Below are 69,877 nucleotides of genomic sequence, written 5' to 3' on the forward strand. Positions count from 1 at the left end.
TTACATTAACTAATGTTGCTGTGAGCCTGAGATTGAGAAATTAATTCCATGGAAGGCTGTGCCTGTGGAGCTTGAAAGTCAGCGTGAAATCTTCTCAAATGGGAACTCAGTAAAAACACACTTCCAGCAGCTGCCTCGTTACTGTATTTTCATGTGCATAACTTGGAGGTGTCTGCTCAAAAATCAAACCCCCCCAGAGTAAAACCCAAACAGTTACACACGCTCCCCAAAAAATCACAACCCAACCAAAATAATAAACAGCACCTGGGAGCATAAATTGTATCTGCACACAGTTTCCATGATTCCTCTCCTTTGTCCTTTCCTTTGGCCTTTTTCCTCTTCTCAAAGGGCAGTAATTTTACTGCTCTGCAGATAATTTGACATATACACACACACAGACAAGATGCTTGTTGTGCATTTGTCTTGTCAGCTTCTATTTATTGTTCCTCCCCTCGTTTGGCTGTCCTTACTCTTCCAACATCTGACCCATTTGATGAGGAAATATGGTGCCATTAATTGCTGATGCCTGTGAAAGTTGAGATTGTTCCTTTTTCTGCAGGGGAACTCTGAGAGATCTTTGGAAAATTGCCCAGGTTCTGAGTTCCTCCTGAGAACAGCAGTGATGGGTGAAACTCCTGAGTCTTAATGAGTGCAGACCCATCAGTGCTGGTTCAGACCAGGAGAACCCTTTGGAAATGTGTATCCCAGTCATCCCAGCTCTGTCTGTGTTGCTGGGTGGTCCTGGAGCATGGAGCTTGTTTTTGGTTCCTGGATCCCACTGCAGCTCATTGGACAGAAAGCCCTGAACTGGAGCGCTTAGTTCACAGCATTTTCCTCTACAGATGTGCTCCTTTTGGAGCATCGCCTGACAATGCAGATGTGCAGGTTCTGCTTTCAGCCATTGCCTTCTGTGCTGGGACAGGGATTTGTTGTCCCTGAGCTGGGTAGAAGGGGCAGTAGGACATCTGTGTCAGGACAGGGAAGGTGCCTCTGTGTGTGTTGGTGAGGGTTCTTTGTTACTACAATCACATGCTCTCACAAAGTTCAATATATTGAGTAGATCAGGATGAGTCACCACTCCTGGAGGGATTTGAAGATGTGGATGTGGCACCTGGGGACATGGTTTAGTGGTGGCATTGGCAGTGTTAAGGGCTGGACCCGATGATCTCCAGGGTGTGCAGTGACAGACTGAGGGAGGGCAGGTTTAGGTTAGAAATTGGGAAGAAATTCTTTCCTAAAAGGGTGGGGAGGCCCTGGCACAGGGTGCCCAGAGAGGCTGTGGCCGCGCCTGGACCCCATTGCACTCCTGTTTCCTGGAAAATTTCCTTGGTGATCCTGTGCTCATCAGACCTCAAACATAGTTAAACCTTATCTTGCAGCAAACATTTTATTTCTTATATTTCATTTCAAGAGCAAAACCATCTTCATCCTTCCCACATTCTACCATGTGAAGTTTGGTTTTGTTTACTTGCATTGGTCAGATACCCCAGCAGTGTGTTCCAGTAAGGAGACTGACTGTTCCAGTGCCCTGGCTGTAATTCCATGAAGCTCTTCAGCTTCTAATTGAACATGTGGGATTGACAGCTGATTCCCAGTTGACAGATAAACTAGTTTGAGGCCTGGGCAAGATCAAGGTTATTCATATTCTTAATTTTCTGCTCTCCCTTGGTTATCCTGCACATCAGCCGCTGTTACACAGCCACATATGGTGTTCATTTTATGCAAGATTTTTGTGGATGCCATGAGCAGAATTTAATGAAATGTTGGAAAGAAAGTTGCAAGAAGATGAAGAAAACAGATTTCCCTGTTGGGATGCATCGAGAATTATTTTTTTATGTTTGTTTTTGTGGGTTGTTTCTCTTTAGGGTGAGAGGTAAAAATAATGAGTTATTTAATAAATACTTTAGGCTCTGTTCCTCAGCTTTTCCATCTGCAGTAGAAAGCATGAAAGTCTAAGAGAGAAGGACTCTCGTGTGTGTAATTAATAACAGGAACTACCCTTGAAGTGCTTTTAAATTCTCGTGGATGCTGAACATTTTAATTCTAACTGTTTCCAGCAGTGCCTGTTGAAGGCTTGCAGAGGCTGGCAGTGCTTGGAGCTGGTTATCAACTGTTAATTTTTCAATTGCAGCTATTTATGAATAATGCCTTCCATAAATGTGATTCATAACTGTTACTTTCTAAGTCAGGCAGCCAAATGTGCATATGTAACTTTTCTGTGCATTTCAGTATCATTTACTCTGGTTTCTTAATAAGAATGTGATTTACATGAAGTTTTTTTCTTCCCTTTTGCAATGACATAATATAGACTTGAAGGTACTGCAGGCACATGGGTCTTTTTTTCAGCATATCTTCTAGTTTACTTACTTTACATTTTGAAATCACATTAATAATTAAAATCTTTTCATCAAATGAGCTTTATTAGAAGTCTGGCCTATGTCCTTATAAAGGTAGAAGTCTGCTGGAATTACTGTTTTTGTCTGTCCTGTCTAGTTTACAAAATGTCCTTTTTTATTTATCGTTTAGTCTGATACAGAAACACGCTTTTTGAACTAAAAGTGCAAATGCATCCAGAACACCAAGAACGTAGCCATTATTGCTCTTAGTTTGCTACTTTTTAGTTTTTAAAATGAAGCTGCAAAAGTCTAATGAATGCTTGTCTTTACACAATGGCCTGTCAAGACTGAGGAGATTGTCTCATCACTTCCAAAGAGAGATTCTGCCACTGTCAGAAGTGTCAGTGGATGGACACTGCTCAGCACAAAACGATGCGCTGAGGCGCAGCACCGAGAGCCTGTCCAGCCCGGCCACCACGTCGGGCGGGAAGGGCAGCAGCCCCGCCCGCCGCTCCAGCTCCCGCTTCAGCCGCTCCCGGTGCCGCTTGGCCAGGTTGGAGTCGCCGCCTTCGGCCGGGCCCAGCCGCGTGCCGCTGGGCACAGCCGCATTACCGGGGAAGGGGGACACCTCTTGTTATGAGTAAAAAATTGTTCATTTCTCAAAGGTTATGAAGTGTCACATTATGACAGGTTGCTAAGGAATTGTTAATTACCCCTTGTTCATCCCTTGTTAATTACTCTGTTGATCATTAACTGTTCATCTCCTGTTAGAAATTCTCTTTCTGTCGGGTTGGGTTTCACTGTCGCTGCTTCCTAGAAAATGGCTCCCAGGAAGTGACATCAGAAGCAGTATGCAAATGGAGGAAGGTGTCAAATTCAGCACCGAAAACCCCTGAAACAGCGAGCCACAAGGAAATTGAAGGACTCCAACCACTGTAAAGAGTGAGCAATTAATCCGAGTTTCTGCAGGAACCTTTCTAATGCCTCACTCTAACCAACAGAAACATCGGCTAGTATGAGGACCCCTGACTATGAGTCGAATCCCGCCGGTCCCATGAGGATGGAATCCCTGGCTCGGCCTGCGTGCAAAGCGGACAAAGCTGCACTCCTCCTCTTCTGTGCCACTCTGGGAAGCAGCGGCGGCGTGCGCGTGACCCGTCGGGCCCCCACCCGAGCTGGTCACTTTCTAATAAAGGAACTTTAAAGGACTACGATCTCCTGCACAAATTTATTTCACCCCTCAGCCCTTCCCCGGCCCCCTCAGCCCCCTCGCCCTCACTCACGCCTGCGGCACCAGCTTCCTCCGCCTGCGCCCCATGTACAGGGCCGGGCCGGCAGCGCCCGACCGCCGCTCCCTCAGGGCGAGAGGCGGCGAGAGCGGGAGCGAGAACGGCCCGGCCCCGGTGACGGGGGAGACGGGGCTGGACGGGATCTGGGGCTGCGGGGGGACTGGGAGCGGCGGGGCTGGGTGTGCGATAGAGGGCTTTGGGGGCTGAACAGGGAGTGGAGCTGAGGGACACAAGGGATGGTAGGGGCGAGGGACAGAGGGGGTTGATGAGGAAGGGAAGGGGGCCGAAAGAGGATTCGGGGCGCGAAGGGGCTGTGGGTGGCGGTGAGCAGGGGGCCATGTGTGGGTAGGGATGTGAGGGTGTTGATGGGGAGCTGGGGACCGGACCGGGGGTGCCAGTGGCTCGAACAATCCGCCTGGTGCTTTGGCAGGGATGGACAGAGCCGCCTGCCCGGTGCAGAAGAGTGCGCACACCCGAGGCTTGCAGATTTGACATGTGGAGTAAGTCCTTATCATGCCAATGTCCTCCCTCACGTAATGGCTCAGCTGTGAAAACTCCGTTCCCAAGTCTGGGGACAGTCACACATAAGCTGAAGGTACCCATCTCAACTGATGGGCCATCGTTAATTCAACTGCGCTCACCTGGAGACAGCTGCAGCATCTCCGAAGGTGTAAAGAGTCCCCGAGCGTCCCGTGATCCACAGTATTACCGGTGTGAAGCTCCCCGCCCCAGGGAGAGGTACAGGGGATGTTCCCACGTAGCCTCAGCAGAATAGAAACCCCACGCATGTGGTGTTTGTTGGACTGTTTCCCTTCAGCACTCGATGGATGTAGGCTGCAGTCACTTTCTCTCCACGCTCCCATCTTTTCCCTCTCTCCCCCTCACGTTTACGGTTAAATAAAGATCCATGCTATTGGCCCCAGCATATGGTGCCATTTACACCGTATTTTGGGCAGACGCATCACTGTAATCATTTTTAATCGTCAGATATTAACAACCATGTGTGCCAATGAGGAGTGTAAGCCTGCCTGTGAGTCCCACAACCCCACAGGGCAGTTTGGGGGTGCAAAGGGGGGACACTGTCACGCCTCTGCTGCCGTGCATGCCCACAGTAGCTGGGGACAGTCACAAACAGGAGTGTCACCCACCCAGCACCAGGGCCAGGCTTTTCTCAGCACTTGCTCAGTCAAGGAGGAAATGGCGAGACATGGTTTTGGGTCAAAACAAACATCAGCACAAAGCAAATCGCCTTTTAATACATCGCCAAACAGCTGCCACCAGAACAGACTTTATCTGTACAGCCACGAGGTACAGAGAGATCAGACACCAGTGACAGAGCACGGGGCGGGGGGGGGTCTGTCACAGCCCTAAGCAGCAGTGCCCCCATCTCTTGAAGCACTGGGAGCCCCTGGTACGCCCCCAGCACCGTCTCACAAGCACCAGAACAACAGAGGCTAGTGAGCAGAGTCCATCCTGCTGCTTTTTGGATCTGGATCATGGCCAGTCAACTCCTTGCCTGACCTAGGTGCTCCTCGAAGCCGCCTCAGAGTGGTCCAGCACGTTTCAGCATTGCTGTGCTCGCAGCCTGCAGAGAGGAGCTTGACCTTTCCCAGGCCCCATGAGCAGAGGCAAGGCTGGGCATGAAGGAAGAGACCCGGGGAGATGAGGCCACTCTACACCGGGACATGTGGGCTTGCTGCTGGCCCTGCGCTGATTACCAGATTTAATTTGATCCAAAAAATGCTTAACACTGGTGTGCGAGGCAGATGCGATGCTCAGGTTGATGGGTGCATGAGGGGAAGGTGTGAATGTCCCCAAGAACTCTGATCTCTCTAACCCAAGGTTGCAAGTCAGTGTGGACTCAAATCATCCCCACCCTCCCCCCCAAAAAAAATCATTGCTTTTTTTGTGGATTTCCCTGATGAATCTGCAAGACTTTGCTCTCATGGTGGGGAAAAAACAATTCATTCAAATCTTAGGTTACGTATATGGAAAAGGAAGAGAATTCAACAAAGTGGTTGTTCTGGGCTGCAGAACAATGGTTTGAGGGGCACCAAGTGGGTCTGAAGTGGAGAGGCAGCCAGTGGTCACTGCATCCCTCCCTGCCTTTCCTTCTCACTGCTTTGGCAAAACCACAGGGGGAAGCCCCACTCTTCTCTGTCCCACGGCACTGTGGAGCAGAGAAGAGGACGACAAGGACAAGCCAGTGACAAACCCAAGGGGAGCTCAGCTGGACCTTCCCCACCCTGCATCCCAGTAAAGTCACAATGCCTGGTACCTACCTCTCCCAAACTCCCCTGGGAGGCTGCTGGAGAGCCCAAATCCCCAGGATGCCTCCACTCACACCAACTCCACCTCTCACCGAGACCCTTCAATGCTGCTGAGCTTCTTGAAGTGCTTGGTAACATCTTTTCCAAAGGATTTGGATGGTCTCTGGAGGAGATGGAGAGCACAGGAGGAAAAGAGGCTCAGGCCAGCAGAGATGAAGCAGGGGACTAAACAGCAACATGACAAGGGTGGTCCAACACAGGAGATGAGGAGAGCATGCTGTTTTGTTGAGAAACAGCAGTTCAGGGCTGCCTGCCTGTGAGGCAGCAGCTCCATCTGCAAGAGGCTGCCCCAAGCACATGGATGTGCCAGCAAGCAATGTCCTTCCTTGGACCCCAGAAGCCCATAAGCCTCCCCAGTGGCACAGCTGCATCTCCCTGAAAGACTTCTCACGGAACAAAAAGTCCAAACCACTTCATCTCAGACTGCCTGACGGCATTGGAAGACAAAATGCTGAGAGACCAGGGGGCACGGGGCACAGCTGGCAGGTATGAGAAGAGCTCACGGCTGCTGGTGGCTTTCCAAGACAGGGCTCCTGGTTCACATGGAGCCCCAAACCAGGCTGCCCACAAAGGATGGTGTGGCTGCACTCCTGGCAGACCTCCACAGGAGCCGGGCACCCCTCAGGTCCTGCAGCCCTCGCACCTCCCCTTGAGCTGGATCTCACAGGTTCAGAGGGGCTGCCCAGCTGAGAAGGGAACTGATGGGCAGCCAGGACCCTGCCCGGAGCACAGGGGTGCTCCTGCACCCACCTTCACAGGGAGAGCTGCTGAGCACCTTGAAGCCAAGCCCGGTGAGGAGGAGGGTGCTCCAGGGTGGTTCTCAGCAGGGCAAGGCAAAGCGCCTGGCTGCTGGGGAAGGGATTCTTTAGCAGCATCCCTCAGGAAGTTGCTCTCCTGCCAAAAAGGCTGTTTCCATACTGGCACTTGGACAGCACAATGCAGTCCATCTGGTGGGTGCTGGGATCCATGCTGGAGTTCAGCAGGAGTCCGCTGTGCTGCGCTGGCCCTGCCCATGGCTCCTCTGAGGAGCTGCCCCAGCCTGTGGGAGCCACAGCTGTGAGAACCCCTTGTCCTCTCGGAGCACTGCCTGCTCCCCCTCCCAGGAAAAGCTGGGTTCTACGTGGGCTACCAGGGGCTGTTTGGGGAAGCCGCCATGCCCTGGCTGCTGCCTGCCTCCTAAGGGTGCAGGGAGAGCAGCCTCCACATCATAGAGCTTCCCATCCCCAGAGAACAGGGACTCATGCAAGCCCTGGGCAGGGCAAGGAAAAGACTGGGAGGTGGGGGTGGCCACCACAGCCAAGCCCCCGGGGAATTCTCAGGACTGCCACCTGGCAGAGTCTGGGACTCCACGTATGCTCCTGCAGCTCCCAGTCTTTTGGAACTATGGCCAGCGAAGCCCCCGACGGGCAACTGACTGGGTTTGCCTGGAGGAGGACATTGTGCCACAGAGTCACCAACGTGTTTGAGTGCAACGGGGGTGTTTTGGTCCGGAGCTCCAGGATGCAGAGAGGCGGGAGGAGTGTGGCAATGGCAAAGAAAGCACTTTGGGGACTTGTCTGCTGCTGACTTTTGCTGCCCAAGAGGGAACTTCAGGCCCCCATGGAAATTCAAGGCCTTACAGGGATTAGAAAATGTGGGTGTGAAGCAAACAGGCTGGTGGGAACTTGCTGTGCTCTCACCCCTATGGGACACAAGTGGCTCTGGGGGAACACCCTGCAGGCACAGGAGGAGCAGAAGGGTGTCCCAGCATTACCAAGAATCCCAAGGAGTTATCCAGCAGGCAGCGGAAGCGGCAGGTGAAGCTCCTCTCCACCAAGGATTGCTTCTCAGCATGGAGGTGCTGGGGGCTGGATGTGGCGCTGCGTCTGGCAAGCAGCGGCTGCTCAGGGGGAAAAGCTGGAAAAGCAAACGGAAGTTTTCCAAACTGTGCTGCACGCCCTGAGCTCACGGATCAGAGCTGCTCAAGTGAACCCCTGCAGGGATCAGCCTGGCACTCACTGTCAGCAGCATGCAGTGGGGTCCTCTGCAGCTGGCGGTGGAAGACGGCCCTGTCGTCCGCACGGATCAGCTCGTACACGCTCTGGTAGATGAGATCTGACTGGAACGACAAAACAGAATAGTGACTGCTCCTGGACAGCCTGGCAGAGGTGTCGGGAAGAGGACACGGCAGAAGGTTTCCCTTCCTGAGTGCTGTAAGTGCAAGACTGAGTGTAAAGAAAAGGCAAACTCCAGCTCCTTCCCCTGCCACAGGAGCTGCTGCCCTTAGGGAAGCTTTGCTCTCCATCTGCATCTCCTTCCCACACCAGGACTGCATCCATCTGTTTCCAGCCAGGAAAACATGGTGCTCACCTGGTGGAAGCCCAAGTAGTCCTGCACGGAAGGGGAGATGTAGAAGATGTAGCCGTCTCCAGTCACGGTGATGACAAATCCATTGAGTGCCTGAAAGCAAAAGTTCAGTCCAAACTTACTCTGTTTGAGGGCTGTTGAGGGCTTCTCTGCGGGTGTTTGCAGGGGGTTGGGGTTGGGGGACGTGATGGGGAAGGAGTTGTCTGGAAGGTGAGAGGTCTAGGCTGGAAACTGAGTCCGCTTGAAGGCAGCATCTGTGGTCTGGCACAGCTTTGCTTATGGAGGGCAGAAGAAATATCTGTGACTAGTTCTGTTCATGGTCCTGAGTCTCCTGCAGGGAACAAGATGGGAGAGCTGTACTTTATTGGCCACATAGGTATCTCTACTGGGGGAGGATGAGCCCTTTTTCCATCTACTCATTTGTTTGGGCTACTTTTGTAAGACTGAGTGGACTTTCATTCCTTGAGAGCTTTTACTCCTTAAGAGAATGACGATATTATCATCCCTTCATTGAAAACCATTTGCACACCAAAGAATGGTCTTCTTTTTGCCTCTGTATAGTGCTATGTTTCCAGAGTGACTTTCAGTGGAATGTGTTACGGCAAACGAGTTGCTGCTTTTAGATGGGAACAAACTTCCAAATCATTCACATTCCCCAGCAATGGCTATTAATTTGAGAAGTTTGCAAATTTTGGAACTACTCCAGTGGCCCAATGAGAAGTAAAGCCTTCCTGAATTGAGGATTCTTAAATGGCCTGATCCCGCAGAGCAGGGCAGGGTTTGCTGATGGTTTGAGCTGCTCCTAAAGATCCTGTTGGTCTGTCTTAGACACCTGGGGCCAGGGATTCCTTCCCAACTGGGCCACTTTGGGTGGGCTGGGGGCGGCCCCAGGGCAGGTGGCAGTGTGTGCAAGGGCCCTTTGTGACACGCTGCAGCATGGTCACCATGGCATGGAACGGGACAGGGTGTCCAAGGGCCCTCCCTTTGTGACACGTGGTGACATAGGAGCTGGCGGTGACAAGAGCACGCCACAGTGCTCGGAGCAGGCGACGGGACAGGACGGGACAGAGCGGTGTCGTGAGGAGCCCCCGCACAGCGCGCTCGTTCGTGTCTGACCCGGAGCTTTTCCGAGGCATTATTCCTACAGGTGACCTCGTGGCAGGACGTCGGGACTTGGCAGCCCGTGGCCTTCCCGAGGCTTTTCTTTTGCAGGTGCCCGTGAGGCCAGACTGAGGGAATTGGCGACCACAATCCTTAACGAGGAGTCTCCTGTCATTGTGGCAGGAGTCTTCCAGACCAGAGTACAGGACTTGCTGTCCTGCAGCCTTCCTGAGGTTTCTCTGTCTCAGGTGCCTTCAAGGCACAACTACACAACTTGTTGACTCAGAACATCACCCTGCCATCTTCCTTGAAGGTGCCCTCAAGGTCATACTCTGGCATGGCAAACAGATTTCTCAGTGTGTTCAAAGTGTTCAGGAAGAAAAAAAAGGAAGACCCTGGAGCTGCCCCAGCACAACAGCATGAAGAACTGGAGCAGTTCCAGCCACCGCAGGATGGTGAGTTGCAGAGCTGGGCCACAGGGCTGATGGCTGCAGCCAGCTTGGCCCCATCCCATCCCATCCCATCCCATCCCATCCCATCCCATCCCATCCCATCCCATCCCATCCCCTGGGGACATGCCCATGGACAGGATGGAAGAGGGGCCGGGCAGACACCCTGCAGTGGCCATGCTCCATCCCCTGGGGCATCCTGGGACTGTCCCTGCTTGGGGAGCGCAGGGCTGGGCTGTGTTCTCCGGCCTCTCCCGCAGCCCCTCAGCTCTGGCTGCGCTCGCTCTTTGCCAGGTGCAGCCCTGGACCAGACACAAGAGCAGGAACCCACCCGTGGCCGCTTCCGCAAAAGCCTGAAGGTACCAGCAGCCATCCCCACCTGGGCTGGGCCTGCTGTCACTGCTCAGCCGAGCACCACGCTTGGAGCACTCCATGGAACACTCCGGGCTTCCCTGTCCTTTGTTCTCCTGCAGATGTTCCGGAAGCTCCTGCGCATTCGGCGGAGAAAGACCGGCAGCACAGCAGCTGAGGGCCCAGCCAAGCCTGACTCGGGGCTGACCGAGCTCCAGGCTGAGCCTGATGTCAGCCCAGATTCGGCTGAGCGCTCAGAAGACTCTGCCGCCTCAGCGACTGAAACCTGGGCAAAGGCTCTTAGCTCGTCAATGACTGAGGATGTGGCCATCACAAACAGTGACAATGAAGAGACTCAGGGCATCACAAATACTGACACCACATCTGCTCCCATTATGATTCAGGAGATCATATTCAACTACTTCAAGGAACCTAGTGTTTCTTCTCACAAGCAGCAGGTAAACAGCCTGGCTCCACACCTGGAGGCCAGCCGGGATCGCGTGTCCCCTCAAGCAAGGGTCTCTGGGCCCCCTCAGGCTTTGAGGCCAGCACAGTCTGGTGGGAAGGGAAGCACTTCTTGGGGGAAGCTGGAGAAGTTGCTCCCTTGGACAGTGCTCCAAGTCTTCCCCATGCCTCCTCCAGGTGCCAGCCAAGGTGAAGAACATCCACCAGAGTCTCGTCTCCCACATCTCTGTGGATGCCAGGCTGCAAATTGACCTTGTGAGGCTGGCTGAAGAACACCCTGCTGACGTGGTGCTGACCCTCCTGCGCTGTGCCCCAACGTGTGACAGGTACGGGGCTCATGAGCCTGGAGAGCTCAGGGCTCAGCAGCCTTTAGGGCCCGTGGCCCTGCACAGCCTGTCCCATGGGGTCTGCCAGACAGGCAGAGAGGCCCAGGACCCTCGGGCCCCTCTGTTTCCTGAGCCTGCTGCCACTGCTCCTTCCCTGCCCTTCAGGGCTCCAGGGCTCTGTCACCTGGGCCCCCACAGCTGCACAGGGCATGGTGCTGTGACTGACATGGCCCTGACATAGAGCTCTGATCCCACAGAGCTGCTGCAGTGCTGTGGAGAGCCATAGGCTCATCGGGACCAGCAGTGGAGAAAGTGCTGCCAACACTGCTCTGTGTGATGGAGGACTGGCCTCTGACCAGAATGTGCACCTCTGATGGGGACAACAAGGACATTTTTGCCCTGGCTGTGAGTTTCTGGAACTGGCCTTTGCTCACCCCCAGGTCGCCTCTCCAGCAGCTCTCCATCCTCTCCACGCCTCAGGCGCTGGGCTGAAACCTGGGCTAGGGGCAGGCTCAGGGGGCACCAGGCCTTCTGCTCCCCTGCGTCTGCCCTTGGGCCCTGCCCCATGGACACCTCGGCACTGAGCCCTGCCTTGGGCTGCTTCTCTTGCAGGCAACTCTGGTGATCTGGGTGATTGTCCAGGTGCCTGAGTGCCACGAAGCATTGATCCTTTATTCCTCCCGCCTGTTTGTGGCACTGCTCTTCCATGTTGTCTTCACCACACAGCAGATGCCACCAGAGGAAGTTGATAACTTCTGGAGAGCATGCCGGGAGGAACACCACCTTCCCAGCAAGCCCAACAGGTCCCAGTCCTCCTGTCCTTCCCGTGCCCTTGTGGCCAGCGCCAGTGCTCCCAGTGTGACCTGGGCTTTTCTCTGCACACAGGTTTGCCGTGCAGGTCATGAAGGCTCTGCTCGGCCGACTGCGGTGTGACAATGTGGTGGAGGCTATGGAGCACATGGGTGGCTGGGACACGCTGCTGTGTGCTGACTCCCAGCACTACGCCGTGGGTCTGTTGGCCAGGTGAGACCCCCTTCTCCCCACTGCCCCCAGCATTTGTGCCCTGTGCCCCACACAGTCCCTGTGGTCCTGGGCCAGAGGGGCTCGTCACCAAAGGACGGCCAAGAAGAATGGAAAAGGCCGAGAGAGGAGGGTGCCCAGCAGGGGCTGCTTCTCAAAGCGCCCACATCCCCTCCAGGGATGCTGGGGAAAGACCAGACCTCTGTGAGTCAGTCCTGGGAGAGGTTTGGTCTCCCCGCCTCAGGGCTTTGGTGCCTTTTTCCCCACTGCCAGGGAGATGCTCTGCGTTTTTATGCCTTTGTGCTCTCGCATCACAATCCACATGCTTCGGCATCTCAGCAGGGAGGATCCGTGCTGGGATCTTCCCTTCCTGGCATTCCTTGTGGAGGTGAGCCTGTTGGTCAGTGCTTCCTCGCTGAGCTGCCTCCCAGCTCTCTGCCCTCTCGTAGCCACAGCTGCCAGGATGGTGCCCACGCCCTGTGCTGCTGCCTGGGCCCAGCCCTGTGCGGTTCTGGGCTCCTGCCGGCCGGGTCCCCTGTCACTGCCCTGTGCCTTTCAGGTCCTCCAGCGCCTAGACTTGAGTAAATGTGGTGGCAGCGTCCTGAGGATCACATCAAGGTACCTTCAGGGCGAATGCAGTCAGAGGCGTCGCCTGGCGCTCAGAGGCCTCGTGGTGCCCAGCAAGGATCCCTCGATGGTGAGAAGGGGGCAGCGGCTGAAGCTGCGCTGGGCAAAGCAGCCCCTTGGGCTGGCAGGGCTTCAGGAGCTGAGGCAGCTGCTGCCAGCTCTCCTGCCTCACCTGCCCCGCTGCTTTGGGACAGGCCTTTGGCCTGCGGGCCCTGCAGCAGCAGGGTGGGGCTGCAGAGCCAGGGCGGTGTTGGCCGTGCAGCCGTCCATGGCTTTCCAGCACAGCCTTGTGTTCCACACAGGCCATAAGGATGTGCAGTGTATCTCAAAGCCTTCTGGGGCTGCTGGGAGATGCAGATGGAGAGGTGGTCATCATGAGCCTCCATGTGTTCACGAACATGCTCCAGCACAAACACATCCTGGTATCCAGCACCACTGCCCCAAAGCTGGCTGAGGCGCTCCTGCTGCTCTTTGACCACGTAAGGCTCTGCATCCTGAGCCACAGGCATCGGATGCTTCCCAGAAACTTTGTGCCCTGTGGATTTTCAGGCCATTGCCCAGGTGGGCCTGGAGTAGCTGGTGTAGGTCTTTTCTTTTCCTCTAGGACAACCGCCACGTGCAGTTGCTCTCCATTCAACTCTTCTGTACAGTGATGGAATCAGTAGTGGATGAGGGAAAAAAGCCCCTGAAGACAATTGTGAACAGGAACCTGTACGCACTTTTAATCTACTGTCATGATGAGAACTGGCACGTGGCAAAGGTGAGCATTCCTATGATGCTGGGAGGGGGCTCGGCTGCCTCCTGCCCTGGCGCCTGGTGGGCTTCAGCCTCCTCCAGGCCTTGGCACAGGGACACAGGTCCCTGGGCTTTGTGGCCATCTCTGGGTCTCTGCTGCTCTCCAGGCCTCTCAGGAAACACTGCTTTGTGCGGCCAAGTTCCTGAAGAGGAGGAATCTCGAGCAGCTGGTGGAGAACGGGAATCTGTGGAAGTTCGCTGAGGTCCTGGTAAGGACGGCCTGGAAGCCCCAGGCTCAGCCTGGAGAAGGCCCCTGAGCGCGGTGCTGGGTGTGTGGGCTGGCAGCTGTGCCCCTGCCCGGTGCTGCACCCAGAGGCCACGCGGGCTCTTCTCCAGGCTCCCGTGGGCCCCAGCCGGGTGCCGATGGAGCCCCGGCCCAGCGGGGCTGCGGGGCGGCCCCGCGGCTCCCCGGGCAGCAGCCGGCCCTCTGCCCCCTCCAGAGCCCGGTGCCAGCGGCTGCTGGCCGGGCCTCAGGGCTGTGCGGGCAGGGGAGGCCGGGACAGGGCGCAGGGAGCGCCTGGCCCAGGGGCCGAGCCCGCGCCAACCCTTCCCTCCTGCCGCTCTCTCCAGCTGGAAGAGGACAGGAGCCAAGTGGCCGAGCTCCTGCGCCGGGCCCTGCCCTACCTGCAGAGCCCACAGGAGCCCCTGCGAGAGGCGGCCGTCAGGTTCATGGGTGAGCCACGAGCCCGGGCTCCCTCCCCACCCCGCCTCAGCTCGGCCCCAGCCGCGGCTGCTGCCCCGGCAGCGCCGTCCGGGCCCGGCGCCGTGGAGCCCCGCCCGGCCTCGGCGCTGCTGCCGCCCTCCGGCAGCCGTGCCCTGGGGCGGCAGCGTGCGGCAAGGGCCCGGGCTGAGCCCTGCCGGGCCACCAGGGCGTGTGGCCACAGGGCTGGCAGCGCCGCTGGCAGGGAGCTGTGCCGCTGGGGCCAAGATGAACTCTTTGTTCTCAGAGATGGCCGGCTTTCCCATGATGAGGGGGCAGCAGGAAGAGCTCCCCGCCCTCAGTCAAGGTGAGTGAGGGCAGCGGGCTGTCAGCGGGGGCTGGCGGGGGGAGAGCTGCATTGCTTGGGCAGGGAGTGGGAATTTCTGCTCCAGCTCTAGCGGGTTTCACTCCCTGTGTGGAGGAGAGGTGGCGTGGGCAGAGCACACAGGGATTTCAGGGACATGGGTGGAATTTGTGGCCAGCAGCTTGCTGCTGACCTGTTGCCAACACCTCTCTCTTGGCCTTGGCAATTGTTGGGGGAGGTGGCCGTGGCAGAACGGTCTCCTCAGGTCACTGCAGATTCAGGCTCTGACCATGGCTCTCTTGCTCTCTGTTCCAGGCCTTCAGTCCCTAAAGAATAATACCACACCATCTTGCTCTGACACTGAAATTCAAGCCCATTTAGGCCTAGAAGATGAAGAAATTGGGTTGCTTTCTGGATCCGGTGAACCAGCGCCCCAAGAGCAGCACCAGGAGACACTGAAGAGGACACCACCTCCCATTGCCACTGGGGCTCCAGGCACAGCTGATGATTGATACAGCTGAGCCTCTGGGAAGCTCACATGGCTTCAGCCCTCTCCCTGCCTGTAGATAGCTCCCTCCCTCCAGTCCTCACACACTGTCCATCCACTTTTTCCCCTCCATCCTCCCTCCATTTTGACAGCTCCATCTCACCAGCCCTCAGATCATGCCCATTCCTGTGTTTTCCTTCCGCTTTTCCTTTTGACAGCTCCATAATGCAAGCCCTCAGCCCTGCCCATTCCCTTTTTTCCCCTCCCAGCTCGTCCCTTAGTTTCATTTTCCATTAATAAAGAGTTTGGCTTCTTCACTTTGCCTCCATCTCTGTGGAGCTGAAGCGACGCAAATCCCGAGCCCTGGGGCACACAGGCCCCTGCTGCCATCCTCTTCCATGCCATGGTTTGTGCACACACACAGAGGAACGAGGGCAGATCAGGCTGGAAAGGTGCCTGTGCTGAAATTCCACAAGGCTGTGGAGCTGCAGATCTTGCTGAGCACCCTGGAGCCCCTGGAATTTGGAAGAGCCAACCTGAGTATGCTCTGAACCCAGCTGTGAGGGATTCCATGGCAAGCATCCACAGAGGGCAAAGGAGCTTGGAATGCTGGAGGTTTTCAAGAATAGCTTCCTGAAAGCACAGCAGTGCTCCATCCCTGCACAGGATGAGGAAGAGGGCAGAACCAGCGACCATCCGGGCTTAACAGGGAGCTTTGGGTGTGCCTAAGGGCAAACGAAGCAGCAGCATGGAGCCCGAGACTCGGACGCGCGACTGTGCCAGTGCCTGGAGCGCTGTCAGGCAGTGCCGGGATCCTGGGTGTGGTTCTGGTCCCCACAAGTGAGGAATGGCAGCCCCAGGCTCAGAGCCAGTCAGAAAGCCAACCAAGTGAGCCCACAGGGAGGGCGCCCTTCCAGTTTCTCTGGGCCATGGCCGCAAAACAGCCCCTGCTGCTTCTTCCTCCGCCTGTGTTTGGGGTGTGCTGGTGGCAGAGGCAGCCAGGTTGGGCTCTGCCTTCCAAAGCCTGTTGGGAGCAGGCATGAAAAGCGCTGCGTGCACAGCGGAGAGTCCTGGAAGGTGCTGGCAAGAGCGTCCCGTGGGAACAGGGCTCTGGTCTGTGGCCGGGAACAGCCTGGTTTTGGTGCCGTGAGCGCAGGCAGGAGTTGAGGCAGCTGAAGAGGTGTAGGAATATAAAAAGGTAAAAGACACTTTCCAAAGCTGAGAAAGGCTGGGAAATTTCTACACCTTCTGAGAAAGCTAGGAAGTTAAGAACCAAGTGAATACATTGATATTTATCATAAGGAACAAGAAAGAACAAGAACGTATTGATAGCTCAAGATGTGGAAAGTCCTAGATATATGCTTTGCAAAGATAGAACAAGTTTCCATCTTAAAGAACGAATTATTGTGTATTGTTTGAGGTTCATAGAAGTCCTTTTTGTTTATGTTAAACCCACGTGGGTCTTTTTCTAATTGCTTAGAGTATAATGACTTTACACCTTTTCTTTTATGCTGTTGGTTCAAAGAATGGGTATAAAAAGGCTTTGCATGGGCTGCCATCTTGTCTGTGATCTGTGTTTGCATGGGTGTTGTCATTTTCCTGTGCCTCTTGCTTTTTGCTTGTATGATGCAGACAGATAATAAATCACAAGTCTGCAACCAGTCAGGGTCCCGTCCCGTTTGTGAGACACGCACCGATCCGGCAGAAAGAGGCAGCGAGCAGCCCGTGTTTGTAGAAGGCCTGGGGCTGCACGTCTGAGCCTCCACCTGGAAACACACTTGGGGGAATACAAGCTAGAGCTGGAGTGCCTGTCCTGAAAGGACCTGAAGTCTTTCAGCCTTGCCAGCGTTTCTTGAGGGTGTGTTGGTGTTCCCCAGAAAAGCTGCACGTTTGGGGAAACGCCTTTGGAGGAAAGGGGCTTGCTTCTCAAGGAAAGTGCTTCCCAGGGAGCTCCCAGTGAGGTAGGTGCGAGTATCCCCCTTTGGCTCTCTGTGCTCCTTTCAGTCCTTGAAGGCCCATTGCACTTGGCAGAGGGGCAGGAAGAAGGCTGTGAAGAGCAGGTTTGGCATCCACCTGGACCTGCCGAGACCAAGCCAAGCACCTGCAGCAGGATGTGTTACCCCCCTTTGGACAGAGGTGCGAGCAGAACCGTCTCTGTCCCGCTGTGAGCCCCAAAGCTCTCTGTGGGAGCTGTGAATGAAAAGGCCTTTACACACACCCTTTTCACATCTTCCCTGTCTGCTGTTGTCCCAGATCGAAAAAAGCAAGATGTATTCTATTTGCCATCTGTATGGCAGTTGTCTTGTGTGAAGTGGGCAGTTGTTCCTTATCTCTTCCACAATCAATCCTCCCTCTGGAAAGACATCTGCTGATAGTGGGCCACTGCAAGACTGAAAAGAACTGTAACATGCCATTGTGAGATGCTCCGCCCAGAGGGAGGAGCCAAGCATCCCTACCTGCATGTATGGTCTTGAACTTCTGGCCCAGGAGCACAGCTATTTCTGCGCTGGATTTTCCCAGAGGAACAGCTGCCTCTTCCACTGCCTCTTCAGAGGAAGACTGCACCCTTTTCCACAAGATCACTTCTCCAACAGAACCACACCTGACACTCCGGGAGGACTGCAGCCACAATTCCAATTGGACTGCTACCAACACCCTGTCCACCAGGGTGTCAGGTTGTATTCTGACTCTGTCTGTGTTGTTTTAGTTCACTGCATTGTGTATTTTATCTGTTATTTTCTTCCCTAAGAAAGAACTGGTATTCCTGCTCCCATATTTTTGCCTGGGAGCTCCCCTTAATTTCAAACTTGGAACAATTCAGAGGGAAGAGGTCTACATTTTTCCATTTCAGGGGAGGTTGCTGCCTTCCTTAGCAGACACCTGTCTTTCCAAACCAAGACAGGTGGGTTTCAACTCTTGGCAATATGCATTTGCCTCCTGCTTGGAGGGAGCTGCTGTGGCCCAGAGCCAGCACAGAGCTGGGCTGGGTGGGCCAGGCAGCGTGGAGAGTCTTGGCTGATCTTGGTGCGTGCCTGGCCTCAGAAAGGCTTGGAAGGTTTGCCTCCCAAAGTGTCCTGCTCATTGGCTCTCCCTGTGCATCTTGGAGAGCACAAGGTGGGCATTTCTGGCAGCTGGGCATCAGCAGGCCTTACAATGGGGGCGTGTTGTGGAGCGAGCCCAGCTGAGGTACCCTGAGAGGAGCCCAGTGCTCCTTGCTCCTCTCTGCTGACACGGGAGCGTCTGTCTGCTTTCGGGATGGCCCTGGCTGCGTGAGGGGTGCTACGTGGACACGAGACAGCCGGTCCTGTCCCGCTGGGTCCCAGCAGTGCCTCGCAGCAGTCCTGCATCCACGTCAGGATGCTGGCCAAGAGAGGTCCTGGCAGCTGAGGCAGCTGATTTTAAGCTTGTGCAGATACACACAGGGGATGGCCAACAGTGTTCCCTCAGGGTACAGCAGTCCTGAGGGGCCTCCCCAGAGCTGCCTGATGCCGCCCACTCCCTGTGGCACCAGTTGCTTTCCTGTGGAATGTTCTACCTGCCCCAAGAGCACAGAGGGAGCTGGAAAAAGAGCTTGCCAGGCTGCTCTCAATCCTTTACCAGCAGCCCTGGCTGAGTGGAGAAGTCCGAGCTGAGCGCAGATGTGCCAATGGAAAAGCCGTGCACAGGAAGGCTCGGTGGGAAGGATGAGCCAGGATCCATAGGCCTGGCAGCCTGAGCTTGCTGCCAGGGAATTCCTCGGAGAAGATCCTTCAGAGTGCCATTCCACGGCACATGCAGGGAACCAGGGGGTCTGCTGGATGGTGGGAAAGCTTTGAGGAGGGACGGGGACAGCTGGGGGTCCTGGCGGGCTGTTGAGGGCTTCTCTGCGGGTGTTTGCGGGGGGTTGGTGTTGGGGAGCGTGTTGGGGAAGGAGTTGTCTGGAAGGTGAGAGTTCTAGGCTGGAATTTGAATCAGCTTGAAGGCAGCATTTGTGGTTTAGCGCTGCTTTGCTTATGGAGGGCAGAAGGAATATCTGTGACTATTTCCGTTCATGGTCCTGATTCTCCTGCAGGGAACAAGATGGGAGAGCTGTACTTTATTGGCCACTTAGATATCTCTACTGGGGTGGATGAGCCCTTTTTCCATCTACTCATTTGTTTGGGCTACTTTTGTAACACTTAATGGACTTTCAATCCTTGAGAGCTTTTATTCCTTAAGAGAATGACGATATTATCATCCCTTCATTGAAAACCATTTGCACACCAAAGAATGGTCTTCTTTTTGCCTCTGTATAGTGCTATGTTTCCAGAGTGACTTTCAATGGAATGTGTTAAGGCAAACGAGTTGCTGCTTTTAGATGGGAACAAACTTCCAAATCATTCACATTCCCCAGCAATCTCTATTAATTTCAGAAGTTTGCAAATTTTGGAACTACTCCAGGGGCCCAATGAGAAGTAAAGCCTTCCTGAATTGAGGATTCTTAAATGGCCTGATCCCGCAGAGCAGGGCAGGGTGTGCTGATGGTTTGAGCTGCTCCTAAAGATCCTGTTGGGCTGTCTTAGACACCTGGGGCCAGGGATTCCTTCCAACCTTGGCCACTTAGGGTGGGCTGGGGGCGGCCCCACAGCAGGTGGCAACAGTGTGTGCAAGGGCCCTTTGTGACACGCTGCAGCACAGTCACCATGGCATGGAACGGGACAAGGTGTCCAAGGGCCCTGCCTTTGTGACACGTGGGGACATAGGAGCTGGCGGTGACAAGAGCACGCCACAGTGCTCGGAGCAGGCGACGGGACAGGACGGGACAGAGCGGTGTCGTGAGGAGCCCCCGCACAGCGCGCTCGTTTGTGTCTGACCCGGAGCTTTCCCGAGGCGTTATTCCTACAGGTGACCTCGTGGCAGGACGTCGGGACTTGGCAGCCCGTGGCCTTCCCGAGGCTTTTCTTTTGCAGGTGCCCGCGTAGCCAGACTGAGGGAATTGGCGACCACAATCCTTAACGAGGAGTCTCCTGTCATTGTGGCAGGAGCCCTCCAGACCAGAGTGCAGGACTTGCTGTCCTGCAGCCTTGCTGAGGTTTCTCTGTCTCAGGTGCCTTCAAGGCACAACTACACAACTTGTTGACTCAGAACATCACCCTGCCATCTTCCTTGAAGGTGCCCTCAAGGTCATACTCTGGCATGGCAAACAGATTTCTCAGTGTGTTCAAAGTGTTCAGGAAGAAAAAAAAGGAAGACCCTGGAGCTGCCCCAGCACAACAGCATGAAGAACTGGAGCAGTTCCAGCCACCGCAGGATGGTGAGTTGCAGAGCTGGGCCACAGGGCTGATGGCTGCAGCCAGCTTGGCCCCATCCCATCCCATCCCATCCCATCCCATCCCATCCCATCCCATCCCATCCCATCCCATCCCATCCCATCCCCTGGGGACATGCCCATGGACAGGATGGAAGAGGGGCCAGGCAGACACCCTGCAGTGGCCGTGCTCCATCCCCTGGGGCATCCCTGGCTGCCCCTGCTTGGGGAGCGCGGGGCTGGGCTGTGTTCTCCGGCCTCTCCCGCAGCCCCTCAGCTCTGGCTGCGCTCGCTCTTTGCCAGGTGCAGCCCTGGACCGGACACAAGAGCAGGAACCCAGCCGTGGCCGCTTCCGCAGAAGCCTGAAGGTACCAGCAGCCATCCCCACCTGGGCTGGGCCTGCTGTCACTGCTCAGCCGAGCACCACGCTTGGAGCACTCCATGGAACACTCCGGGCTTCCCTGTCCTTTGTTCTCCTGCAGATGTTCCGGAAGTTCCTGCGCATTCGGCGGAGAAAGACCGGCAGCACAGCAGCTGAGGGCCCAGCCAAGCCTGACTCGGGGCTGACCGAGCTCCAGGCTGAGCCTGATGTCAGCCCGGATTCGGCTGAGCGCTCAGAAGACTCTGACGCCTCAGCGACTGAAACCTGGGCAAAGGCTCTTAGCTCGTCAATGACTGAGGTTGTGGCCATCACAAACAGGGACAATGAAGAGACTCAGGGCCTTACAAATACTGACACCACACCTGCTCCCATTCTGATTCAGGAACTCATATTCAACTATTTCAAGGAACCTAGTGTTTCTGCTCACAAGCAGCAGGTAAACAGCCTGGCTCCACACCTGGAGGCCAGCCGGGATCGCGTGTCCCCTCAAGCCAGGGTCTCTGGGCCCCCTCAGGCTTTGAGGCCAGCACAGTGTGGTGGGAAGGGAAGCACTTCTTGGGGGAAGCTGGGGAAGTTGCTCCCTTGAACAGTGCTCCAAGTCTTCCCTATGCCTCCTCCAGGTGCCAGCCAAGGTGAAGAACATCCACCAGAGTCTCGTCACCTACGTCTCTGTGGATGCCAGGCTGCAAATTGACCTTGTGAGGCTGGCTGAAGAACACCCTGCTGACGTGGTGCTGACCCTCCTGCGCTGTGCCCCAACGTGTGACAGGTACAGGGCCCACGAGCCTGGAGAGCTCAGGGCTCAGCAGCCTTTAGGGCCCGTGGCCCTGCACAGCCTGTCCCATGGGGTCTGCCAGACAGGCAGAGAGGCCCAGGACCCTCGGGCCCCTCTGTTTCCTGAGCCTGCTGCCAGTGCTCCTTCCCTGCCCTTCAGGGCTCCAGGGCTCTGTCACCTGGGCCCCCACAGCTGCACAGGGCATGGTGCTGTGACTGACATGGCCCTGACACAGAGCTCTGATCCCACAGAGCTGCTGCAGTGCTGTGGAGAGCCATAGGCTCATCGGGACCAGCAGTGGAGAAAGTGCTGTCAACACTGCTCTGTGTGATGGAGGACTGGCCTCTGACCAGAATGTGCACCTCTGATGGGGACAACAAGGACATTTTTTCCCTGGCTGTGAGTTTCTGGAACTGGCCTTTGCTCACCCCCAGGTCGCCTCTCCAGCAGCTCTCCATCCTCTCCACGCCGCAGGCGCTGGGCTGAAACCTGGGCTCGGGGCAGGCTCAGGGGGCACCAGGCCTTCTGCTCCCCTGCGTCTGCCCTTGGGCCCTGCCCCATGGACACCTCGGCACTGAGCCCTGCCTTGGGCTGCTTCTCTTGCAGGCAACTCTGGTGATCTGGGTGATTGTCCAGGTGCCTGAGTGCCACGAGGCATTGATCCTTTATTCCTCCCGCCTGTTTGTGGCACTGCTCTTCCATGTTGTCATCACCACACAGCAGATGCCACCAGAGGAAGTTGATAACTTCTGGAGAGCATGCCAGGAGGAACACCGCCTTCCCAGCAAGCCCAACAGGTCCCCGTCCTCCTGTCCTTCCCGTGCCCTTGTGGCCAGCGCCAGTGCTCCCAGTGTGACCTGGGCTTTTCTCTGCACACAGGTTTGCCGTGCAGGTCATGAAGGCTCTGCTCGGCCGACTGTGGTGTGACAATGTGGTGGAGGCTATGGAGCACATGGGTGGCTGGGACACACTGCTGTGTGCTGACTCCCAGCACTACGCCGTGGGTCTGTTGGCCAGGTGAGACCCCCTTCTCCCCACTGCCCCCAGCATTTGTGCCCTGTGCCCCACACAGTCCCTGTGGTCCTGGGCCAGAGGGGCTCGTCACCAAAGGACGGCCAAGAAGAATGGAAAAGGCTGAGAGAGGAGGGTGCCCAGGAGGGACTGTTTCTCAAAGCGCCCACATCCCCTCCAGGGATGCTGGGGAATGACCAGACCTCTGTGAGTCAGTCCTGGGAGAGGTTTGGTCTCCCCACCTCAGGGCTTTGGTGCCTTTTTCCCCACTGCCAGGGAGATGCTCTGCGTTTTTATGCCTTTGTGCTCTTGCATCACAATCCACATGCTTCGGCATCTCAGCAGGGAGGACCCGTGTTGGGATCTTCCCTTCCTGGCATTCCTTGTGGAGGTGAGCCTGTTGGCCAGCGCTGCCTCGCTGAGCTGCCTCCCAGCTCTCTGCCCTCTCGTAGCCACAGCTGCCAGGACGGTGCCCACGCCCTGTGCTGCTGCCTGGGCCCAGCCCTGTGCGGTTCTGGGCTCCTGCCGGCCGGGTCCCCTGTCACTGCCCTGTGCCTTTCAGGTCCTCCAGCGCCTAGACTTGAGTAAATGTGGTGGCAGCGTCCTGAGGATCACGTCAAGGTACCTTCAGGGTGAATGCAGTCAGAGGCGTCGCCTGGCGCTCAGAGGCCTCGTGGTGCCCAGCAAGGATCCCTCGATGGTGAGAAGGGGGCAGCGGCTGAAGCTGCGCTGGGCAAAGCAGCCCCTTGGGCTGGCAGGGCTTCAGGAGCTGAGGCAGCTGCTGCCAGCTCTCCTGCCTCACCTGCCCCGCTGCTTTGGGACAGGCCTTTGGCCTGCGGGCCCTGCAGCAGCAGGGTGGGGCTGCAGAGCCAGGGCGGTGTTGGCCGTGCAGCCGTCCATGGCTTCCCAGCACAGCCTTGTGTTCCACACAGGCCAGTAGGATGCGCAATGTATCTCAAAGCCTTCTGGGGCTGCTGGGTGATGCAGATGGAGAGGTGGTCAGCATGAGCCTCCATGTGTTCACGAACATGCTCCAGCACAAACACATCGTGGTATCCAGCACCACTGCTCCGAAGCTGGCTGAGGCACTCCTTCTGCTCTTTGACCACGTAAGGCTCTGCATCCTGAGCCGCAGGCATCGGGTGCTTCCCAGAAACTTTGTGCCCTGTGGATTTTCAGGCCATTGCCCAGGTGGGCCTGGAGTAGCTGGTGTAGGTCTTTTCTTTTCCTCTAGGACAACAGCCACGTGCAGTTGCTCTCCATTCAACTCTTCCGTACAGTGATGGAATCAGTAGTGGATGAGGGAAAAAAGCCCCTGAAGACAATTGTGAACAGGAACCTGTACGCACTTTTAATCTACTGTCATGATGAGAACTGGCACGTGGCAAAGGTGAGCATTCCTATGATGCTGGGAGGGGGCTCGGCTGCCTCCTGCCCTGGCGCCTGGTGGGCTTCAGCCTCCTCCAGGCCTTGGCACAGGGACACAGGTCCATGGGCTTTGTGGCCATCTCTGGGTCTCTGCTGCTCTCCAGGCCTCTCGGGAAACACTGCTTTGTGCGGCCAAGTTCCTGGAGAGGAGGAATCTCGAGCAGCTGGTGGAGAAGGGGAATCTGTGGAAGTTCGCTGAGGTCCTGGTAAGGACGGCCTGGAAGCCCCAGGCTCAGCCTGGAGAAGCCCCCTGAGCGCGGTGCTGGGTGTGTGGGCTGGCAGCTGTGCCCCTGCCCGGTGCTGCACCCAGAGGCCACGCGGGCTCTTCTCCAGGCTCCCGTGGGCCCCAGCCGGGTGCCGATGGAGCCCCGGCCCAGCGGGGCTGCGGGGCGGCCCCGCGGCTCCCCGGGCAGCAGCCGGCCCTCTGCCGCCTCCAGAGCCCGGCGCCAGCGGCTGCTGGCCGGGCCTCGGGGCTGTGCGGGCAGGGGAGGCCGGGGCAGGGCGCAGGGAGCGCCCGGCCCAGGGGCCGAGCCCGCGCCAACCCTTCCCTCCTGCCGCTCTCTCCAGCTGGAAGAGGACAGGAGCCGAGTGGCCGAGCTCCTGCGCCGGGCCCTGCCCTACCTGCAGAGCCCACAGGAGCCCCTGCGAGAGGCGGCCGTCAGGTTCCTGGGTGAGCCACGAGCCCGGGCTCCCTGCCCCGCCCCACCTCAGCTCAGCCCCAGCCGCGGCTGCTGCCCCGGCAGCGCCATCCGGGCCCGGCGCCGTGGAGCCCCGCCCGGCCTCGGCGCTGCTGCCGCCCTCCGGCAGCCGTGCCCTGGGGCGGCAGCGTGCGGCAAGGGCCCGGGCTGAGCCCTGCCGGGCCACCAGGGCGTGTGGCCACAGGGCTGGCAGCGCCGCTGGCAGGGAGCTGTGCCGCTGGGGCCAAGATGAACTCTTTGTTCTCAGAGATGGCCGGCTTTCCCATGATGAGGGGGCAGCAGGAAGAGCTCCCCGCCCTCAGTCAGGGTGAGTGAGGGCAGCGGGCTGTCAGCGGGGGCTGGCGGGGGGAGAGCTGCATTGCTTGGGCAGGGAGTGGGAATTTCTGCCCCAGCTCTGGCGGGTTTCACTCCCTGTGTGGAGGAGAGGTGGCGTGGGCAGAGCACACAGGGATTTCAGGGACATGGGTGGAATTTGTGGCCAGCAGCTTGCTGCTGACCTGTTGCCAACACCTCTCTCTTGGCCTTGGCAATTGTTGGGGGAGGTGGCCGTGGCAGAACGGTCTCCTCAGGTCACTGCAGATCCAGGCTCTGACCATGGCTCTCTTGCTCTCTGTTCCAGGCCTTCAGTCTCCAAAGAATAATACCACCCCATCCTGCTCTGACATTGAAATTCAAGCCCAGTTAGGCCTAGAAGATGAAGAAATTGGGTTGCTTTCTGGATCCGGTGAACCAGTGCCCCAAGAGCAGCACCAGGAGACACTGAAGAGGACACCACCTCCCATTGCCACTGGGGCTCCAGGCACAGCTGATGATTGATACAGCTGAGCCTCTGGGAAGCTCACATGGCTTCAGCCCTCTCCCTGCCTGTAGATATAGCTCCCTCCCTCCAGCCCTCACACACTGTCCATCCACTTTTTCCCCTCCATTCTCCCTCCATTTTCACAGCTCCATCTCACCAGCCCTCAGATCATGCCCATTCCTGTGTTTTCCTTCCGCTTTTCCTTTTGACAGCTCCATAATGCAAGCCCTCAGCCCTGCCCATTCCCTTTTTTCCCCTCCCAGCTCGTCCCTTAGTTTCATTTTCCATTAATAAAGAGTTTGGCTTCTTCACTTTGCCTCCATCTCTGTGGAGCTGAAGCGACGCAAATCCCGAGCCCTGGGGCACACAGGCCCCTGCTGCCGTCCTTTTCCATGCCATGGTTTGTGCACACACACAGAGGAACGAGGGCAGATCAGGCTGGAAAGGTGCCTGTGCTGAAATTCCACAAGGCTGTGGAGCTGCAGATCTTGCTGAGCACCCTGGAGCCCCTGGAATTTGGAAGAGCCAACCTGAGTATGCTCTGAACCCAGCTGTGAGGGATTCCATGGCAAGCATCCACAGAGGGCAAAGGAGCTTGGAATGCTGGAAATTTTCAAGAATAGCTTCCTGAAAGCACAGCAGTGCTCCATCCCTGTACAGGATGAGGAAGAGGGCAGAACCAGCGACCATCCGGGCTTAACAGGGAGCTTTGGGTGTGCCTGAGGGCAAATGAAGCAGCAGCGCGGTGCCCGAGACTCGGACGCGCGACCGTGCCAGTGCCTGGAGCGCTGTCAGGCAGTGCCGGGATCCTGGGTGTGGTTCTGGTCCCCACAAGTGAGGAATGGCAGCCCCAGGCTCAGAGCCAGTCAGAAAGCCAACCAAGTGAGCCCACAGGGAGGGCGCCCTTCCAGTTTCTCTTGGGCATGGCCGCAAAACAGCCCCTGCTGCTTCTTCCTCCGCCTGTGTTTGGGGTGTGCTGGTGGCAGAGGCAGCCAGGTTGGACTCTGCTTTCCAAAGCCTGTTGGGAGCAGGCATGAAAAACACTGCGTGCTGGAAGGTGCTGGCAAGAGCGTCCCGTGGGAACAGGGCTCTGGTCTGTGGCCGGGAACAGCCTGGTTTTGGTGCCGTGAGCGCAGGCAGGAGTTGAGGCAGCTGAAGAGTTGTAGGAATATAAAAAGGTAAAAGACACTTTCCAAAGCTGAGAAAGGCTGGGAAATTTCTACACCTTCTGAGAAAGCTAGGAAGTTAAGAACCAAGTGAATACATTGATATTTATCATAAGGAACAAGAAAGAACAAGAACGTATTGATAGCTCAAGATGTGGAAAGTCCTAGATATATGCTTTGCAAAGATAGAACAAGTTTCCATCTTAAAGAACGAATTATTGTGTATTGTTTGAGGTTCATAGAAGTCCTTTTTGTTTATGTTAAACCCACGTGGGTCCTTTTCTAATTGCTTAGAGTATAATGACTTTACACCTTTTCTTTTATGCTATTGGTTCAAAGAATGGGTATAAAAAGGCTTTGTATGGGCTGCCATCTTGTCTGTGATCTGTGTTTGCATGGGTGTTGTCATTTTCCTGTGCCTCTTGCTTTTTGCTTGTATGATGCAGACAGATAATAAATCACAAGTCTGCAACCAGTCAGGGTCCCGTCCCGTTTGTGAGACACGCACCGATCCGGCAGAAAGAGGCAGCGAGCAGCCCGTGTTTGTAGAAGGCCTGGGGCTGCACGTCTGAGCCTCCACCTGGAAACACACTTGGGGGAATACGAGCTAGAGCTGGAGTGCCTGTCCTGAAAGGACCTGAAGTCTTTCAGCCTTGCCAGCGTTTCTTGAGGGTGTGTTGGTGTTCCCCAGAAAAGCTGCACGTTTGGGGAAACGCCTTTGGAGGAAAGGGGCTTGCTTCTCAAGGAAAGTGCTTCCCAGGGAGCTCCCAGTGAGGTAGGTGCGAGTATCCCCCTTTGGCTCTCTGTGCTCCTTTCAGTCCTTGAAGGCCCATTGCACTTGGCAGAGGGGCAGGAAGAAGGCTGTGAAGAGCAGGTTTGGCATCCACCTGGACCTGCCGAGACCAAGCCAAGCACCTGCAGCAGGATGTGTTACCCCCCTTTGGACAGAGGTGCGAGCAGAACCGTCTCTGTCCCGCTGTGAGCCCCAAAGCTCTCTGTGGGAGCTGTGAATTAAAAGGCCTTTACACACACCCTTTTCACATCTTCCCTGTCTGCTGTTGTCCCAGATCGAAAAAAGCAAGATGTATTCTATTTGCCATCTGTATGGCAGTTGTCTTGTGTGAAGTGGGCAGTTGTTCCTTATCTCTTCCACAATCAATCCTCCCTCCGGAAAGACATCTGCTGATAGTGGGCCACTGCAAGACTGAAAAGAACTGTAACATGCCATTGTGAGATGCTCCGCCCAGAGGGAGGAGCCAAGCATCCCTACCTGCATGTATGGTCTTGAACTTCTGGCCCAGGAGCACAGCTATTTCTGCGCTGGATTTTCCCAGAGGAACAGCTGCCTCTTCCACTGCCTCTTCAGAGGAAGACTGCACCCTTTTCCACAAGATCACTTCTCCAACAGAACCACACCTGACACTCCGGGAGGACTGCAGCCACAATTCCAATTGGACTGCTACCAACACCCTGTCCACCAGGGTGTCAGGTTGTATTCTGACTCTGTCTGTGTTGTTTTAGTTCACTGCATTGTGTATTTTATCTGTTATTTTCTTCCCTAAGAAAGAACTGGTATTCCTGCTCCCATATTTTTGCCTGGGAGCTCCCCTTAATTTCAAACTTGGAACAATTCAGAGGGAAGAGGTCTACATTTTTCCATTTCAGGGGAGGTTGCTGCCTTCCTTAGCAGACACCTGTCTTTCCAAACCAAGACAGCTGGGTTTCAGCTCTTGGCAATATGCATTTGCCTCCTGCTTGGAGGGAGCTGCTGTGGCCCAGGGCCAGCACAGAGCTGGGCTGGGTGGGCCAGGCAGCGTGGAGAGTCTTGGCTGATCTTGGTGCGTGCCTGGCCTCAGAAAGGCTTGGAAGGTTTGCCTCCCAAAGTGTCCTGCTCATTGGCTCTCCCTGTGCATCTTGGAGAGCACAAGGTGGGCATTTCTGGCAGCTGGGCATCAGCAGGCCTTACAATGGGGGCGTGTTGTGGAGCGAGCCCAGCTGAGGTACCCTGAGAGGAGCCCAGTGCTCCTTGCTCCTCTCTGCTGACACGGGAGCGTCTGTCTGCTTTCGGGATGGCCCTGGCTGCGTGAGGGGTGCTACGTGGACACGAGACAGCCGGTCCTGTCCCGCTGGGTCCCAGCAGTGCCTCGCAGCAGTCCTGCATCCACGTCAGGATGCTGGCCAAGAGAGGTCCTGGCAGCTGAGGCAGCTGATTTTAAGCTTGTGCAGATACACACAGGGGATGGCCAACAGTGTTCCCTCAGGGTACAGCAGTCCTGAGGGGCCTCCCCAGAGCTGCCTGATGCCGCCCACTCCCTGTGGCACCAGTTGCTTTCCTGTGGAATGTTCTACCTGCCCCAAGAGCACAGAGGGAGCTGGAAAAAGAGCTTGCCAGGCTGCTCTCAATCCTTTACCAGCAGCCCTGGCTGAGTGGAGAAGTCCGAGCTGAGCGCAGATGTGCCAATGGAAAAGCCGTGCACAGGAAGGCTCGGTGGGAAGGATGAGCCAGGATCCATAGGCCTGGCAGCCTGAGCTTGCTGCCAGGGAATTCCTCGGAGAAGATCCTTCAGAGTGCCTTTCCACGGCACATGCAGGGAACCAGGGGGTCTGCTGGATGGTGGGAAAGCTTTGAGGAGGGACGGGGACAGCTGGGGGTCCTGGCGGGCTGTTGAGGGCTTCTCTGCGGGTGTTTGCGGGGGGTTGGTTTTGGGGGACGTGTTGGGGAAGGAGTTGTCTGGAAGGTGAGAGTTCTAGGCTGGAATTTGAATCAGCTTGAAGGCAGCATTTGTGGTTTAGCGCTGCTTTGCTTATGGAGGGCAGAAGGAATATCTGTGACTATTTCCGTTCATGGTCCTGATTCTCCTGCAGGGAACAAGATGGGAGAGCTGTACTTTATTGGCCACTTAGATATCTCTACTGGGGTGGATGAGCCCTTTTTCCATCTACTCATTTGTTTGGGCTACTTTTGTAACACTTAATGGACTTTCAATCCTTGAGAGCTTTTATTCCTTAAGAGAATGACGATATTATCATCCCTTCATTGAAAACCATTTGCACACCAAAGAATGGTCTTCTTTTTGCCTCTGTATAGTGCTATGTTTCCAGAGTGACTTTCAATGGAATGTGTTAAGGCAAACGAGTTGCTGCTTTTAGATGGGAACAAACTTCCAAATCATTCACATTCCCCAGCAATCTCTATTAATTTCAGAAGTTTGCAAATTTTGGAACTACTCCAGGGGCCCAATGAGAAGTAAAGCCTTCCTGAATTGAGGATTCTTAAGTGGCCTGATCCCGCAGAGCAGGGCAGGGTGTGCTGATGGTTTGAGCTGCTCCTAAAGATCCTGTTGGGCTGTCTTAGACACCTGGGGCCAGGGATTCCTTCCAACCTTGGCCACTTAGGGTGGGCTGGGGGCGGCCCCACAGCAGGTGGCAACAGTGTGTGCAAGGGCCCTTTGTGACACGCTGCAGCACAGTCACCATGGCATGGAACGGGACAAGGTGTCCAAGGGCCCTGCCTTTGTGACACGTGGGGACATAGGAGCTGGCGGTGACAAGAGCACACCACAGTGCTCGGAGCAGGCGACGGGACAGGACGGGACAGAGCGGTGTCGTGAGGAGCCCCCGCACAGCGCGCTCGTTTGTGTCTGACCCGGAGCTTTCCCGAGGCGTTATTCCTACAGGTGACCTCGTGGCAGGACGTCGGGACTTGGCAGCCCGTGGCCTTCCCGAGGCTTTTCTTTTGCAGGTGCCCACGTAGCCAGACTGAGGGAATTGGCGACCACAATCCTTAACGAGGAGTCTCCTGTCATTGTGGCAGGAGCCCTCCAGACCAGAGTGCAGGACTTGCTGTCCTGCAGCCTTGCTGAGGTTTCTCTGTCTCAGGTGCCTTCAAGGCACAACTACACAACTTGTTGACTCAGAACATCACCCTGCCATCTTCCTTGAAGGTGCCCTCAAGGTCATACTCTGGCATGGCAAACAGATTTCTCAGTGTGTTCAAAGTGTTCAGGAAGAAAAAAAAGGAAGACCCTGGAGCTGCCCCAGCACAACAGCATGAAGAACTGGAGCAGTTCCAGCCACTGCAGGATGGTGAGTTGCAGAGCTGGGCCACAGGGCTGATGGCTGCAGCCAGCTTGGCCCCATCCCATCCCATCCCATCCCATCCCATCCCATCCCATCCCATCCCATCCCATCCCATCCCCTGGGGACATGCCCATGGACAGGATGGAAGAGGGGCCAGGCAGACACCCTGCAGTGGCCGTGCTCCATCCCCTGGGGCATCCCTGGCTGCCCCTGCTTGGGGAGCGCGGGGCTGGGCTGTGTTCTCCGGCCTCTCCCGCAGCCCCTCAGCTCTGGCTGCGCTCGCTCTTTGCCAGGTGCAGCCCTGGACCGGACACAAGAGCAGGAACCCAGCCGTGGCCGCTTCCGCAGAAGCCTGAAGGTACCAGCAGCCATCCCCACCTGGGCTGGGCCTGCTGTCACTGCTCAGCCGAGCACCACGCTTGGAGCACTCCATGGAACACTCCGGGCTTCCCTGTCCTTTGTTCTCCTGCAGATGTTCCGGAAGTTCCTGCGCATTCGGCGGAGAAAGACCGGCAGCACAGCAGCTGAGGGCCCAGCCGAGCCTGACTCGGGGCTGACCGAGCTCCAGGCTGAGCCTGATGTCAGCCCGGATTCGGCTGAGCGCTCAGAAGACTCTGACGCCTCAGCGACTGAAACCTGGGCAAAGGCTCTTAGCTCGTCAATGACTGAGGTTGTGGCCATCACAAACAGGGACAATGAAGAGACTCAGGGCCTTACAAATACTGACACCACACCTGCTCCCATTCTGATTCAGGAACTCATATTCAACTATTTCAAGGAACCTAGTGTTTCTGCTCACAAGCAGCAGGTAAACAGCCTGGCTCCACACCTGGAGGCCAGCCGGGATCGCGTGTCCCCTCAAGCCAGGGTCTCTGGGCCCCCTCAGGCTTTGAGGCCAGCACAGTGTGGTGGGAAGGGAAGCACTTCTTGGGGGAAGCTGGGGAAGTTGCTCCCTTGAACAGTGCTCCAAGTCTTCCCTATGCCTCCTCCAGGTGCCAGCCAAGGTGAAGAACATCCACCAGAGTCTCGTCACCTACGTCTCTGTGGATGCCAGGCTGCAAATTGACCTTGTGAGGCTGGCTGAAGAACACCCTGCTGACGTGGTGCTGACCCTCCTGCGCTGTGCCCCAACGTGTGACAGGTACAGGGCCCACGAGCCTGGAGAGCTCAGGGCTCAGCAGCCTTTAGGGCCCGTGGCCCTGCACAGCCTGTCCCATGGGGTCTGCCAGACAGGCAGAGAGGCCCAGGACCCTCGGGCCCCTCTGTTTCCTGAGCCTGCTGCCAGTGCTCCTTCCCTGCCCTTCAGGGCTCCAGGGCTCTGTCACCTGGGCCCCCACAGCTGCACAGGGCATGGTGCTGTGACTGACATGGCCCTGACACAGAGCTCTGATCCCACAGAGCTGCTGCAGTGCTGTGGAGAGCCATAGGCTCATCGGGACCAGCAGTGGAGAAAGTGCTGTCAACACTGCTCTGTGTGATGGAGGACTGGCCTCTGACCAGAATGTGCACCTCTGATGGGGACAACAAGGACATTTTTTCCCTGGCTGTGAGTTTCTGGAACTGGCCTTTGCTCACCCCCAGGTCGCCTCTCCAGCAGCTCTCCATCCTCTCCACGCCGCAGGCGCTGGGCTGAAACCTGGGCTCGGGGCAGGCTCAGGGGGCACCAGGCCTTCTGCTCCCCTGCGTCTGCCCTTGGGCCCTGCCCCATGGACACCTCGGCACTGAGCCCTCCCTTGGGCTGCTTCTCTTGCAGGCAACTCTGGTGATCTGGGTGATTGTCCAGGTGCCTGAGTGTCACGAGGCATTGATCCTTTATTCCTCCCGCCTGTTTGTGGCACTGCTCTTCCATGTTGTCATCACCACACAGCAGATGCCACCAGAGGAAGTTGATAACTTCTGGAGAGCATGCCAGGAGGAACACCGCCTTCCCAGCAAGCCCAACAGGTCCCCGTCCTCCTGTCCTTCCCGTGCCCTTGTGGCCAGTGCCAGTGCTCCCAGTGTGACCTGGGCTTTTCTCTGCACACAGGTTTGCCGTGCAGGTCATGAAGGCTCTGCTCGGCCGACTGTGGTGTGACAATGTGGTGGAGGCTATGGAGCACATGGGTGGCTGGGACACACTGCTGTGTGCTGACTCCCAGCACTACGCCGTGGGTCTGTTGGCCAGGTGAGACCCCCTTCTCCCCACTGCCCCCAGCATTTGTGCCCTGTGCCCCACACAGTCCCTGTGGTCCTGGGCCAGAGGGGCTCGTCACCAAAGGACGGCCAAGAAGAATGGAAAAGGCTGAGAGAGGAGGGTGCCCAGGAGGGACTGTTTCTCAAAGCGCCCACATCCCCTCCAGGGATGCTGGGGAATGACCAGACCTCTGTGAGTCAGTCCTGGGAGAGGTTTGGTCTCCCCACCTCAGGGCTTTGGTGCCTTTTTCCCCACTGCCAGGGAGATGCTCTGCGTTTTTATGCCTTTGTGCTCTCGCATCACAATCCACATGCTTCGGCATCTCAGCAGGGAGGACCCGTGTTGGGATCTTCCCTTCCTGGCATTCCTTGTGGAGGTGAGCCTGTTGGCCAGCGCTGCCTCGCTGAGCTGCCTCCCAGCTCTCTGCCCTCTCGTAGCCACAGCTGCCAGGACGGTGCCCACGCCCTGTGCTGCTGCCTGGGCCCAGCCCTGTGCGGTTCTGGGCTCCTGCCGGCCGGGTCCCCTGTCACTGCCCTGTGCCTTTCAGGTCCTCCAGCGCCTAGACTTGAGTAAATGTGGTGGCAGCGTCCTGAGGATCACGTCAAGGTACCTTCAGGGTGAATGCAGTCAGAGGCGTCGCCTGGCGCTCAGAGGCCTCGTGGTGCCCAGCAAGGATCCCTCGATGGTGAGAAGGGGGCAGCGGCTGAAGCTGCGCTGGGCAAAGCAGCCCCTTGGGCTGGCAGGGCTTCAGGAGCTGAGGCAGCTGCTGCCAGCTCTCCTGCCTCACCTGCCCCGCTGCTTTGGGACAGGCCTTTGGCCTGCGGGCCCTGCAGCAGCAGGGTGGGGCTGTAGAGCCAGGGCGGTGTTGGCCGTGCAGCCGTCCATGGCTTCCCAGCACAGCCTTGTGTTCCACACAGGCCAGTAGGATGCGCAATGTATCTCAAAGCCTTCTGGGGCTGCTGGGTGATGCAGATGGAGAGGTGGTCAGCATGAGCCTCCATGTGTTCACAAACATGCTCCAGCACAAACACATCGTGGTATCCAGCACCACTGCTCCGAAGCTGGCTGAGGCACTCCTTCTGCTCTTTGACCACGTAAGGCTCTGCATCCTGAGCCGCAGGCATCGGGTGCTTCCCAGAAACTTTGTGCCCTGTGGATTTTCAGGCCATTGCCCAGGTGGGCCTGGAGTAGCTGGTGTAGGTCTTTTCTTTTCCTCTAGGACAACAGCCACGTGCAGTTGCTCTCCATTCAACTCTTCCGTACAGTGATGGAATCAGTAGTGGATGAGGGAAAAAAGCCCCTGAAGACAATTGTGAACAGGAACCTGTACGCACTTTTAATCTACTGTCATGATGAGAACTGTCACGTGGCAAAGGTGAGCATTCCTATGATGCTGGGAGGGGGCTCGGCTGCCTCCTGCCCTGGCGCCTGGTGGGCTTCAGCCTCCTCCAGGCCTTGGCACAGGGACACAGGTCCATGGGCTTTGTGGCCATCTCTGGGTCTCTGCTGCTCTCCAGGCCTCTCGGGAAACACTGCTTTGTGCGGCCAAGTTCCTGGAGAGGAGGAATCTCGAGCAGCTGGTGGAGAAGGGGAATCTGTGGAAGTTCGCTGAGGTCCTGGTAAGGACGGCCTGGAAGCCCCAGGCTCAGCCTGGAGAAGCCCCCTGAGCGCGGTGCTGGGTGTGTGGGCTGGCAGCTGTGCCCCTGCCCGGTGCTGCACCCAGAGGCCACGCGGGCTCTTCTCCAGGCTCCCGTGGGCCCCAGCCGGGTGCCGATGGAGCTCCAGCCCAGCGGGGCTGCGGGGCGGCCCCGTGGCTCCCCGGGCAGCAGCCGGCCCTCTGCCCCCTCCAGAGCCCGGCGCCAGCGGCTGCTGGCCGGGCCTCGGGGCTGTGCGGGCAGGGGAGGCCGGGGCAGGGCGCAGGGAGCGCCCGGCCCAGGGGTCGAGCCCGCGCCAACCCTTCCCTCCTGCCGCTCTCTCCAGCTGGAAGAGGACAGGAGCCGAGTGGCCGAGCTCCTGCGCCGGGCCCTGCCCTACCTGCAGAGCCCACAGGAGCCCCTGCGAGAGGCGGCCGTCAGGTTCCTGGGTGAGCCACGAGCCCGGGCTCCCTGCCCCGCCCCGCCTCAGCTCGGCCCCAGCCGCGGCTGCTGCCCCGGCAGCGCCATCCGGGCCCGGCGCCGTGGAGCCCCGCCTGGCCTCGGCGCTGCTGCCGCCCTCCGGCAGCCGTGCCCTGGGGCGGCAGCGTGCGGCAAGGGCCCGGGCTGAGCCCTGCCGGGCCACCAGGGCGTGTGGCCACAGGGCTGGCAGCGCCGCTGGCAGGGAGCTGTGCCGCTGGGGCCAAGATGAACTCTTTGTTCTCAGAGATGGCCGGCTTTCCCATGATGAGGGGGCAGCAGGAAGAGCTCCCCGCCCTCAGTCAGGGTGAGTGAGGGCAGCGGGCTGTCAGCGGGGGCTGGCGGGGGGAGAGCTGCATTGCTTGGGCAGGGAGTGGGAATTTCTGCCCCAGCTCTGGCGGGTTTCACTCCCTGTGTGGAGGAGAGGTGGCGTGGGCAGAGCACACAGGGATTTCAGGGACATGGGTGGAATTTGTGGCCAGCAGCTTGCTGCTGACCTGTTGCCAACACCTCTCTCTTGGCCTTGGCAATTGTTGGGGGAGGTGGCCGTGGCAGAACGGTCTCCTCAGGTCACTGCAGATCCAGGCTCTGACCATGGCTCTCTTGCTCTCTGTTCCAGGCCTTCAGTCTCCAAAGAATAATACCACCCCATCCTGCTCTGACATTGAAATTCAAGCCCAGTTAGGCCTAGAAGATGAAGAAATTGGGTTGCTTTCTGGATCCGGTGAACCAGTGCCCCAAGAGCAGCACCAGGAGACACTGAAGAGGACACCACCTCCCATTGCCACTGGGGCTCCAGGCACAGCTGATGATTGATACAGCTGAGCCTCTGGGAAGCTCACATGGCTTCAGCCCTCTCCCTGCCTGTAGATATAGCTCCCTCCCTCCAGCCCTCACACACTGTCCATCCACTTTTTCCCCTCCATTCTCCCTCCATTTTCACAGCTCCATCTCACCAGCCCTCAGATCATGCCCATTCCTGTGTTTTCCTTCCGCTTTTCCTTTTGACAGCTCCATAATGCAAGCCCTCAGCCCTGCCCATTCCCTTTTTTCCCCTCCCAGCTCGTCCCTTAGTTTCATTTTCCATTAATAAAGAGTTTGGCTTCTTCACTTTGCCTCCATCTCTGTGGAGCTGAAGCGACGCAAATCCCGAGCCCTGGGGCACACAGGCCCCTGCTGCCGTCCTTTTCCATGCCATGGTTTGTGCACACACACAGAGGAACGAGGGCAGATCAGGCTGGAAAGGTGCCTGTGCTGAAATTCCACAAGGCTGTGGAGCTGCAGATCTTGCTGAGCACCCTGGAGCCCCTGGAATTTGGAAGAGCCAACCTGAGTATGCTCTGAACCCAGCTGTGAGGGATTCCATGGCAAGCATCCACAGAGGGCAAAGGAGCTTGGAATGCTGGAAATTTTCAAGAATAGCTTCCTGAAAGCACAGCAGTGCTCCATCCCTGTACAGGATGAGGAAGAGGGCAGAACCAGCGACCATCCGGGCTTAACAGGGAGCTTTGGGTGTGCCTGAGGGCAAATGAAGCAGCAGCGCGGTGCCCGAGACTCGGACGCGCGACCGTGCCAGTGCCTGGAGCGCTGTCAGGCAGTGCCGGGATCCTGGGTGTGGTTCTGGTCCCCACAAGTGAGGAATGGCAGCCCCAGGCTCAGAGCCAGTCAGAAAGCCAACCAAGTGAGCCCACAGGGAGGGCGCCCTTCCAGTTTCTCTTGGGCATGGCCGCAAAACAGCCCCTGCTGCTTCTTCCTCCGCCTGTGTTTGGGGTGTGCTGGTGGCAGAGGCAGCCAGGTTGGACTCTGCTTTCCAAAGCCTGTTGGGAGCAGGCATGAAAAACACTGCGTGCTGGAAGGTGCTGGCAAGAGCGTCCCGTGGGAACAGGGCTCTGGTCTGTGGCCGGGAACAGCCTGGTTTTGGTGCCGTGAGCGCAGGCAGGAGTTGAGGCAGCTGAAGAGGTGTAGGAATATAAAAAGGTAAAAGACACTTTCCAAAGCTGAGAAAGGCTGGGAAATTTCTACACCTTCTGAGAAAGCTAGGAAGTTAAGAACCAAGTGAATACATTGATATTTATCATAAGGAACAAGAAAGAACAAGAACGTATTGATAGCTCAAGATGTGGAAAGTCCTAGATATATGCTTTGCAAAGATAGAACAAGTTTCCATCTTAAAGAACGAATTATTGTGTATTGTTTGAGGTTCATAGAAGTCCTTTTTGTTTATGTTAAACCCACGTGGGTCCTTTTCTAATTGCTTAGAGTATAATGACTTTACACCTTTTCTTTTATGCTATTGGTTCAAAGAATGGGTATAAAAAGGCTTTGCATGGGCTGCCATCTTGTCTGTGATCTGTGTTTGCATGGGTGTTGTCATTTTCCTGTGCCTCTTGCTTTTTGCTTGTATGATGCAGACAGATAATAAATCACAAGTCTGCAACCAGTCAGGGTCCCGTCCCGTTTGTGAGACACGCACCGATCCGGCAGAAAGAGGCAGCGAGCAGCCCGTGTTTGTAGAAGGCCTGGGGCTGCACGTCTGAGCCTCCACCTGGAAACACACTTGGGGGAATACGAGCTAGAGCTGGAGTGCCTGTCCTGAAAGGACCTGAAGTCTTTCAGCCTTGCCAGCGTTTCTTGAGGGTGTGTTGGTGTTCCCCAGAAAAGCTGCACGTTTGGGGAAACGCCTTTGGAGGAAAGGGGCTTGCTTCTCAAGGAAAGTGCTTCCCAGGGAGCTCCCAGTGAGGTAGGTGCGAGTATCCCCCTTTGGCTCTCTGTGCTCCTTTCAGTCCTTGAAGGCCCATTGCACTTGGCAGAGGGGCAGGAAGAAGGCTGTGAAGAGCAGGTTTGGCATCCACCTGGACCTGCCGAGACCAAGCCAAGCACCTGCAGCAGGATGTGTTACCCCCCTTTGGACAGAGGTGCGAGCAGAACCGTCTCTGTCCCGCTGTGAGCCCCAAAGCTCTCTGTGGGAGCTGTGAATTAAAAGGCCTTTACACACACCCTTTTCACATCTTCCCTGTCTGCTGTTGTCCCAGATCGAAAAAAGCAAGATGTATTCTATTTGCCATCTGTATGGCAGTTGTCTTGTGTGAAGTGGGCAGTTGTTCCTTATCTCTTCCACAATCAATCCTCCCTCTGGAAAGACATCTGCTGATAGTGGGCCACTGCAAGACTGAAAAGAACTGTAACATGCCATTGTGAGATGCTCCGCCCAGAGGGAGGAGCCAAGCATCCCTACCTGCATGTATGGTCTTGAACTTCTGGCCCAGGAGCACAGCTATTTCTGCGCTGGATTTTCCCAGAGGAACAGCTGCCTCTTCCACTGCCTCTTCAGAGGAAGACTGCACCCTTTTCCACAAGATCACTTCTCCAACAGAACCACACCTGACACTCCGGGAGGACTGCAGCCACAATTCCAATTGGACTGCTACCAACACCCTGTCCACCAGGGTGTCAGGTTGTATTCTGACTCTGTCTGTGTTGTTTTAGTTCACTGCATTGTGTATTTTATCTGTTATTTTCTTCCCTAAGAAAGAACTGGTATTCCTGCTCCCATATTTTTGCCTGGGAGCTCCCCTTAATTTCAAACTTGGAACAATTCAGAAGGAAGAGGTCTACATTTTTCCATTTCAGGGGAGGTTGCTGCCTTCCTTAGCAGACACCTGTCTTTCCAAACCAAGACAGCTGGGTTTCAGCTCTTGGCAATATGCATTTGCCTCCTGCTTGGAGGGAGCTGCTGTGGCCCAGGGCCAGCACAGAGCTGGGCTGGGTGGGCCAGGCAGCGTGGAGAGTCTTGGCTGATCTTGGTGCGTGCCTGGCCTCAGAAAGGCTTGGAAGGTTTGCCTCCCAAAGTGTCCTGCTCATTGGCTCTCCCTGTGCATCTTGGAGAGCACAAGGTGGGCATTTCTGGCAGCTGGCCATCAGCAGGCCTTACAATGGAGGCGTGTTGTGGAGCGAGCCCAGCTGAGGTACCCTGAGAGGAGCCCAGTGCTCCTTGCTCCTCTCTGCTGACACGGGAGCGTCTGTCTGCTTTCGGGATGGCCCTGGCTGCGTGAGGGGTGCTACGTGGACACGAGACAGCCGGTCCTGTCCCGCTGGGTCCCAACAGTGCCTCGCAGCAGTCCTGCATCCATGTCAGGATGCTGGCCAAGAGAGGTCCTGGCAGCTGAGGCAGCTGATTTTAAGCTTGTGCAGATACACACAGGGGATGGCCAACAGTGTTCCCTCAGGGTACAGCAGTCCTGAGGGGCCTCCCCAGAGCTGCCTGATGCCGCCCACTCCCTGTGGCACCAGTTGCTTTCCTGTGGAATGTTCTACCTGCCCCAAGAGCACAGAGGGAGCTGGAAAAAGAGCTTGCCAGGCTGCTCTCAATCCTTTACCAGCAGCCCTGGCTGAGTGGAGAAGTCCGAGCTGAGCGCAGATGTGCCAATGGAAAAGCTGTGCACAGGAAGGCTCGGTGGGAAGGATGAGCCAGGATCCATAGGCCTGGCAGCCTGAGCTTGCTGCCAGGGAATTCCTCGGAGAAGATCCTTCAGAGTGCCTTTCCACGGCACATGCAGGGAACCAGGGGGTCTGCTGGATGGTGGGAAAGCTTTGAGGAGGGACGGGGACAGCTGGGGGTCCTGGCGGGCTGTTGAGGGCTTCTCTGCGGGTGTTTGCGGGGGGTTGGTTTTGGGGGACGTGTTGGGGAAGGAGTTGTCTGGAAGGTGAGAGTTCTAGGCTGGAATTTGAATCAGCTTGAAGGCAGCATTTGTGGTTTAGCGCTGCTTTGCTTATGGAGGGCAGAAGGAATATCTGTGACTATTTCCGTTCATGGTCCTGATTCTCCTGCAGGGAACAAGATGGGAGAGCTGTACTTTATTGGCCACTTAGATATCTCTACTGGAGTGGATGAGCCCTTTTTCCATCTACTCATTTGTTTGGGCTACTTTTGTAACACTTAATGGACTTTCAATCCTTGAGAGCTTTTATTCCTTAAGAGAATGACGATATTATCATCCCTTCATTGAAAACCATTTGCACACCAAAGAATGGTCTTCTTTTTGCCTCTGTATAGTGCTATGTTTCCAGAGTGACTTTCAATGGAATGTGTTAAGGCAAACGAGTTGCTGCTTTTAGATGGGAACAAACTTCCAAATCATTCACATTCCCCAGCAATCTCTATTAATTTCAGAAGTTTGCAAATTTTGGAACTACTCCAGGGGCCCAATGAGAAGTAAAGCCTTCCTGAATTGAGGATTCTTAAGTGGCCTGATCCCGCAGAGCAGGGCAGGGTTTGCTGATGGTTTGAGCTGCTCCTAAAGATCCTGTTGGGCTGTCTTAGACACCTGGGGCCAGGGATTCCTTCCAACCTTGGCCACTTAGGGTGGGCTGGGGGCGGCCCCAGGGCGGGTGGCAACAGTGTGTGCAAGGGCCCTTTGTGACACGCTGCAGCACAGTCACCATGGCATGGAACGGGACAAGGTGTCCAAGGGCCCCGCCTTTGTGACACGTGGTGACATAGGAGCTGGCGGTGACAAGAGCACGCCACAGTGCTCGGAGCAGGCGACGGGACAGGACGGGACAGAGCGGTGTCGTGAGGAGCCCCCGCACAGCGCGCTCGTTTGTGTCTGACCCGGAGCTTTCCCGAGGCGTTATTCCTACAGGTGACCTCGTGGCAGGACGTCGGGACTTGGCAGCCCGTGGCCTTCCCGAGGCTTTTCTTTTGCAGGTGCCCGTGAGGCCAGACTGAGGGAATTGGCGACCACAATCCTTAACGAGGAGTCTCCTGTCATTGTGGCAGGAGCCCTCCAGACCAGAGTGCAGGACTTGCTGTCCTGAAGCCTTGCTGAGGTTTCTCTGTCTCAGGTGCCTTCAAGGCACAACTACACAACTTGTTGACTCAGAACATCACCCTGCCATCTTCTTTGAAGGTGCCCTCAAGGTCATACTCTGGCATGGCAAACAGATTTCTCAGTGTGTTCAAAGTGTTCAGGAAGAAAAAAAAGGAAGACCCTGGAGCTGCCCCAGCACAACAGCATGAAGAACTGGAGCAGTTCCAGCCACCGCAGGATGGTGAGTTGCAGAGCTGGGCCACAGGGCTGATGGCTGCAGCCAGCTTGGCCCCATCCCATCCCATCCCATCCCATCCCATCCCATCCCATCCCATCCCCTGGGGACATGCCCATGGACAGGATGGAAGAGGGGCCGGGCAGACACCCTGCAGTGGCCGTGCTCCATCCCCTGGGGCATCCCTGGCTGCCCCTGCCTTGGGAGCGCAGGGCTGGGCTGTGTTCTCCGGCCTCTCCCGCAGCCCCTCAGCTCTGGCTGCACTCGCTCTTTGCCAGGTGCAGCCCTGGACCGGACACAAGAGCAGGAACCCAGCCGTGGCCGCTTCCGCAGAAGCCTGAAGGTACCAGCAGCCATCCCCACCTGGCCTGGGCCTGCTGTCACTGCTCAGCCGAGCACCACGCTTGGAGCACTCCATGGAACACTCCGGGCTTCCCTGTCCTTTGTTCTCCTGCAGATGTTCCGGAAGTTCCTGCGCATTCGGCGGAGAAAGACCGGCAGCACAGCAGCTGAGGGCCCAGCCGAGCCTGACTCGGGGCTGACCGAGCTCCAGGCTGAGCCTGATGTCAGCCCGGATTCGGCTGAGCGCTCAGAAGACTCTGACGCCTCAGCGACTGAAACCTGGGCAAAGGCTCTTAGCTCGTCAATGACTGAGGATGTGGCCATCACAAACAGGGACAATGAAGAGACTCAGGGCCTTACAAATACTGACACCACGCCCGCTCCCGCTATGATTCATGCTCCCACTATGGAGTTTTTCGAGGAGAGTGCTGTTCCTTCTCAGCAGCAGGTAAGCAGCCTGTGGCCAGGCCTGGAGGCCTCCCAGGATTGTGTGTCCCCTCAAGCCATGGTCTCTGGGCCCCTTCAGGCTTTGAGGCCAGCACAGTGTGGTGGGAAGAGAAGCACTTCTTGGAGGAAGCTGGAGAAGTTGCTCCCTTGGACAGTGCTCCAAGTCTTCCCCATGCCCCCTCCAGGTGCCAGCCAAGGTGAAGAACATCCACCAGAGGCTGGTGTCCCACGTCTCTGTGGATGCCAGGCTGCAAATTGACCTTGTGAGGCTGGCTGAAGAACACCCTGCTGACGTGGTGCTGACCCTCCTGCGCTGTGCCCCAACGTGTGACAGGTACAGGGCCCACGAGCCTGGAGAGCTCAGGGCTCAACAGCCTTTAGGGCCCGTGGCCCTGCACAGCCTGTCCCATGGGGTCTGCCAGACAGGCAGAGAGGCCCAGGACCCTCGGGCCCCTCTGTTTCCTGAGCCTGCTGCCAGTGCTCCTTCCCTGCCCTTCAGGGCTCCAGGGCTCTGTCACCTGGGCCCCCACAGCTGCACAGGGCATGGTGCTGTGACTGACATGGCCCTGACACAGAGCTCTGATCCCACAGAGCTGCTGCAGTGCTGTGGAGAGCCATAGGCTCATCGGGACCAGCAGTGGAGAAAGTGCTGCCAACACTGCTCTGTGTGATGGAGGACTGGCCTCTGACCAGAATGTGCACCTCTGATGGGGACAACAAGGACATTTTTTCCCTGGCTGTGAGTTTCTGGAACTGGCCTTTGCTCACCCCCAGGTCGCCTCTCCAGCAGCTCTCCATCCTCTCCACGCCGCAGGCGCTGGGCTGAAACCTGGGCTCGGGGCAGGCTCAGGGGGCACCAGGCCTTCTGCTCCCCTGCGTCTGCCCTTGGGCCCTGCCCCATGGACACCTCGGCACTGAGCCCTGCCTTGGGCTGCTTCTCTTGCAGGCAACTCTGGTGATCTGGGTGATTGTCCAGGTGCCTGAGTGCCACGAGGCATTGATCCTTTATTCCTCCCGCCTGTTTGTGGCACTGCTCTTCCATGTTGTCACCACCACACAGCTGATGCCACCAGAGGAAGTTGGTAACTTCTGGAGAGCATGCCGGGAGGAACACCGCCTTCCCAGCAAGCCCAACAGGTCCCAGTCCTCCTGTCCTTCCCGTGCCCTTGTGGCCAGCGCCAGTGCTCCCAGTGTGACCTGGGCTTTTCTCTGCACACAGGTTTGCAGTGCAGGCCATGAAGGCTCTGCTCTACCGACTGCAGTATGACAATGTGGTGGAGGCTATGGAGCACATGGGTGGCTGGGACACGCTGCTCTGTGCTGACACCCAGCACTATGCCGTGGGTCTGCTGGCCAGGTGAGACCCCCTTCTCCCCACTGCCCCCAGCATTTGTGCCCTGTGCCCGGGTGCCCCTATCAGTCCCTGTGGTCATGGGTCAGTAGGCCTATTCACCGAGGGATGGCCATGGAGTCAGGAAAAGTCTGGGAGAGGAGGGTGCCCAGAAGGGGCTTCCTCACAAAGCGCCCACATCCCATGCAGGGAATGTGGGGAATGACCAGACCTCTGTGAGTCAGTCCTGGGAGAGGTTTGGTCTCCCCACCTCAGGGCTTTGGTGCCTTTTTCCCCACTGCCAGGGAGATGCTCTGCGTTTTTATGCCTTTGTGCTCTTGCATCACAATCCACTTGCTCCGGCATCTTAGCAGGGAGGAGCCATACTGGGATCTTCCCTTCCTGGCATTCCTTGTGGAGGTGAGCCTGTTGGCCAGCGCTGCCTCGCTGAGCTGCCTCCCAGCTCTCTGCCCTCTCGTAGCCACAGCTGCCAGGACGGTGCCCACGCCCTGTGCTGCTGCCTGGGCCCAGCCCTGTGCGGTTCTGGGCTCCTGCCGGCCGGGTCCCCTGTCACTGCCCCGTGCCTTTCAGGTCCTGCATTGCCTGGACATGACTAAATGTGCAGACAGCATACTGGAGATCATGTCAAGGTACCTCTGGCATGAATGTAGTCAGAGGCGTCACCTGGCACTCAGAGGCTTCGTGGTGCTCAGCAAGGATCCCTCGATGGTGAGAAGGGGGCAGCGGCTGAAGCTGCGCTGGGCAAAGCAGCCCCTTGGGCTGGCAGGGCTTCAGGAGCTGAGGCAGCTGCTGCCAGCTCTCCTGCCTCACCTGCCCCGCTGCTTTGGGACAGGCCTTTGGCCTGCGGGCCCTGCAGCAGCAGGGTGGGGCTGCAGAGCCAGGGCGGTGTTGGCCGTGCAGCCGTCCATGGCTTCCCAGCACAGCCTTGTGTTCCACACAGGCCAGAAGGATGTGCAGTCTGTCTCAAAACCTTGTGGAGCTGCTGGGGGATGCAGACGGAGAGGTGGTCAGCATGGGCCTCCATGTGTTCACGAACATGCTCCAGCACAAAGACATCCTGGTATACAGCACCACGGCCCCAAAGCTGGCTGAGGCGCTCCTGCTGCTCTTTGACCACTTAAGGCTCTGTGTCCCCATCTGCAGGCACTGGCTGCTTCCCAGAAACTGCTCATGTGAGCCTGGAGTAATTTGTCTTAAGGCTTCACCCTCTTCCTTTACTCCAGGACAACAGCTATGTGCAGGTGCTCTCCATTGAGCTCTTCTTCAGGGTGATGGACCTGGTAGTGGATGAGAGAAAAAAGCCTCTTGAGAAGATTTTGTGCCAAAGCCTGCTCCCACACTTTTTCTACTGCCATGATGAGAACCAGCACGTTGCAAAGGTGAGGTTTTGTGTGTTGCTGGTGGATCCTTGCGAGGGGGCTCAGCAGCCTCCTGCCCGGGTGCCTCGTGCGCTGTAGCCTCCTCCAGGCCTTGGCACAGGGATGTGAGTCTGGTGCCCTGGGATGTGGGGCCATCTCTTGGTCTCTGCTGCTCTCCAGGCTTCTCAGGAAACACTGCTTCGTGTGGCCGAGTTCCTGAAGAGGAGGAATCTCGAGCAGCTGGTGGAGAAGGAGCAGCTGTGGAAGTTCGCTGAGGTCCTGGTAAGGACGGCCTGGAAGCCCCAGGCTCAGCCTGGAGAAGCCCCCTGAGCGCGGTGCTGGGTGTGTGGGCTGGCAGCTGTGCCCCTGCCCGGTGCTGCACCCAGAGGCCACGCGGGCTCTTCTCCAGGCTCCCGTGGGCCCCAGCCGGGTGCCCATGGAGCCCCGGCCCAGCGGGGCTGCGGGGCGGCCCCGCGGCTCCCCGGGCAGCAGCCGGCCCTCTGCCGCCTCCAGAGCCCGGCGCCAGCGGCTGCTGGCCGGGCCTCAGGGCTGTGCGGGCAGGGGAGGCCGGGGCAGGGCGCAGGGAGCGCCCGGCCCAGGGACCGAGCCCGCGCCAACCCTTCCCTCCTGCCGCTCTCTCCAGCTGGAAGAGGACAGGAGCCAAGTGGCCGAGCTCCTGCGCCGGGCCCTGCCCTACCTGCAGAGCCCACAGGAGCCCCTGCGAGAGGCGGCCGTCAGGTTCATGGGTGAGCCACGAGCCCGGGCTCCCTCCCTGCCCCGCCTCAGCTCGGCCCCAGCCGCGGCTGCTGCCCCGGCAGCGCCATCTGGGCCCGGTGCCGTGGAGCCCCGCCTGGCCTCGGCGCTGCTGCCGCCCTCCGGCAGCCGTGCCCTGGGGCGGCAGCGTGCGGCAAGGGCCCGGGCTGAGCCCTGCCGGGCCACCAGGGCGTGTGGCCACAGGGCTGGCAGCGCCGCTGGCAGGGAGCTGTGCCGCTGGCAGCGCCGTGACAGCCTCTGTGTTCACAGGCATAGCCAGGCAGAGCTTGAGGGGACAGCAGGAAGAGCTCCAGCTGATCTGCAATGGTGAGTGTGGGCAGCGGGCTGACAGCGGGAGCTGGCGGGGGGAGCTGCGAGCTCTGCCCTGGCTGCAGAGGGCTCTGCTCCCTGTGCGCACGAGGGGTGCTGTGGGCACAGCACACAGAGATTTCAGGGACACGTCGGGAGTCCTGGCAAGTGCCTCCCAGCTGATTCCAGTGTCTCCTCCTCCCTTCTGGGTGGGATGGCCCTGTTCAGAAGGTCTCCTAGCATTCCCACAGATCCGGGATATGACCATATCTCTGTTGCTTTCTCTTCCAGCCCTTCAAGCCCGGAGGCAAGATGCCAGCCCATCCTGCTCTAACCTGGAAAATCAAGCCCAGTTTCCCCAAAGAGCTAAAGAATTAGGGACATCTTCTGGATCCAGTGAACCAGTGTCCCAAGAACACACCACTGAAGGAGACGTTGAAGAGAACGTTGAAGGAGACATAGAAGGAGACATTGAAGAGGACATCAGCTGTCAGTGCTGCTGGAACTCCTGGCATAGCTGATGCGGGACACAGTTCTCCTGCCTTCAGCCCTCTCCCTGCCTTTAGATTGCTCCCTCCCTCCAGCCCCCAGAAACTGCCCATCCCCTTTTTTTCTCTCCACTATTCCTCCCTTTTGATAGCTCTGCCTCACCAGCCCTCAGCCTATCCATCACCTTTTTTTCCCCCCTCCACTCTCGCTCCCTGTTGACGGCTCCCTACCTCCAGCCCTCAGACCCTGCCCATCCCCTTTTTTCCCCTCCCACCTCATCCCTTGGTTTCGTCTTCCATTAATAAAGAGTTTGGCTTCTTCACTTTGCCTCCATCTCTGTGGAGATGAAGTGGCACAAATCCCGAGCCCTGGGGCACACAGGCCCCTGCTGCTGTTCTCTTCCACGCCGTGTTTTGTGCACACACACACACAGAGGAACGAGGGCAGATCAGGCTGGAAAGGTGCCTGTGCTGAAGGTGGAGTTCCACAGGGCTGTGGAGTTACAGATCTTGCTGAGCACCCTGGAGCCCCTGGATTTTGGAAGAGCCAACCTGAGTATGCTCTGAACCCAGCTGTGAGGGATTCCATGGCAAGCTTCTACGGAGGGCAAAGGAGCACATTGGGAAGTTTGGCTCACTTTGCTAACATTTTAAAATAGGAATGGAGATCTTGCAAAATTCTCCAAGCTGGGGGCTTTGCCCATCCCCACCAGTCAGGCAGCTCCCAGCTGCACCAGGCTGTGGCTTCAGAGATTTTCCAGCAGGAGATGCCCCTGTGAAGTCTAACAGATCCTGCCCTTGAGGGACTGTGGGTGAAAGAAAGACAGAAAGAAAGAAAGCGAGAAAGTGAGAAAGACGGAAAGAAAGACAGAAAGACAGAAAAAGAAAAAAAAGGAAGAAAGGAAGGAAGATAAAGATAAAGATAAAGATAAAGATAAAGAAAAAGGAAGGAAGGAAGGAAGGAAGGAAGGAAGGAAGGAAGGAAGGAAGGAAGGAAGGAAGGAAGGAAGGAAGGAAGGAAGGAAGGAAGGAAGGAAGGAAGGAAGGAAGGAAGGAAGGAAGGAAGGAAGGAAGGAAGGAAGGAAGGAAGGAAGGAAGGAAGGAAGGAAGGAAGGAAGGAAGGAAGGAAGGAAGGAAGGAAGGAAGGAAAAAAGAAAGAAAGAAAAAGAATGAAAGAAAGAGAGAAAGAGAGAAAGAAGGAAAGAGAAAAAGAAAGAAAAAGAAAGAAAAGGAGGGAGGAAGGAAGGGAGGGAGGGAGGGAGGGAATATTTTGACTCAAGGAACAGAATCAAGTCAGTCCAGCAGTAAGGGAAAGAACTTAAAGTAGGTCATTTGACATAAAAGAAAAATACATGCAAACATTTTGCAGTGTGGCAGGCTCTAATATGAGCTATTTTCATTTCTAACAATTCATAGGCAAGAGATTGACTGCCAGTACATTATAAACTTGGGATCATCAGCAGTAGCTCCTGAGCAGTCCCATAACACTTCCACGTCGGACTTCATCTGGTGTCTCTTGGAGATTACCTGAGCACTGCTGGCATTCTCAATATGCCTATCTTTTCCTGCTTTGCTCCTGGAAGATATAGATGTGTGCTCAGCATTTTCTCTACACACCTAGTTGAGCTGACCAAAGTTCTAGAATAATTTTCCTGCAAAGCCTTTAGGTCTATTAGAAGGAATGCTTCCCTGTGAGGGTGGGCAGGCCCTGGCGCAGGGTGCCCAGAGCAGCTGTGGCTGCCCCTGGATCCCTGGCAGTGCCCAAGACCAGGCTGGACAGGGCTTGGAGCACCCTGGGACAGTGGAAGGTGTCCCTGCCTGTTGTAGATGTCGGCGAACCCAATGGGAAGAATGATGATGTCTGACTTATTTCAGAAGGCTGAATGATTTCTTTATTATAATTATGCTATGATACATTAATATACTATATAAAAGAGGATACTAAAAACTACATGCTACTCTCTCTAACTATCCTAACTCCCTCACAACTCGTGACCCTGTTCGCCAGAGTCCAGACACAGGCGGATCTGATTGGCCATCAGGCCCAAACAATCCACCATGATCCAACCAAGCATTTGCTCTAGGTAAACAATTCTCCAAACACATTCCACAAGAGAAAAACAAGGAGCAGAAACAGAAATTGTTTTCTATTTCATTTCTTCCTGTGCACCTTTACAAAAATCCTGAGAGAGAGAGAAATGTGCTTGCCACACACAACTGTGAGAAAGTCAGAGCTAGAGCTGTGGCAAACACCGAGCTGAGCTAATTAAACAGGGGTTTTGAAGAACCCCAAACTTTACGCTTTTATTTGGACCTTTTGATGTCGTACCTGGTGCTGTTTCACACCACTGGGGCTCCAGAGAAAGGCAGGAGCTGCTCCCCTGCTCAGCTCTGAGTTGAGTTTGCCATCTGATCTGCTGAACACACAGATAAAAGTCCCTGCAGACTTTTCTCCCTTTTCAAGTGCAGCACTGTAACTTGGGAAGTTCTTTCATTCTCAACTCTGCTGACGCAAGAAAGTGGCAGGAATATGGCAGCTTTGGCTACTTTCCTTTTGTAGCTCTTTGTAAATAATCGTTTAATGCTAACAAAACCATAGGTATTTTCATTTTGGATGGAAAATCATTCCAGTTATAGAAAATTAAGGCAACGCCTTTCAAAAAGTGCTACTGACCACTTGATTTTTCTTCTACCCTGCCTTTAAATATTGGTAAATAGTTACCATGCACAGGTATCGGATTCTCCAGGTTTCCCTTGTTACACTCAAGAAAAGCCCAACTAGTATGAAAATGGTGAAGTTTAACAAATATATTTCAATTTCCCTGTGAGGTGCCATTCAAAAGTGTTAGCCAGTCATTTTTTAAAAAACACTCTTGATATTTGATCTTCTTGAGTTTCAGTTACATATGAAGCTGGAGAGCCAGCAGAAAATTCTAAGTGGAATCTGAAGATTTCTTAAGTCAACACTCATTTTGGCAGGAGCACTTTAATGCACAAAGCTGAAATCCTCAGTGACTCTCTCCTGCTGATATCCCTGGAGCAGCCAGCACCACGATTAGCACAAAATCAAAAGCCACCTACAGCAGAACATACAGTTCTGCAAAAAGAAGGATGTGGACACAAATGCTGGAAGTGGTGTAGGCACAGTGGCATCAGCCAGGGCAACCTGGTGCTGCTCCAGCTCGCCCCTGGGAGGAGCCAGGCCGTAAGAGAGAGATCTCTCAGGGAAAGGAGATGTTGATAACAAAGCAGGTCCACATCCCCAAACCCCTGCTTGCCAAACCCTGCACCTTGCCTTGCTGTGGCAGGCTTTAAACCCTTCAGTGCAGACCTACAAACATTTGTGGCCCGCGGCAGCCTCGCTTTGAAGACGTCGCTTTCCCCGGCACCCTTTTGTTGGTGGAATCCGTGGTTCACACAGATTGTGTTTCCACCTCCATGGCTGGAGAAGCCCTGCAGTCAAGGCTGTTCCAGGAGCAGGGAAGGAGGCTGCGTTCCAGGAACTCACTGGAATTGCAACAAAGCACAGCCCTTGGAAAGCCTACACAGCCCTGGGCACCGACTGTTTTACAGATGCCCCGTCTTTGGATGGCAATAGACACTTGTTTTTATCTTTATCTTTTTTTCTTCCCCTCTCCAGTAAAGTCCCAGACCTTGGAGCACAGGCTCTTCCTCCTGGGCATTCTGCCTCCTAACTCCTGGGTATCTCCCCAGCTCTGTCTTTTTTAAGCACCACTTTCTCCTTCTGCTCTCTGGAGAGAAAAACGCCATTGAAATGCAGCAGTAAACTCTGAGCATCACAGCAGCCTTAAAAAAGCTGATTTCCATTTTCTTATAACACACTTCTAAACCTTGTCCGCCCTTCTTTACAAACTGTTTGGGCTTCTATCAGTATTACTTAACACTTACTAATAATAAGAGTGTTTTGTCTGCACCTTTTTAATTACCCAGGACCCCTCTCAGTGTTATTACGCTTGTCTTGTCAATTAAAAGCAGTGAATTTTATGGCTGGTTTTGAATTTTTTTCCCTATTTTTCCAGTGCAAATTTAGTGTAGTTCACATTACTACAAGCAAGACAGTTTAGCTGTTTTATTTTAATATTTTATTCTGCATTTATAGAATCTTTAACTCCATAATGTGGAGACAGGTGGCATTCCTTCTTGGGCTAACAAGGAATAAAAAGGACTTCATGCAGAGCAAAGTGCCTTCTGGAGGGAAAATAAAACATTGAGGACAACAATGATAATAATGTAGGAAAAAGTAAAAATACCAACTTTTAAACCTGTCAGATAAATCTGCACTGCAGTTCAGAAGAAAAGGCAGGCACTAGCTTTAGTCTTTTATAAAACTTGTAAGTCTGATTTTGTTGTTGGCCATGGTAAGTTCTTCAATGTGTTGAGACATGAAAAGTCAAGAAAAATGCCAGAGTGCAAAGTTTGCTGCAGGGAAAAAAAAAAAAAAAAGATGACTCAATTCTTTGCCTCACAAAGCATGTCAAAGATGTTATAAAGTACTTACAGATGCTCAGCCACTCGGATTGCCTGGCTGGCCAAACATCTGAAACCCTGTAATTTTGAAGAGAAGGTACTATGCTTCAGACAATGAAATAATTTCTGTGGCAACAGAAAAAGAGAGATGCTTTTGAAAGGAAGAGATTTTAAAATCAGAATTTCAGTTGTGATCAATAGCTATCTAAGCCTAACACGGAAGTCAGCCTATTTTAATTATCATTTATAAGGAATGAGTCAATCCAGGCTTTTAAAGATAACCAGGTAATGGAATCAAGAGACAGAGCTGAAGGAAGAGTTGAAAACCTCAGGGCTAAACCCTCATTTCTCTAACAGACAGAATTTGGGTGAAACTACCATTTACATCAACAAAGACTCTGAAAAAACAGGTGCCTCAGAGTTTGGACCCCATGAAACAGAGAAAGCAAAGCCATAAAAGACCTGCAGATTTAATTTGCCTATTCTTTTGGAAGATGTGACTTCCTCTGCTGATCAAACAGAATATAGGAAGTTATGAGCAAGATAAAGTCATTTGCCTGGTAAATTTTAAGGTCTGCCTTCCAATGCTAAAGCACCAGTGCTGGTGCCTTGTAATTCCCTGCTAATAAAAGACACGGCAGAGTTATGGATGTTATTACAGGCTAAAGTCAGTGACAAACAAATCCATGAAAAAGCACTCCGTGTATTTAACACCAAGATGGTCCCTTACAAGTCTTTCTTTCACCATGCCAAATGGTTTATCATGGTAATGCTTGGGCACGAAGGCAATTAAGAGGATTAGAAGTGCCTCTGGAGAACTTTGTGACACGCACATCTCCGAGGCTCTGCGGTGACTGACAGCATCTGGCACGGCTGTGGCCACAGAGCCACCACCAACAGTGGGGCATGTTCTGACCAGATGTCTTACAAGACATCAGCCAGTGCCAACACTGAAATGCTGAAATGCTGACCTCCTTTCTACAGGCACTGCTGGCTAAAAAAAAAAAAAAAAAAAAAAAGAAGAAACCACAAAACCCAAAAAAACAAAACAAAACAAAACAACAACAACAAAAACCCCAAAACATTCAAACAACCAAAAAAACTTCTTCATCCAAGTTAAAACAGAAAATGCAACAAAATATCTTTAAAATCTCACCCATAATATGGATCTGTTGACAAAATTTATCCTGAGCTAGTAGTTGAGGTTGTAGCAGTTAATTCTGCCACCTCAGTGTATCCTGGGGAATAAAGCGAGTCAAGACTCCCTTTCCAAAAAGCCCTTGACAAAATATATACCTTTACCCTGAGTTTTAGATTTTCATTTAGAGTTTACACCAAGCTTTCAGGGCTTTTCTCCCCTAATTAATATCCCCTGTGCTGTCACTTACACAGGATCACAGTCTCCTGAACCACCAGTCACCACAGCCTTCATTTCCACCTTTGCCACAACCCTTGGGTGAAGTCAAGGCTTTGCCCTCCTGTCTCCCTTTTAAACCAGGACTAAAAATGCTTCTTCTCCACATCAGGGCAGCTTAGCTTGGGTGCTCTCAGATGCCTCTCATCCCTTAATAAGCACTAATTAATGGCATTTAAACCACTGAGATTTACCTTTGCTTGGGACTTTTAAACCAATCAACTCGAATTATTTATTTATTACCAACTCCAGCCCTGGCTCTGGCAGAGTGCAATGCTGGTGTTCCAAAAGGTGTTTTGAGGACAAAAAACTGAATACCTCTGCAGGGCTGCAGTTGCTCAGTTAATGTTCCTAGGGACCTAATGTGCTTTTCCTTTTAATAAAGAATATTATTTGTAGTTACCAGTGGAATTTGCTAATAAACATGGCTGATGATGAAATAGAACTACAAGTAAAATTAGCTTGTGCATTAAATTTTTGAAAACACATATTTTTGATAGAAAAATTTGGTAATTTTTACAGTTGCACGGAGGAAATTCACTGTGTTGATAAAACCCTCAGGACTTTGCAGAGGAGAAGAGCCTTTGGCTCCAAGATGCAGCAGCATTTAACAAGTATAGGACATCAGGAATACTCAATGCCCACAAAGGCCCAGGCAATTTAAACCCCAAAATTTTTCCCTTTGCTCTGCTATGGCTATAAAACACTTTGACTTTTTCCCCCCCTCTCAACATTTTTAAACATAACAAAGAAAAACAACTGTTTCAAAATTTTTCACATAAAGGGGAACATTATTATAGGCCATTCTTTTCTAGAAATCTTTTAAGTCTCATTCATTAACAGAATGAATCTGATCATAAGCTGGCTGACATACAAAGTGTTGAAATATGTCATCTTCCAACCATGCTTTGCTAATGAAATCTTGGTCCTAATTCAGGGATTTAACAGACTCCTAGAATCTGTAACAGGAATCAAACAACAATTGTGGTTCATCTGGAAAAAAAAAACCAGCAATTTCCCCCTTTTCTGTTGTGGGTTTGTCACTGTATGCTCTCCATCATCCATTTCTTTCCAGAATCTACTTTTTGATGTGGAGTCCCCACTTGGCCATCAATTTCAGCATTAAAATGCTCTGAACATGTTTTGCAGTTCCAATCCCAGGAAATGTTTTGTACTTTCATTCCCAGGATCCAAAAGGATTTAATAAAAAACTGAACAACTAAGCCTAAACAACCAAGGCTGGGATTTCATAAATAACCTCAAGGTATCTTTATGATGCCACCAACTTCTTGTTTTGCCCAGTCCAGTAACCAAAAGCAGCAGAGAAGTTTGGTAAATGCTCTGACTGTTGGAATTATCAAGCTCCAGGCTGCTGTGGGTAGATCACTACGAGGATGCAGGAAACATAATTTTAAAATTTTAAAATAAAATTTTAAAAAATAAAACTAATTAATTTTAAAAAATTAAAAATAACAAAATTATTAAAAATTAAATTATTTTTTTCAAAAATAAAAAGCTTACCCCACACATCAGTGGCCAGGGAAGCTCCTGCCCAGACATTGCCAGTTCAGTGCCAGCCCCTCACTGGGGAGCGGCAATCCCAGCCTGAAGCATCACAAAGGGGTACCAGACATGGCACTTCAGGCAGGTTTTCCAAACATCCGCAGGGTGTTTGGAAAACATCACACAGCTCTGATCCCAGCTGGACCTGGGACCGTGATTCCTGATCTCTGGGGTGAGCGCACCTGAGGCACAGCTCAGTGACCAGGTGAGCTCTGCTCTGTGTCCCCTCTGCCCCAGCTCAGTGTCCTTGGGCTCTGCTCTGAATTGAACTCCTGGAGAGCCCAAAGCAAGGACATCCATGGCACTGAGGGGGAGCTGGGTTTGGGGTCACACCTCAACTGCTGTGGGCTTTGCCCCGAGCCATTGCTGCTCTGTGACACCCAGAGGGGTCACCCTGTGAGCCACAAGAGAGGAACGTGAGAGCCAAAGGTTTGTCCTGATCTTAGGAGTGATGACAAGTCTGACTTGCCCTTGGGCCAGACCTGACACAGAGTGCCAAGGCCTTCAAGCATTTGTCTCAAACTGACCCAAACTGAGGCCATCTGAAGGCAAAAAGCCTTGTTCAAATTGCCTTTTTAGGTTGTCAAAAGAAGCAGAACATTCTTGAAAGTTTCATTCCTTCTTTTTGACTAAATATTTAAGATACTACCTTAAAAAATATTGAGTTGAAGGAGATGGATGCAATTGTGCAATAATAACAAATCAGAAATCTTTTACCAGCAAAGAGAGTCAGGAACTTGAATTAACATCAAAATCATGTGTTATGGCATCCACATCTGGATATCACTTAACTGCCTAAATTCCAAACTTCTCTTAGAGCCAGTTGGTTTCTGTAAAAATGTATTTCTGTCTTTGAAAGGAAATAATAATTGGAAGGTCTTACAGGAAGCCACCCAATACCAATAGAGGAAATTGCAATCTGTTCCTCAATGTTGGTTTAAATCAGTGTTATATTTAGCAAAGGCTGTTTTTTAATGATAGTATTTTCAATAGCTTTTACTACACTGAGTCTTCTCAAAGGCTTGCATTATATTAAGAATTGCTTTGTTTGTAAAATGTTTCTTTAATCAAGGTCTTCAGCTTACCCTAGGTTAGATGTTGTTCCCCATCTCCAGGACATCCAAGATTCAATTTTCACCAACCCCCCCCCCCCTTTTTTTTTTTTTTTTTTTTTTCGTGCCCCAGGCTAATAAAAAGCAAAGTATTTCTGCATATGCTTGCCTAGAAATATGTGTGGTTCTTAAAAATACAAACTGATCAAATATTAAACCACCTTTTTCTGTTTCCAGAAGTATACACAGCATTTTAGCTTCCTAGGAATTTTCTGCTTGGGTATCTGAATTTCAGTATATTTCCATTAAATCAGTGGTTTCAAAGGAAGATGTTTTTTAAATACAGTATTAATGATACTAAACAAAATTCAAGAACTCCAAGCAAAACAGCTTCTCCAATTTCTTCTCCAAGCTGACAAAATCTTTTAAAACATACTCCCAACACCAGTGCTAAAAACTCCCTGGGACGCTGCTCAGAAATCCTGTGCAGAATTTCCCTGTGGTTTTTATGGATTTCATTACATTGTGAAGTAATACCATCAAAATGAAGTTTATAACAGATTTACATGCAGAAGGGTTTCATACCACCTATAATAATTACTGTTCAAAAACTGGTGTTTAAACAGCTGAATTATTCCACTGCGTGTAACTTAAGAGAATCCAGAAATTCAAGAGTAGAGTTTGCACCAGAAGAAAAATGCTGCTTAAGAGTCTAAACCATGTTTTTCCAGCATGTAACTCAAGAAGGCACATGATAACTTGAATTACAGTGTATTTCTGACTCTGTGGAAGATGATTCCACTGTCACGGGGTTTCTGCAGATCCTGGTGGCCACTGGAAAAATGAACTACAAATAGTCCATGTTCCTAAGTGGTAAAAATTCACCTGCACCTGAAAATAATGTGATTTACCTGTGTCCTCTCTGCAGAGCCTGGTGATAAAATAACATACCTGTGGTGATTCTACCTGCATAACAGATTAGAGCCAGCATTTTTATAGTTACACCTTTCACAGAATGATCAGAAAGAAAATTCTTTTCCTCAACAAGCACACAAAGAAAGGCAGACATTTTCCTTAAGAAAAAATAATGACAATTCAAAACTGATGAAAGAAAGGGAAAAGCCACTCTGCAGATGATGAGACAGTAATGACAATGTAATGCAAGTCATTCCAATATAGAGGACCGCATTAACTGCACCATAATCCAATGGATTTCCAACATTTAAAAACTTTCATGGTATCTTTCAGGCACAAAAGAATTTACGTAAACTGCAGGAGTTGATTTTTCCATGAGTTTTTACATTTAATAATGTAATTCTTTGGTATGATTGAATGCCTTTACAAAGGAAAAGAAAAGGAATTTCATCCTTCAATACAACTTCTCATGAGGTGCTTTTGTTGTCAAACACGGCAGATGACAGTTTCAAAATTTTCCCATTGCTCTTTACTACTCTGAGAAGAAAAAATGTTTAAAAGCCAATTCTGCTCACTTCTACAGGTGGGATTCCCTGCAACCGCTTTGAGTCAAGGTGTCAAAGCAGCAAGAACACAATGTGGCTGTTCAGTCCCTTAGAACAATGAGAAAGGCCAAAGAACGGAATTCTGATGCAAAATATGTCTTAAAAAAGATAATAAAATAGGTATAAAATTACAGAAAACAAATACTTTATTCCTTTAACATTCAGCACAGACTTAGCTTGTATTTTTCAGTGGAAGCTATGCACAAACTGTCCTTCAATGCAGCCTTACACATAAAAGTTGGGAAAGTTTGTGAAAACCAGGCTGCAGCCCAGGCCACGCTGCTGCCTCATTCTCCTAATTTTCACCTTTCCTCTCTTTTAAGCCCTGAAAGCACAGCATAAAGGTGCTGAAAATACACTAGAACATCAGGGCCAGTACAAAAAGAAAGAGAACAGGAAAGATTCAAGTGTTTGATGGACATGGATGGATCAGATTTGCCAAATCCAGGCGTTTTGTGCAGGCATAGGATCAGCTAGAGCAGAGGGAGCCTGACTCGTCAGCTCCATCAAAGGCAAGGTCTGGGGGCGTCTGGGTGAGCTCCGTGTGAGCAGAAACCATCCCTGCATTCAGAACTTTTAATTACCCTCACCCAGGCAGCAGCATCAGCGACTGAAATCCCCAGATTACCTTGATTGCTCTGTCATTATCTGTCATCAGCCGCTGCTCCTCATCTTCCAACTTCTGTGCCACTTCCTGGAGCTGCTGCTCCGCCACGAGCCGCTGCCGGCTGTTCTCCTCTGTCAGGAAGGAAATGGTTGTTTTCAGTTCAGCTATCTCCTGAAAAGAAAGCAGCATGTTGAAGCTCCCCTCAGTAAAAGACACGTATTTTGCATTTTTTTAATATAAACACGGTAACGGCAAGCTCTGCTGTGCGAGCTGGATGATTGAAATCAGCACACTGCACTCTAGCAGGGCATGGAACTCCACGCAGAGAAAAGGAATAGAGCAAGGCTGTCAATGACAAGAATGGCTGAACACAAAATATTTGGAAGTGTTTTCCACTGTGACATTCCAAAATATTTACTCACGAGAACAAAGCACATCTGTGATCTTCAAACTGGAGCCTGTTCCCCGTCTTGCACCGCTCTGAAAGGTGGAGTGTGAGTTTACATTGGGATGGTGCTGCTCCTTTTCCGGGGGGATATTTTACACCTTGATACTGCTGAGAAGAAAAACGCCCACATTCACACACTGGAATGAAATTTAAACCTGACAGTGACATTTCTGAGCTGCTGAAAGGAGCAGATTTTGCTAAGCAATACAGTGAGGGCCTGACTCCACATCCAGGACCTTCATCCAGACCTTTCAGGTGATTCACTTGTCATCTGTTGAATCGTATTTGTTTCACCTTTTTCATCACTGGGGAAAGTCATAACTAACCCTGATCCTTTAGGCACATTTACAGAATTTTATACTGACATGTCATCACCCAGCAAGGCACTTAAACATGTGGGAGAGTCACTGACTTTAATGTATATATTCAAGCTTAAGGTTAAGCTGCTGTAGCAGCATATTAGAGAATAATTCTAAAAGCATTTTAACACACAGGCAGTTCAGGGAGAGACTACCAGAGTGCTTAGACTCTGCCAGGCCTCCTCACTGGCAGAAAAACATTTATCTATATTAATTACATGTTTTTTTAGGAAAAAAAAATCAAGTTAAAAACCCCCTAATAATAGGCCAGGCCTGGTGTAAGAAGAACTGTGCTACAAATGAAGGTATTAAAATCATTGAGAAAGAGGGAAAAGCCTGATTAAAACTTTGTAGTAAATTTATTTCTCTTTACCTACCTGAAGAGCCCCGGAAGTAACCCAGATTATGTGTAAAACCTACCTTTGTATTTCTGTATTGCTTTTCTAAAAAAGAAATGGATATTTCAAAAGGTAATACCCATCAAAAAGAAGGGTTTTGGAGACCCATATGCCAAAGTTTAGAGATTATCTGGATAGGCTGCAACTCTTTAGCCAGGATTAAGCAGTGTCTCTGGGTTTGCAGTTGAAGTAATTGTTTAGAAGACAGACAATTTGCAGAAATGTGGTTTTACCAGGTGTGTGATGCACAGGAGAAAGCAGAAGAAAGCAATGGATTCTATAAATTATTAAGATAACAACTTGAAGCCATGCAAAACTACAGCATTTTGAGTACGTCCCATTTTGTCATTTTAAGAAGAAAACAAAGCAGCAAACTCCTCAGTATAACACAAACCTGAGATTTAAAGCTTTTACTGGTTTGAGACCCTGGTCTAGCACAGGAGTTCTGAAATCCAAGCAAGGAAATTTCAGCAGGAATTGATGAAGAAAGATCTGCTTGGTGCAGTACTTTTCAGAGCAAAAATTTCTATTTACTTTGCATAAACTTCAGAAGACATTTCCTGAAATATCTTTTCTGTGTGGGTGTTAAAAGTGAATGTTCCAAGAGGCCACAGAGAGAAAGATTGGACAGATGTTGTCAGCAAGGCGACCACAAGAAAAGTTGCAATCGACCAATCATTAACAGTGAGCTACAAAAACACCCCAAACCAAACATGTCCAAGTAACTTGAGGCATTTGATTTAAACCCCTACAAGTAAAGAAATTCAGACATCAGGGTGAAACTGTTTTATTGAGCCAAACAGCCCTGACAGATGAAGGATGTGTTGTGTCTGCCCCAGAAAGTGCTGAGGAACTGGGTCCAGCTCTCACCAGAAAAATGCCCCAGCTACACAGCAAAGTCACCTTAATGCAAAACATATCCCCAAGTCTTGAGGCTGTTCAGCAGGCCAATAAATATTATATAACATAATAAATTTTGTCAGTCTGACAAAATTTATTATGACATTTAGGTCAAAAAGTTCTTACCTTGCCCTACCTACGTGTTCCCGCTGCAACAATTAAAGCAATTTCCCTCATCCCTTGCTTAAAAATTCAGAAATGCTTCAATTATTCCAGCTGTCTTTAAAAAAGGGACCAAGAACCATTTTTGTATCGACATTGGATTGTGTCTGGCACGGAGAGGCTGCCTTGATTCCACTCACATGTAGGTGACAATGACAAAAGGTAAAATAGAGGCAGCAATGGAAGGGTTCTCTTCCTTCAGGTCTGACATGGATTAAATGTTTGTAGCGGCACATTCCGGGGGGAACCCCCGGGGGTGTCTCCGGGGGGCCCCCCCAGGCTGTGAGTTGGCTGGTGGCAGCAGGCAGGCAAGGAGACTCCACAGGGCTTCTGAGGGTGCTCATTAGATGAGGGTCTGTTGGGGGTCCTACCCCCGGGAGGCAGCATGGTTTCTGAGGGAGAAGGGGGAAAGGGGAGCGAGGGGGAAAAGGAGAGGAAGAGAGAGGGGCTGAGCGGGCAGCAGCCAGGAGGGCCGGCGAAGAGAGAGAGCGAACCGTCCCCCCGGCACACTGAACAGGGAGATTCAAAGAGGGCGCGGAACAGATTGGGCCAGTGGGATTACAGACACAGGATACTGCAGGGGAGGATCAGAGGCTTGGAATAAGCCATACATTTTCCAGGGGTGAGACAGAGCATACCATTTAACTAAAATATGACACCACAAATGTTACTTTTTGAGCTTTAACCAGTTCCTGCTTTTCAGGTTTGGATGGAAAGATTAAAAAAAGAGGTTTTTTTGTTGTCTCTTTCTTTCTTTAAAAATCAATAAGGCTCTCAAAAATTGCTAAATTACTAATTTAAAATTACTAAATTATTAATTTAAAATTACTGGAAGGGTATTTTGGAAAGAGAACATTATCTCTCTTTACCACAAAATCGTGGAGTTGGTGAGGGTGGAATGGACCAGTTTAAAGAAGTGTTACCCAGAGCTGGGTGCTCAGGATCAGCCCAGTCAGGTTTTAAGTATCTCCAAGGATGGAGACTCTACAACCTCTCTGTATGCAAATATATGTGTAAAAATACGGGTTAGATTTTTGAAATAGAAGACATATTTACCAATGATTCTGATAAAGCAGTGTGAAAAAGTGACAATAAATGTCACCAAAACTGAAGTCACAGTTTTGGACAAGTGTTGCAGAGAATAAGACTCAAAGGAGCTGAAAAGCTGAAATCAAGGGGTTTAAATATTTTGAAGTGTTGGTAAAACAGTAAAGTTGGCAGTTTCTTGTTATTGCCTCACTGATCATTTCTGTCTAGATTAGAGGCTGCAAAACCCTTCTTTGTAGAGCTTTTATTGATTTTAAAAGACTATTATTGGACTATTGGCTGCAAATTCACTTTGCAGTGCAAGGCAGACATTCTGCTGTGGCTGGGAGCAATGAGGAGAACGACACCTCCAAATAAATCCTGGTGGCAATTTTCTTCTTATTAAAAGCTTAACTCCTGGTTGCACCTCCATCATTTTTCACACTTCACTACTACCTGTCAGTCAAATTGACAGCTGAAGTATGTAAAAATTATCCAGCCTATTTTTAGGCATATTTGTAAATTCAACACTCAATTTCTTCTTTTGAGTTCTCTGAAGACCAAAAACTCAAGTCAAAACCAGTCTGCCTCCAGGACACTGACATTCCTCAAGGTGCTGTTTTGGGCACGAATGCAGAACTGGTGGGGATCAATGATAAAGGTGAAAAAACCTTGGGTGACACCACCTTTAACATGAAATGCAAGCCCTGGCTGTGCAACGGCTCCTGATTTTGCGAGGTGTGCTAGCTGATGGAGCACCTCACCTTCCTTCCCACTGGCTGAAGGAGGACTTGGTCCCCTGGGGTCCTCAGGAGATGACAATGGAGATGAAAAAGATGAAATTCAGAACTCAAAAAACCCACCTCTATTTTCCAGCTTAATGCTGGGCTTTGATCTCGGGCCAACTATTCATCACTTGGAAGAGGGGAGAAATTGTACCTCTGCTGCCAATTATTAGAAAAACATAAAGAGTTCTGGGGACTAAAAAAAGTTTAAAAAAAAGGAGAGAATGAGAGTGTGTGTGTTGGGGGGGGCAGGGGAAGGAGGCAACACACGTAAACGAATTTATCAGGATGAATTTGTTTCTGAACAGAGTGGGGGAAATGAGGAGAAAGTCTCATGCATTGTGACATGGGGGATGCAGCTACACCTCTCAGTTCTGTGTCTGCAACTGTCCTTTTTGCCATTGCTCATCCCTCCCTAAGGAAAGGTGGGAATAACACTGAAAATCCACCCAAGATGCAGCTGAACCAGCATGGATATACAGCTCTTTCCTTACCCCAGTTTTTTTTTTTACCAACTCAAAGCTAAAGAATAAACTAAACTGAAACAAGGCTGCTTGGTCATATCAGAATCAAACCAGCAAATATTTCTATAATCCCAAGAAAAAAAGCTCTTAATGTTTTTTTTTTCCATCAAATAATTTAATTTCAGAAATAATTTGATAATAGTGATATTAATAAAAAAAAATACAATTTCATTTCAGGAGCAAAACCTGATTTGCATTTTTCTTGCAGAAAGCAGCCCAGCCCCACCACGCTGTCCTCAGGTGAACTGCTCGGCGCTCTCATCTCCTTGGCTCTCAAACCTGAGGACAGGTGTCTAAGGCAAATATTTTCTTAGGGGGGACAGAGTATCTCGCAGCTGAGTTCTGAAGCAAATTTAAGCTGATTAAGTTTCCAAAATCTATCTGACCTCCTGCTCAAACCTTTGATCTGTCGTCCTTAGTTTTACAGCACCGCATCCAGCGCCCAGGTGCCACCAGCCCCTCTTTGGGGGGACCAAAAAAACCCACAGGGGCCCCCAAAGCCTCTGAACCCTGCGTGCATCCAGCTCAGGCTCCATTTCTGCAAACTCCAGGGATTTCAGGCAGGCAAAGAGTCTTGTTGATTTCACCGGGCTATAAATCTAGGAGCTTAGAGCCGCGGATCGTCATGGTAGGGCTGGAATCATCCTTGGCAATCCAGGCAGCTCTGTAAGGTGCAGTTCAGCATGAGAATATTACAGCCAGTTCAAAGTAATCCTAAACTTTACATGAAATTGCCATTTCAGATCCTCAATCCCTTCAAATTCTAAAATTATGAAACATATGGATGTCTCCATCTGTTTGTTGGTACTAAGGAATCTGCTAAAAAAGTTATCAGAACCGATTGTCAAATGTGTGCATCATTTTTGAGATAACATTATGACTTGGTTTTGTTATAAACAGAGATAATGGCAACACACATTGCCTTGAATCAGCATTGGGAAGAATTCTGGAGCACCAGACAAATCAAATTTCACTTTTTCTCCATTTATCACTCAAAGTGGACCACAAACACTGTAAGGGCCCATGGTGGGGGTGCATAAATAAAAGGAGTGGTGACACAGCACCAGTTATCCCAGGGAGCTCTGTCCATGCTCTGTTTCTCCTTGTACTCGGGCTGACCCACGTTAACACTCGTTCCATTGTACTGCAGCCTAGTTTCAGATGATGTTTTACCACCACTGCATGTCATAAAGTGACTGAAACTGCCAGTTTATCTTTAGAGAAAAGAAGCAAAAAAAAAAAAATTATTGCAATAGCATAAATTACTGTTAGTCCCAGAAAGGGAGAGGGACTCATCAGCAAGGCACTGCACTGATCACGTTACAGCTGCTCTCGCTCAACTTGCCTGGGGTAAAAGTCCTCATCTTTCATAGATGCTGCTTTATAACCTCCTGAACCCACAGAAGAAATCTCAATAAATAATGAAGAACCACTCATGAGTTCCATAAACAAATTAGAATTTGTTTGTTCACACTGAGTAGAATCAGGGTGACCTCTGAGAGAAAGATACTCAGAATTTCATTGTTTTATTCCTAACTCAAGGCAAAGAATGGATATCCTACCAGTTCACTTAAAAGGAATTGCAACATTTTTTTTATAATGGCTTTAACAACTTACAGTTAGCAAAATATTTATAATTTTTGTCTCCCAGTCACCAACAAACCGTAAATTCTTACATTTTTTCACAGTCCCAAACATTTGCGGCATCTGAATTGCAGAGGTACTGATCTCCCAAAGCTTCCTCTGGAAATAGCACAAGCACAGCTTCATGGGCTCTGGTTGTCTAAAACTGGTTATATTGGCCCTGTGGCACTAAAAACTATGGACAGTCCCTGCCAGTACCTTAAAGGGTCTTACAGGAAGACTGGAGAGGGGCTTTTCACAAGGGCATGCAGTGACAGGAAAAGGGGGAATGGCTTCCCACTGATGGAGGGCAGGGTTAGATGGGATAGTGGTAAGGAATTGGTCCCTGCGAGGGGGGTGAGGCTCTGGCACAGGTGCCCAGAGAAGCTGTGATTGGCCCTGGATCCCTGGCAGTGCCCAAGGCCAGCTTGGATGGAGCTTGGAGCAACCTGGGACAGTGGAAGGTGTCCCTGCCCACAGCAGGAGGTGGAATGAGATGATTTTTAAGATCCCTTCCAACCCAAACCATTCCATAATTCTGTGGCTCCTGCTGACTTCAGCTTTTCCCTGAGGTCTGTAACACCCAGCAGCTCTTGCATCATCACAAACCACACGAGCAGCTCTGATGAAGGCAGAGACCACAATTTGCAGCACTGAAAAGATCCAACTCGTGGGGCTGCCTGGGCACCCTCTTTTCCACTGCCATCTTTTAACTGCAGAAATATGAAGCTTCTCCTTTCTTAAAACCTGCAACTAAAACTAATTTAGTACCTCTCTATACAGACTGTTGCTTTGCAACCAAGGGAGACATAAACCACCTTCCCCGGGGCAGAGGTAGCACCGCTACACTTTTTACTCTTTTTTGTTTTAAGGAATGAGTAAATACACACAGAGCTGTGTACAGGGAACATCAGCGGGAATTTATATCACATTTATCTTCATAAATGAGAAGGTTCACACTGGCCTGGTGCACATACACAGAGCAGTTTCCTGGTTCCTTTTTTTCAACTGGCTGCTGAGTGCACGTGCTGGAGGAAGCACAAGCTGTTTCTGAATTGTTTTAAGGGCATTCCCTCCCTTTCGGGTTAGCTGCTATTTCAGAAACATAATGAATAAGAATCCAAGTGGAAGGTGAACATTTGGAGGGTCAGCCAGTGTTCATTAAAGTCCAGCCCGTTTTATAGCAATGGGCAGCACTACAAATAGAGTTAATGGTCTGGAACCAGTTTTCTGTGTGCGAGAAGTGGCTGCTGAAATTCCCACTTGGCAGAAGCTTGCCAGAAATACCAATTGGAATATCCATTTTTATAATGAAAAAGGTTTAAATTGGATAAGCAGCAGAGGAATTCCACTAATTCAAAAACAAACTCCTGTTTAGTTTCACACACTTAATACATATTTTAGCTGAAATTATCTGATTATGATGATTTTACATGCAGTTATTTTATATTACAGAGGACTTTTGCATTAAAAAGATTATATACTTTTTGCAGTCGATTGGTTTTAAAAACCAACTGTAATTCTTTAACAAGCCTTAAAGCATCATATTGTGGTTGCTGAGCAAAACTGTATCGACTTCAACAAAACATTTCAGATAAAAATTAAAACAGATGATCTGGATAAAACTCCCGATGTGGAGACTGAATTAATGGATGTTCTTCTAACACTGCCCCATTTTCACTTTCTCCTTTCATGGAACAGAACAGCATCAGTAAAAGAGCACAGGATCTATGACAGGACCACATCACAAGAGCACACCGTGTCCTACCCTAATTACCAAGTATTTATAAGCTATTTGAAGGTATGAGGTGCAGCAGAAGGAACTTCCAGTCCCAGTTCCACTCGATGGAGCACATGCCCTGAACAACCCTAAGTCCATCTGCTCCCTCAGCTGCATGCTGGGGTTGGCAGCCACGTGGACAATTCCATCCTCCAGCAACACCCATGGAAGCATTTGGGACGTCTTGGATATTTCTCAAAAAACGAAGCTGTTCAGAAGCCTCTAAACATTACAAATCTGTGCATTGTGTAAGTACTGGGGAAAAATCCACCCCTGTGAGGGTGGGCAGGCCCTGGCACAGGGTGCCCAGAGCAGCTGTGGCTGCCCCTGGATCGCTGGCAGTGCCCAAGGCCAGGCTGGACAGGGCTTGGAGCAGCCTGGGACAGTGGAAGGTGTACGTGCCCATGGCAGGGGTGGCACTGGATGAGTTTTAAGGCCCCTTCCAACCACAACAATCAGGGTTTAGTGATGGGCTTGGCAGTGTTGGGTTTATGATTGGACTCCATGACCCCAGAGATCTTTTCCAATCTGAATAATTCCATGTTTCTCTATCTTCCAGCTATATACACACACTCACACACACACTCACACACACACCACCACATTCACTGATAAAGAAGCAGCAGATTAAAGAACTTTTCTTTTGGGTAGTACGTATGAAAGAATCATTTTTCAAAATGTCTGCAACTAGCTAAAAGTGGCCATCCATAAGCTGATCCTCAATAATTAGTTAGATGAAAGTGTAAGCAACCTTAAAAAAAAAAAAAAAAAAGAAGGAAAAAATAAAAGGAGGGAAAAATCAAAGGGTGGGGGAAGAAGAAGAAAGAAAACTTGCTCCAGGGAAGAAGCAACTGTTCTCTGATGTGCAGCAAGGAATTTAACATCAATGAACTAATGTAATTGGGGCCCATTTACCTCAAAAAACAACACACCACTCCACATTCTGGAATATTTCTGTTTTAAGTTTGACAGCATTATGCTTTGTACCAAAATTCAAGATTGTGTAATTTGATAGATGTCAGAAGAAAATGACCTTCAGAAGGGCTGATGGTGGTGTTATAAGTTAAGGTAAATAATTTGTCCAATCCTTTAGAGATTGATTAGAAAATTTATTGATTACAGCAAGCAATGACCAGCAAACAGCGCTGGGTGCAGCCAGGGAGTCAGTGCTCCGCCAACGGCTCACCCCGTTTCCCTTTTCCCAAGGTCCTTTATTCTCCCCCTTCTTCCGCGTTTGTGGCTTTTCCGGGAGTACTCTGCGCGTGCGCCTCCAGTTACTAGGGGGTCGCCTTCTGCTCTGTGGTGGTCATCTGGATGAAGGCTCTCCTCCTCTTCCTCGCTGGGGGTTTATGACCCTGTAACAATCTTTCCATAGATGGTTACACACCTCCCGACCCTCGTTGTACAATCAACTTAAGGAGTCAGCATATCCTCGGGTTTCTTGGTATTCACAAAAGCCTCCTCCTTTGTCTGAGTTCCTGTTCAATGATGAACAGAGAGGCTTCTCTCACCTATTACAGTGGTAATCTTTGTTATTAAGTATGTTAAAACTCTCTGTACAATATCTGTTTAAACTTCAGAGATCAGCAGATCATCTTTAAAGTTCATCTGATTGCACATAAAAATTCCATTTGGACTCAAAGCCTGAAACATGCATTTTCCTTATGTGCCTCTAACACTGACAGTGGGTGACTTCCTACACCAAACTCCTGTTCTTTCTCCTGCTCTCCCCACCAATCAGACAAAAATGAAAGCTGGATCTCTGTTCAGCAGTGAAAATAGCACACACAGTTCAAATATGTAATCTGAACCACCCAAAAGACCATTAAAAATAGTTGAATACTCAAAATGATGTCAACAGAATAATTAGTCAAGTACCAAATGACTTCAAGGGTTTTGAAAATTAATGATAGAAATCCCAAAATCCTATTAATATTCTATTTTATATTTCACTGTTGGAGGTCCTTTTTTTTTTTTCTCATTAAACTAACATCTTTAGGAGAAAAAACTCTCTCATTCAACTCACCCAGAAAGTCTTCTGTGGGACTCCAGCTACAGGGTGGCTGGTGCCCAAGTTACACCAGCCTTGCACCAGGACACAATTATTACCTTCATCTAAATGGATTTACTCAGCATCTAAATATTCCCCAGCATCAGGAATGCTGATTTCCAGTCAATATTGCTGTCAGCCGAGCACATTATTTCAAACAAACTGGCCTAAAATACCAGCCTTGCATACAAGACAAGGATTTAAAAACAGATTAACAGCCTGGGTTTGCCACATGCAATTGTTTAATGCTTGAACTACCCTTTACAGAAGACAATACTGAGTTTCTCAGGCACTCAAAGGGCTGGCAGAGAATTGTGGTTTAATCTGAAGCTGTTCTGGGACATTTTGCCAAAAGATTGCTGGGTGTGATAAGCTCAGGGCTGGGATCATGGACAGCCCAGGCAAAGACGGCTGATTTTGGTTTGATTTACTCTCACCAGTCATCTGTGAGATGGATATTGGTGAAATCAGTGTGGTGTTTTGTGGTGACAGAGCAAATGAAGAGATTCAAATGATTGCCACAGATGTCACTGCTTCTCATCTGCCATCTATCACACCAGGCACCCGGGCTGGAGATTTCTCTTTATCTTCCTATTTCCCCAACTTTGGGGTCAGGTTTTATATTATGGCACGATCCTTCCCACAGCTCCACACTCAAGATGGGGTAAACCTGGTGAAGATGGGAAGATTGCAACGCTCTCCATTTTAGAGTCTCTAAATCACATTCCTGGATTACCATTTTAATATTTCCTGCTTTTCTTCTCTTCTGTCCAACTAAGCAAAGATGGTTATATAAATTGATTTTAAGATGTTATATCAAAAGTGCTGGCATGTTCTTTTTCAGAGCTTCAACAAAGAAAATGTGCAGCCAACAGGAATTATTTGAGCTTTGACAAGCTGCCTTTATCCCTGAGAAATGCAGGCACCTCACTCCTCTCATGAGCTCGGGCTCTCCCCTACTCTGATGTAAAGAAGTTTCCAGAATTGCTCAGGCCCAGACATTTCTGGTACCCACAGAGCTGACACCCAGCAAAACCACGAGGAGACAGGCTGTGAAACACCTTTGAAGATGCAAGTCAAAGCTAAAGCTTCCTCCACACAAGGCAAGTGTCTCAAGATGTGACAGTGATCCACAACTTGACTCAAGTAAAGACTACTTAATCTGAGCTTAACAAAACATGATTCTTTCAGAAATCTGAGATTTCTGAGAGCCAGGCACTGATAAATCATTATTTATCAGCTAAAATGACATACCTTGCTTTTTGCCAAGGAAAGACTTTAAAGCTCCTGAAAGAATTATAAAGGGATAAGAATGAAGTTTTTAGATTTTGCATTGCTGTTTTGACTTTTGTGGCAAGAACAAGCATTTATTAAGAGAATAATGAGTAGAAAAATATTCTACGTATGCGTAATTTTAAGACAGAATCTTTGCTATTAAATAGAAGAAAAAGTGGGAACAAAGGACAAACTCTGCACCCCTGAATTAACTTGGTATCACTAAATTAACTCAGTATCACAAAGTTAACTCAGTACTTTGAAGCTGCATCATTAGAGCCCAACAAAAGTTAAGCTTCTACAGTTGGAAAGACAGACACTGAAAACACAACCATATCCCCCAACAAATCTGTGATCTGAAGCCATCCGTGCTCCTTAGCAAGATTATGTTGGATTACTTTTTGTATTTTAAATACAACAAAGCTTCCCAAAAGGAGCGACAACTTCCCAGAGCCAGACCGCGTTACCGAGCCCAGACCGCGTTACCGAGCTGAGGAGAAACCTCCCAAGTCCAGCAAAGGCCCAATTAAAAAGAAAATGGAATATATTGCTCCATCATCAAAGCAATTAAAAACATAAATAAGGCATTGCAAGACTCTTAACAATCCTAATGTTTAATTATTTATCTGTTCTCTGTCCTGCAGCTGTAGGTCAGAATTAACTCCTCTGAACTAAATACAGGAGAACTCTTTTGGGGATTTGTACTTTATTCATTTTCAAGCAAACATTCAAATTCATTTCAAATTCACACAAGAACTGCAACAGTTTCACCTAAATCAGATTTTCTACAAGTTAAACACCCCTCCTACACTCAGATGTGATTGCGAAACTACTTTGATCTCTGTTCCCAAATTTATTGCTCTGTGTAATCCATGACAAAATATAATGTGATTTACTGTATCTCTATATGACAGCCCAGCAGCTGACAGAACTTAATAATTTAGCATAAGAAAAAAACCCTTCTGGCACCAAAATATACACATCATAATTGAGGCACTTTAGCGTCACGTTACAATGAAGCACATCTAGACTGATCATAAGAACTTCCAAACAAATAGAATGCTTTCTCACCCATTTAATGAAGGCGGGGTTTACTCCATGACATGTTCTGCAGCTGTAAGCAAGTCATCTTGGAGCACTTTTCTTTCTTCATATTAATGACTCTGAAGGACTAATAACATTGTTTTACCCCTTCCCTATTCCCCAAACACTCCTTCTCCAAAAAGAAGCTACCTGCAGCTTTTCTCTATTATAATGATATGAAGAAAGAGCAAATGAGTGTAAACTATGTCTTCAAATCATGCCAGTATTTAAATACACAATTTTTATGTTTTACATTAGTTTGGTCTTGATCACTGAGCATTTTTTCCTAAGCAAAGCTATTTGGAAATCTGTTTTTTTGTTGTGCTGACCTAAGCAGGGACGTGATGGACACGTTCCATGGGGCACCTTCTGCAGTGGCTCGTGCTGACTCTGGGGTTTGGGGGACTTGAGAATGTCTTTGTGTGAAGGATGCATCATCCCAGAAACTCCCAAGCAAAGTAAGAATGTGGAGCTCGTGGATACAGGAGGATTTTCTACTTCTAATTCCAAGGAACAAACACCAGTTACTGCTGTTTGCACGAATGAGCCCCAGTGAAACCAGCAGGGATGGCTGCAGGGACTGGGATCCAGGAGCAGGGAATCCTTCCTGTCACACCTGCCCAGGAGCCCAGACCTCACTCAAGAATTCTCAACAAATCTAAGAATGGATTGGCCGAGTTGTTAAAATAAAAAAAATCCACCAGTAATCTCACATTGCAGTCAGCACCACACTGGAAAACAGCCAGTGTTTTCCAAATATTATCATGTACCCAGGAAAGTAAGGATAAGCAAAACTGGTAAATTAGACAAAACTGGACCTACAAGCAATCAGCCTTTTCCAAGACACAAGGTATTGGGGAAAAAGGGAGAGAATGAGGTCAGGATTCAACTGGGCTTTTAAAAGTATTCAAT

General features: G+C 51.9%; 1 protein-coding gene, 2 long non-coding RNA genes and 1 pseudogene across 3 annotated transcripts; 3 read left to right on the plus strand and 1 right to left on the minus strand.

The window, feature by feature from the left end:
- Nucleotides 1-5,628: 5,628 nt before the first annotated feature.
- LOC137466219 (uncharacterized) lies at nt 5,629-9,741 on the minus strand (annotated as a pseudogene).
- Nucleotides 9,742-10,847: 1,106 nt separating this feature from the next.
- LOC137466215 (uncharacterized) lies at nt 10,848-22,143 on the plus strand. Its single transcript, XR_010995049.1, has 3 exons — nt 10,848-10,993; nt 11,251-11,398; nt 21,956-22,143. It is a non-coding gene; the product is annotated as an uncharacterized lncRNA (long non-coding RNA).
- Nucleotides 21,198-21,750, plus strand: LOC137466216 (uncharacterized). Its single transcript, XR_010995050.1, has 2 exons — nt 21,198-21,343; nt 21,601-21,750. It is a non-coding gene; the product is annotated as an uncharacterized lncRNA (long non-coding RNA).
- A 149-nt stretch (nt 22,144-22,292) lies between the features above and the next one.
- Nucleotides 22,293-27,023, plus strand: LOC137466220 (uncharacterized). Its single transcript, XM_068178058.1, has 7 exons — nt 22,293-22,353; nt 22,422-22,567; nt 22,923-23,060; nt 23,293-23,469; nt 23,595-23,750; nt 23,893-23,994; nt 26,898-27,023. The coding sequence occupies exons 1-7, from the start codon at nt 22,293-22,295 to the stop codon at nt 27,021-27,023; spliced, it is 906 nt and encodes a 301-aa protein (XP_068034159.1).
- Nucleotides 27,024-69,877: the final 42,854 nt, after the last annotated feature.

The sequence above is a fragment of the Anomalospiza imberbis genome, unplaced genomic scaffold (assembly GCF_031753505.1).
Source record: "Anomalospiza imberbis isolate Cuckoo-Finch-1a 21T00152 unplaced genomic scaffold, ASM3175350v1 scaffold_164, whole genome shotgun sequence".
Lineage (NCBI taxonomy): Eukaryota > Metazoa > Chordata > Aves > Passeriformes > Viduidae > Anomalospiza > Anomalospiza imberbis.

What these genes read in the sequence shown, in the direction of transcription:
- LOC137466220 (XM_068178058.1), top strand. Translation starts at nt 22,293, where the DNA reads ATGGAGCACATGGGTGGCTGGGACACACTGCTGTGTGCTGACTCCCAG. An exon ending in CTCCCAGCACTACGCCGTGG is followed by an intron (nt 22,354 to 22,421) that starts GTCTGTTGGCCA and finishes TGCCCCACACAG; the next exon opens with TCCCTGTGGTCCTGGGCCAG. An exon ending in CCAGCAAGGATCCCTCGATG is followed by an intron (nt 23,061 to 23,292) that starts GTGAGAAGGGGG and finishes TGTTCCACACAG; the next exon opens with GCCAGTAGGATGCGCAATGT.